The sequence below is a fragment of the Symphalangus syndactylus genome, chromosome 6, assembly GCF_028878055.3.
Source record: "Symphalangus syndactylus isolate Jambi chromosome 6, NHGRI_mSymSyn1-v2.1_pri, whole genome shotgun sequence".
NCBI lineage: Eukaryota > Metazoa > Chordata > Mammalia > Primates > Hylobatidae > Symphalangus > Symphalangus syndactylus.
In genome coordinates this window covers 71718565-71788492 of record NC_072428.2, presented here as the reverse complement: position 1 = coordinate 71788492, position 69928 = coordinate 71718565, and the positions used below count along the sequence as shown (strand labels likewise).

Here is a 69928-nt window from a genome sequence, read left to right as displayed (position 1 = left end):
TTCTATGACCACTACAGATGTTTGACTTCTCTTGGGTGCTGTAAAACTATTCTCTTCTGAGTACATTGCTGATTTCCTGATGTTTACCTTATTGCCTGTTGAGGCCTGCAGCCCAACTAATTCGTCCGTCCAGTCTCCCATTACAGACCAGTGTGGCAAACTGAAACCACAATGAGGCCCAGGGCGCAGTGGCTCACACCTGTAAAGCCAGTACACTGGGAGGCCAAGCATGGCTGATCATTTGAGGTCAGGAGTTCAAGACCCGCCTGGCCAACGTGGTGGGACCCCGTCTGTACCAGAGACACAAAGTGAGCTGGGCATGGTAATTCTGCCTCTTTATCTCAGCCGAGGGAGGAGAATCACTTGAACCCGGGAGGCAGATTCTGCCTTTCTGATCTCAGCTGAGGTAGGAGACTCACTTGAACCTGGGAGACAGGGGATCTAGCGAGCCGATATCAAGCCAATGCACCCCAACCTGGGCGACAAGAGCGAAACGCTGTCTCAAAAGAGAGCAAAACAACAACACTAAAACAGTCCTATATACCCTATAGAATACTATGAAGCCTCACAAATTAAAGAAATCGTATCATCTGCAACATGAATGAGTCTACAGGAGGTTACAGTGAGTGAAATAAAGCAAAGGCCAGGCACGGAGGCTCGTGACTGTAATCCCACCACTTTGGGAGTCCAAGGCAGGTGGAGCACTTCAGCCCAGGAGTTGCAGATCAAACTGGGCGACGTGGCGAAATCCCATCTCTACCAAAAAAAAACAAACATTAGACAGGTGTGGTGTTGGACGCCTTAGTCCTCGCTACTCAGGAGACTCAAGTGGGAAGATCTCTTGAACCCGGGAGGTGGAGGCCGTGGTGAGCCGTGTTGGTGTCACCGTACTCCAGCCTGCTTGACAGAGTGAGACCCTGTCTCCAAAAGTAAATAAATACATAATAAATTTTTAAAAAGCGAGCACAAAAATTCGAATAATGCGTGACCTGACTGATACGAGGAACGTAACATCGTTGAAATCGTAGCTGCAGAGAGCAGAAGGGTGTTTCCCCGAGGCAGGTGCCGGGGAGGGTGTGGGGAGATGTGAGTCAAATGATACCAAATTTCAGGCAGGAATATTTCTAGAGATCTACTGAGCGTCACGGCGACTACAGTGAATAACTATGTATTGCTTACTTGAAAATAGCTGTGGGAGTAGATTTTCAAAGTATTCTCATCACAATAAAATCAGGATGCGAGGAAACGAGTGTGTTAATTAGCTTGATTTGGTCATTCCACAATGTATACATATATGAAGCCTCACGTTGTACACCATAAATATATATAAATTTCACTGGTCTATTTAAAATGAAAACTTAAATACATTATAAAACTTAAATGATATAACATACAATAAAAAAGACTTGTATTTGTTAAATCTCCACAGAAGGAGTCTAAGTCATAATGGAAAATAAACTTCGAGGAGTGGTAAAATCGATCAGAAACGTCCCATTTCATTGCTTCCCGAAACGTGTCTGACCGAGTGGACATCCTGCTGTTCACTAACTCCTTGTTCTGGAACAGTTAGTGTGTGTGTATGTATGGGTGTGTGGGCTTATACACACAAAGTAAATTAATGGTAATGAAAGCATTCTGATTCTCAGTTTAATTTAGTTATGTAGACAGACACACCCACCCCGCCCCCCAGACGCACATTTATCAAATCAGGCACTCCACCAAAACTAGCTACTTAGTGTGTCATCTCTCACTGCAGATTCAAAAGAGAAACGTGAATTTAGAGAGGCGTGATGGTTCCTTCTCTCCTGGAGCCCAGTTGGAAGTTGACTGACTGATTGGGACATTGTCGTTGGTTGGTCTGGGTGGAAGAAACCACTTGGACCCTTTATTGAACACCTACTGTGTGCCATCGTTTTAAGGCTGCCCGTGTGTTGCTTCGTTCATTCCTCACCATGACCTCCTGATCACACGCTGGAGATCCAAAACCAGAAGCGCGCAGAAGCTATTTGTCCAGTGTTACAAAGCTACTAGGTGGTGGAATTTGAATGTGAACCCAGATGTGTAATTCTAGAGCCTAAGTGCTTCACCCACCTCCCTGTGGTGGCTCTACCGAAAAACAGCTAAGCGCGCATTGAGAAGCTGAGGACTTTCAGCTTTGCTTTTCAAGGATTTTTCTTTTCAATGTTGAAATTCATACCAAGATTGATTGGGCGCCTGCCAGGGGGGGTGGGGGAGAAATCGGGTGGGGGTGGGGAGGTTCAGAAAGCCCCACAGAAGGGGAAGATGCCCAGGACAGAAGACTGTCAGGAGGCTGTTGGGTCAGGGGGTTCGCCTTGTTCTCAGAAGCCGCGGAGGTTCAGGTGGGCTGGGGGAGGCGAGTGGTAGAAGGCCAGAGGTCTGGGAGGGACCGAGGGATGGGGCCAGGCGCGAGGGGCCGCGGCAGGGACTCGGGGGACTGGGAGTGGGGGCTCGGGCCTCGGGGAGCCCATTGGTGGAAGGACGGAGGTCCGGGAGGGGCAGAGGGATGGGGACAGGAGCGACGGCCCGCGGCAGGCACTCCGGGGGGCTGGGAGTCGGGGGTCGGGGTTAGTCTCGGCTTTTGGCCCTGTCCTGCCGCCGGCTGCTCCCGTTTCTTTGGCTTTGCGGCGAGGTGGACAGGGTTAGCTCTCGGGATGGAGGGCGGTTTTGGAAGCGGCCTGGGGCTAAGGACAGGCCAGGGCGGCGGGAGAGGCGGACCGCTGGCATCGCTGGATCTGGGCGCGCTGTCGGACCTTCCACATCACCAGCTGCAGGCAGGCGTTTGCGTCCTCGCTGGAGTTGTGCCCGTCCTGGCTGTCCTGGATGATGTGTCCCAGGTAGTCGGCCGCGAGATTCCTGAGGGAGCGCTTGTAGGGGAAACCCAGGTAGTGCGGGAAGAGCACGGCCGTGTCCACCACGGTGCTGTGGATGAGCTTCAGGGCCAGCAGATCGCTCTCCAGGCTGTGCCCGATGAGGATGGTTTGGGCGCTGAAAAAGCTCAGCAGGATGGCTTGGACTTTGGGCAACGTGATGCTCGTGTTGGCGACGTCGGCCTCGGTCACTCCGGAGAACCTGGTGTTGTAGTCCACGATCTCGTTGTCGGGCTTGACGAAGGTGTCGTACACCACTCGCATGTCGGCGTCCACCACGGTGACGCGGGTCAGCTCCAGGCCGTGCGTGGTGTAGCACATCTCACAGTCCAAGGCGTAGATCCCTGGATAAGCGTCTGTGGAACACTCTTTCTCCAAGGTCTTCACGAAGCCATCGAGGCTGTCCTTGCGGCCGTCCCGCACGTGCTGCTTTGCCACCTGGCAGCCCACGGAGCCAGGAGCCGCTGCACAGCAGGTGTACTGGCTAACCCGGCCTCCAGCCACTTGGCTCGAGCGGACCCGCCCCCAGTGATAATAACACAACTGGTCGCGTACACAGCGGCCCGAGGAGGACACCAGGTACTCGGTGCCACAACGGCAGCAGACCCTGCAGGAGGAGTCGCCGGGCCCCTTCCCCTGGCCAGTGAAGAGGACGGCGCCTCCGGGCTGCTCGGGGTGCGGGAAGGGGTAGCCGTTCTCCTTGAGCTGGTCCTGGGTGAGCAGGAACTCCTGGAGGCGGCTGTACAGGGCGGCCCTGCTGAGGCCGGGCATGGAGCTGGGGGTCAGGCCCTTCAGCCTCTTGAGGGTGTTCAGGACCACGTTCAGGTACACGTTCTTGTTGGGGCTGCAGTCGTAGGCCGCCTTCTCCTCGTTCAGCGCCTTCTCCTCGGCCTCCTGCTTGGAGGCGCAGAACTTGAGACACTCTTTGGTGAACAGTTGGAGATAGCCTCGGCGGATGACGGTGGGGACTTGGCACCCCGAGCTTCGGAGGATAATGGGTTCCTTCAAACGCGCTAAGGATGGACGACGGACGATCCGCTTAGAGCTGATGGTGGTGGAGGTCTTGTCTGCCATCCCCGACCTGTTGCGCGTCTTCCGTGGCTGTCTGCCGACCTTGGAGCCATTGGAGCGTTGGCTTCCGCTGGCCACCCGGGTTCTCTTGGCATCTGTGGCACCGGTGGCCAAGCAAGGGCTGTGAAAGTGGGCGATCCTCTTCCTCTCCCTGGGGGCTGAGATGCGGACTGCGGAGGGTCTCTCTGCCAGCTTTGGGGCGGCTGGCAGGCAGCAGGCCGATCCCCGCTGCGCGGGGAAGCACCAAGCCTCCGTCACCATCTCGGGCCACGCAGGGGGCACAGCCGGACCCGTATTCTCGGGCTCCGTCTGGATCCCCACAGATGCTGAGGCCCGCTTGTGCATCTGGGGCACCCGGAGCCCGAAGCTCTGGGCAGGCTGATGAGAGGGCAGTGGGAATTCTGGAGCCTCGAGGGCCGCCTCCTCGGCCGCCTTCTTCGCTTCTGGATAGCCAGGTGGGAACCAGCAGGGAGCTGTGGCTCGCAACATCTCGCTGCCTTCGGGAGCACCTGCGTGGCTCTGCTCCTCTCCCAACTGGCGGCTTCAAGGAGTGCCGCCGCGGAGGCGCACCGCCTTTATATACGCACAGGGCTCTTCTGTGAGAGAGGGTGGGACTTGTCCTTCATTACGTTGCTACTTCCATCCAATCACACTGAACCTCATCTTCCACCAGACTCCAGCTTGCGGGGGGGCTCAGGGTCTGCTAATGGAAGCAACCCGAACTCCTGGTTGCTAACCTTGGAGCTAGCTTGCTTTTCCTGAGGTGATTAAGTGTCCCTGCTCAGCAGTACCATAATGGCTAGTGGAACTGAGCCACATAGCCGCACATTGAGTTTCAGGGAGGTTGCTCAACTTGCTCGGGCCCACACAGCACCCCCACGGAGCCGGGACTGGGCCAGCCGTCTGCTGCTGCCTGCTAGTGGGCAGGATCTGTCTGGGCTTGCCTTTCCCTGCTCTGTGCACTCCTCCACCGTGGGCAGCTTGAGGACAGGAAGCGGACCGCAACCACTTCTCTCCCAGGACGTGGGCAACGTTCAACACACGGGGTCTTCAAAAACTTCATAGAAAATGTACATGCTGAAAGTCTATGCATGGATTTCAATTTGTTTGCACTAAAATTAACTTGCACTAACTTGCTAGAACCTTCCTGAACTAGATCTAGACTGAGGCACTAAGAAGGATGAGACATCGGTTGAAAAGGACTCCCATCAGAGCCACATGAATTCCGCTAAAATTGCAGCAGGAACAAACATCAAATGTATGGTGAACTCGGGCGGAATAACAAAGAAGTCACTGAGGTTTTAGGAAAAGCTTGTAAGGACACTGCCCCAAAGGAATCAGCCGTTTACCAATGTATAGCTGGTTTTCAGAGGAGATGAGAAGATACGGAAGGTGAATCCTGCAGTGGCTACGAAAAGCAAATGCTGTGGAAACCATTGGGCACAGATCAGCTGTACTCACGAGCAGAGATTCAGTGGAACTTTTAAACAGGAGGGATCCCGATCCTGTCTAAAATGCCAACGAAAAATGCGAACATCAGCCGGGCATGATGGCGGGTGCCGATAATCCCCGCAACTCGGGATGCTGAGGTAGGGGAATGGAACCCAGGAGTCAGAGGTTGCAGTGAGCCGAGATGGCGCCACTGCACTCCAGCCTGGGGGGCAGAGCGAGACTCTGGAGCAGAAGAGGCCTTCTGGTTTGGAGAGTGTTCCGCTTTTCTGCTCTGGCTCCTCCCCATCTTTGCGGTTTTCCCTACCTTTGCTCATTGATGCTGGTGACCTGCCGATGGGGTTATGGAGTGTATGTCCTTTTTGCTGATGCTGATGCTATTCCTTTCTGTTTATCGGTTTTCCTTCTAAGAGTCAGGTCCCTCAGCTGCAGATCCGTTGGAGTTTGCTGGAGGTGCATTCCAGACCCTGTTTGCCTAGGTTGGTGGGAGTGTAAACTAGTTCAAACATGGTGGAAGACAGTGTGGCCATTCCTCAAGGATCTAGAAGTAGACATACCATTTGACCCAGCGACCCCATTACCGGGTATGCACCCGAAGGTTTAGAAATCATGCTAGGGTAAAGACACATGCACACGTACGTTTATGGCAGCACTATTCAGAATGCAATGACTTGGAACCCTACCCAATTGTCCATCGACGATGATAGACTGCATTAAGGCAATGTGGCCCATAAACACCAAGGATTTCTATGCAGCCACCAAAAGGGATAGGTTCATGTCCTTTGCAGGGACATGGGCGGAGCCGGAAACCATCATTCTGAGCAAACTGTCACAAGGACAGAAAACCAAACACCCCGCGTTCTCACTCGCAGTTGAGAATTGAACAATGAGAACACTCGGTCACAGGGTGGGGAACGTTACACACTGGGGCCTGTCACGGGGTGGAGGGCGGGGTCAGGGATAGCATTGGGAGAAATACCGAACGTAAATGATGGGATGTTGGGTGCAGCAGGTCAGCATGGCACATGGATACCTATGGAAGAAGCGAGCTCTTTGGGCACACGCACCCTACAGCTTAAGATATAATAAAATATTCTAGTGGGGAAATAACCTCTTTGTGTATTTGATTCAGGTTCTTTTGGGCAGTTTACTTAGACACACTATGCAAGCTTGAGATGCCTCAATACAAGGACACGAAGGTTTCCGTGACAATTGACATATATCAATACCTATTTCAGATACGTATTTTATCAATTCAATGCTGCCTCAAAATACCACACTTTTGTCAGAATTGGGAAGAGTGTTTCTGACAAAAGTAGTGATTTAAATAGTGCCTCACTTACATTTTCATTACATTTCTATGACCACTACAGATGTTTGACTTCTCTTGGGTGCTGTAAAACTATTCTCTTCTGAGTACATTGCTGATTTCCTGATGTTTACCTTATTGCCTGTTGAGGCCTGCAGCCCAACTAATTCGTCCGTCCAGTCTCCCATTACAGACCAGTGTGGCAAACTGAAACCACAATGAGGCCCAGGGCGCAGTGGCTCACACCTGTAAAGCCAGTACACTGGGAGGCCAAGCATGGCTGATCATTTGAGGTCAGGAGTTCAAGACCCGCCTGGCCAACGTGGTGGGACCCCGTCTGTACCAGAGACACAAAGTGAGCTGGGCATGGTAATTCTGCCTCTTTATCTCAGCCGAGGGAGGAGAATCACTTGAACCCGGGAGGCAGATTCTGCCTTTCTGATCTCAGCTGAGGTAGGAGACTCACTTGAACCTGGGAGACAGGGGATCTAGCGAGCCGATATCAAGCCAATGCACCCCAACCTGGGCGACAAGAGCGAAACGCTGTCTCAAAAGAGAGCAAAACAACAACACTAAAACAGTCCTATATACCCTATAGAATACTATGAAGCCTCACAAATTAAAGAAATCGTATCATCTGCAACATGAATGAGTCTACAGGAGGTTACAGTGAGTGAAATAAAGCAAAGGCCAGGCACGGAGGCTCGTGACTGTAATCCCACCACTTTGGGAGTCCAAGGCAGGTGGAGCACTTCAGCCCAGGAGTTGGAGATCAAACTGGGCGACGTGGTGAAATCCCATCTCTACCAAAAAAAACAAACATTAGACAGGTGTGGTGTTGGACGCCTTAGTCCTCGCTACTCAGGAGACTCAAGTGGGAAGATCTCTTGAACCCGGGAGGTGGAGGCCGTGGTGAGCCGTGTTGGTGTCACCGTACTCCAGCCTGCTTGACAGAGTGAGACCCTGTCTCCAAAAGTAAATAAATACATAATAAATTTTTAAAAAGCGAGCACAAAAATTCGAATAATGCGTGACCTGACTGATACGAGGAACGTAACATCGTTGAAATCGTAGCTGCAGAGAGCAGAAGGGTGTTTCCCCGAGGCAGGTGCCGGGGAGGGTGTGGGGAGATGTGAGTCAAATGATACCAAATTTCAGGCAGGAATATTTCTAGAGATCTACTGAGCGTCACGGCGACTACAGTGAATAACTATGTATTGCTTACTTGAAAATAGCTGTGGGAGTAGATTTTCAAAGTATTCTCATCACAATAAAATCAGGATGCGAGGAAACGAGTGTGTTAATTAGCTTGATTTGGTCATTCCACAATGTATACATATATGAAGCCTCACGTTGTACACCATAAATATATATAAATTTCACTGGTCTATTTAAAATGAAAACTTAAATACATTATAAAACTTAAATGATATAACATACAATAAAAAAGACTTGTATTTGTTAAATCTCCACAGAAGGAGTCTAAGTCATAATGGAAAATAAACTTCGAGGAGTGGTAAAATCGATCAGAAACGTCCCATTTCATTGCTTCCCGAAACGTGTCTGACCGAGTGGACATCCTGCTGTTCACTAACTCCTTGTTCTGGAACAGTTAGTGTGTGTGTATGTATGGGTGTGTGGGCTTATACACACAAAGTAAATTAATGGTAATGAAAGCATTCTGATTCTCAGTTTAATTTAGTTATGTAGACAGACACACCCACCCCGCCCCCCAGACGCACATTTATCAAATCAGGCACTCCACCAAAACTAGCTACTTAGTGTGTCATCTCTCACTGCAGATTCAAAAGAGAAACGTGAATTTAGAGAGGCGTGATGGTTCCTTCTCTCCTGGAGCCCAGTTGGAAGTTGACTGACTGATTGGGACATTGTCGTTGGTTGGTCTGGGTGGAAGAAACCACTTGGACCCTTTATTGAACACCTACTGTGTGCCATCGTTTTAAGGCTGCCCGTGTGTTGCTTCGTTCATTCCTCACCATGACCTCCTGATCACACGCTGGAGATCCAAAACCAGAAGCGCGCAGAAGCTATTTGTCCAGTGTTACAAAGCTACTAGGTGGTGGAATTTGAATGTGAACCCAGATGTGTAATTCTAGAGCCTAAGTGCTTCACCCACCTCCCTGTGGTGGCTCTACCGAAAAACAGCTAAGCGCGCATTGAGAAGCTGAGGACTTTCAGCTTTGCTTTTCAAGGATTTTTCTTTTCAATGTTGAAATTCATACCAAGATTGATTGGGCGCCTGCCAGGGGGGGTGGGGGAGAAATCGGGTGGGGGTGGGGAGGTTCAGAAAGCCCCACAGAAGGGGAAGATGCCCAGGACAGAAGACTGTCAGGAGGCTGTTGGGTCAGGGGGTTCGCCTTGTTCTCAGAAGCCGCGGAGGTTCAGGTGGGCTGGGGGAGGCGAGTGGTAGAAGGCCAGAGGTCTGGGAGGGACCGAGGGATGGGGCCAGGCGCGAGGGGCCGCGGCAGGGACTCGGGGGACTGGGAGTGGGGGCTCGGGCCTCGGGGAGCCCATTGGTGGAAGGACGGAGGTCCGGGAGGGGCAGAGGGATGGGGACAGGAGCGACGGCCCGCGGCAGGCACTCCGGGGGGCTGGGAGTCGGGGGTCGGGGTTAGTCTCGGCTTTTGGCCCTGTCCTGCCGCCGGCTGCTCCCGTTTCTTTGGCTTTGCGGCGAGGTGGACAGGGTTAGCTCTCGGGATGGAGGGCGGTTTTGGAAGCGGCCTGGGGCTAAGGACAGGCCAGGGCGGCGGGAGAGGCGGACCGCTGGCATCGCTGGATCTGGGCGCGCTGTCGGACCTTCCACATCACCAGCTGCAGGCAGGCGTTTGCGTCCTCGCTGGAGTTGTGCCCGTCCTGGCTGTCCTGGATGATGTGTCCCAGGTAGTCGGCCGCGAGATTCCTGAGGGAGCGCTTGTAGGGGAAACCCAGGTAGTGCGGGAAGAGCACGGCCGTGTCCACCACGGTGCTGTGGATGAGCTTCAGGGCCAGCAGATCGCTCTCCAGGCTGTGCCCGATGAGGATGGTTTGGGCGCTGAAAAAGCTCAGCAGGATGGCTTGGACTTTGGGCAACGTGATGCTCGTGTTGGCGACGTCGGCCTCGGTCACTCCGGAGAACCTGGTGTTGTAGTCCACGATCTCGTTGTCGGGCTTGACGAAGGTGTCGTACACCACTCGCATGTCGGCGTCCACCACGGTGACGCGGGTCAGCTCCAGGCCGTGCGTGGTGTAGCACATCTCACAGTCCAAGGCGTAGATCCCTGGATAAGCGTCTGTGGAACACTCTTTCTCCAAGGTCTTCACGAAGCCATCGAGGCTGTCCTTGCGGCCGTCCCGCACGTGCTGCTTTGCCACCTGGCAGCCCACGGAGCCAGGAGCCGCTGCACAGCAGGTGTACTGGCTAACCCGGCCTCCAGCCACTTGGCTCGAGCGGACCCGCCCCCAGTGATAATAACACAACTGGTCGCGTACACAGCGGCCCGAGGAGGACACCAGGTACTCGGTGCCACAACGGCAGCAGACCCTGCAGGAGGAGTCGCCGGGCCCCTTCCCCTGGCCAGTGAAGAGGACGGCGCCTCCGGGCTGCTCGGGGTGCGGGAAGGGGTAGCCGTTCTCCTTGAGCTGGTCCTGGGTGAGCAGGAACTCCTGGAGGCGGCTGTACAGGGCGGCCCTGCTGAGGCCGGGCATGGAGCTGGGGGTCAGGCCCTTCAGCCTCTTGAGGGTGTTCAGGACCACGTTCAGGTACACGTTCTTGTTGGGGCTGCAGTCGTAGGCCGCCTTCTCCTCGTTCAGCGCCTTCTCCTCGGCCTCCTGCTTGGAGGCGCAGAACTTGAGACACTCTTTGGTGAACAGTTGGAGATAGCCTCGGCGGATGACGGTGGGGACTTGGCACCCCGAGCTTCGGAGGATAATGGGTTCCTTCAAACGCGCTAAGGATGGACGACGGACGATCCGCTTAGAGCTGATGGTGGTGGAGGTCTTGTCTGCCATCCCCGACCTGTTGCGCGTCTTCCGTGGCTGTCTGCCGACCTTGGAGCCATTGGAGCGTTGGCTTCCGCTGGCCACCCGGGTTCTCTTGGCATCTGTGGCACCGGTGGCCAAGCAAGGGCTGTGAAAGTGGGCGATCCTCTTCCTCTCCCTGGGGGCTGAGATGCGGACTGCGGAGGGTCTCTCTGCCAGCTTTGGGGCGGCTGGCAGGCAGCAGGCCGATCCCCGCTGCGCGGGGAAGCACCAAGCCTCCGTCACCATCTCGGGCCACGCAGGGGGCACAGCCGGACCCGTATTCTCGGGCTCCGTCTGGATCCCCACAGATGCTGAGGCCCGCTTGTGCATCTGGGGCACCCGGAGCCCGAAGCTCTGGGCAGGCTGATGAGAGGGCAGTGGGAATTCTGGAGCCTCGAGGGCCGCCTCCTCGGCCGCCTTCTTCGCTTCTGGATAGCCAGGTGGGAACCAGCAGGGAGCTGTGGCTCGCAACATCTCGCTGCCTTCGGGAGCACCTGCGTGGCTCTGCTCCTCTCCCAACTGGCGGCTTCAAGGAGTGCCGCCGCGGAGGCGCACCGCCTTTATATACGCACAGGGCTCTTCTGTGAGAGAGGGTGGGACTTGTCCTTCATTACGTTGCTACTTCCATCCAATCACACTGAACCTCATCTTCCACCAGACTCCAGCTTGCGGGGGGGCTCAGGGTCTGCTAATGGAAGCAACCCGAACTCCTGGTTGCTAACCTTGGAGCTAGCTTGCTTTTCCTGAGGTGATTAAGTGTCCCTGCTCAGCAGTACCATAATGGCTAGTGGAACTGAGCCACATAGCCGCACATTGAGTTTCAGGGAGGTTGCTCAACTTGCTCGGGCCCACACAGCACCCCCACGGAGCCGGGACTGGGCCAGCCGTCTGCTGCTGCCTGCTAGTGGGCAGGATCTGTCTGGGCTTGCCTTTCCCTGCTCTGTGCACTCCTCCACCGTGGGCAGCTTGAGGACAGGAAGCGGACCGCAACCACTTCTCTCCCAGGACGTGGGCAACGTTCAACACACGGGGTCTTCAAAAACTTCATAGAAAATGTACATGCTGAAAGTCTATGCATGGATTTCAATTTGTTTGCACTAAAATTAACTTGCACTAACTTGTTAGAACCTTCCTGAACTAGATCTAGACTGAGGCACTAAGAAGGATGAGACATCGGTTGAAAAGGACTCCCATCAGAGCCACATGAATTCCGCTAAAATTGCAGCAGGAACAAACATCAAATGTATGGTGAACTCGGGCGGAATAACAAAGAAGTCACTGAGGTTTTAGGAAAAGCTTGTAAGGACACTGCCCCAAAGGAATCAGCCGTTTACCAATGTATAGCTGGTTTTCAGAGGAGATGAGAAGATACGGAAGGTGAATCCTGCAGTGGCTACGAAAAGCAAATGCTGTGGAAACCATTGGGCACAGATCAGCTGTACTCACGAGCAGAGATTCAGTGGAACTTTTAAACAGGAGGGATCCCGATCCTGTCTAAAATGCCAACGAAAAATGCGAACATCAGCCGGGCATGATGGCGGGTGCCGATAATCCCCGCAACTCGGGATGCTGAGGTAGGGGAATGGAACCCAGGAGTCAGAGGTTGCAGTGAGCCGAGATGGCGCCACTGCACTCCAGCCTGGGGGGCAGAGCGAGACTCTGGAGCAGAAGAGGCCTTCTGGTTTGGAGAGTGTTCCGCTTTTCTGCTCTGGCTCCTCCCCATCTTTGCGGTTTTCCCTACCTTTGCTCATTGATGCTGGTGACCTGCCGATGGGGTTATGGAGTGTATGTCCTTTTTGCTGATGCTGATGCTATTCCTTTCTGTTTATCGGTTTTCCTTCTAAGAGTCAGGTCCCTCAGCTGCAGATCCGTTGGAGTTTGCTGGAGGTGCATTCCAGACCCTGTTTGCCTAGGTTGGTGGGAGTGTAAACTAGTTCAAACATGGTGGAAGACAGTGTGGCCATTCCTCAAGGATCTAGAAGTAGACATACCATTTGACCCAGCGACCCCATTACCGGGTATGCACCCGAAGGTTTAGAAATCATGCTAGGGTAAAGACACATGCACACGTACGTTTATGGCAGCACTATTCAGAATGCAATGACTTGGAACCCTACCCAATTGTCCATCGACGATGATAGACTGCATTAAGGCAATGTGGCCCATAAACACGAAGGATTTCTATGCAGCCACCAAAAGGGATAGGTTCATGTCCTTTGCAGGGACATGGGCGGAGCCGGAAACCATCATTCTGAGCAAACTGTCACAAGGACAGAAAACCAAACACCCCGCGTTCTCACTCGCAGTTGAGAATTGAACAATGAGAACACTCGGTCACAGGGTGGGGAACGTTACACACTGGGGCCTGTCACGGGGTGGAGGGCGGGGTCAGGGATAGCATTGGGAGAAATACCGAACGTAAATGATGGGATGTTGGGTGCAGCAGGTCAGCATGGCACATGGATACCTATGGAAGAAGCGAGCTCTTTGGGCACACGCACCCTACAGCTTAAGATATAATAAAATATTCTAGTGGGGAAATAACCTCTTTGTGTATTTGATTCAGGTTCTTTTGGGCAGTTTACTTAGACACACTATGCAAGCTTGAGATGCCTCAATACAAGGACACGAAGGTTTCCGTGACAATTGACATATATCAATACCTATTTCAGATACGTATTTTATCAATTCAATGCTGCCTCAAAATACCACACTTTTGTCAGAATTGGGAAGAGTGTTTCTGACAAAAGTAGTGATTTAAATAGTGCCTCACTTACATTTTCATTACATTTCTATGACCACTACAGATGTTTGACTTCTCTTGGGTGCTGTAAAACTATTCTCTTCTGAGTACATTGCTGATTTCCTGATGTTTACCTTATTGCCTGTTGAGGCCTGCAGCCCAACTAATTCGTCCGTCCAGTCTCCCATTACAGACCAGTGTGGCAAACTGAAACCACAATGAGGCCCAGGGCGCAGTGGCTCACACCTGTAAAGCCAGTACACTGGGAGGCCAAGCATGGCTGATCATTTGAGGTCAGGAGTTCAAGACCCGCCTGGCCAACGTGGTGGGACCCCGTCTGTACCAGAGACACAAAGTGAGCTGGGCATGGTAATTCTGCCTCTTTATCTCAGCCGAGGGAGGAGAATCACTTGAACCCGGGAGGCAGATTCTGCCTTTCTGATCTCAGCTGAGGTAGGAGACTCACTTGAACCTGGGAGACAGGGGATCTAGCGAGCCGATATCAAGCCAATGCACCCCAACCTGGGCGACAAGAGCGAAACGCTGTCTCAAAAGAGAGCAAAACAACAACACTAAAACAGTCCTATATACCCTATAGAATACTATGAAGCCTCACAAATTAAAGAAATCGTATCATCTGCAACATGAATGAGTCTACAGGAGGTTACAGTGAGTGAAATAAAGCAAAGGCCAGGCACGGAGGCTCGTGACTGTAATCCCACCACTTTGGGAGTCCAAGGCAGGTGGAGCACTTCAGCCCAGGAGTTGCAGATCAAACTGGGCGACGTGGCGAAATCCCATCTCTACCAAAAAAAAACAAACATTAGACAGGTGTGGTGTTGGACGCCTTAGTCCTCGCTACTCAGGAGACTCAAGTGGGAAGATCTCTTGAACCCGGGAGGTGGAGGCCGTGGTGAGCCGTGTTGGTGTCACCGTACTCCAGCCTGCTTGACAGAGTGAGACCCTGTCTCCAAAAGTAAATAAATACATAATAAATTTTTAAAAAGCGAGCACAAAAATTCGAATAATGCGTGACCTGACTGATACGAGGAACGTAACATCGTTGAAATCGTAGCTGCAGAGAGCAGAAGGGTGTTTCCCCGAGGCAGGTGCCGGGGAGGGTGTGGGGAGATGTGAGTCAAATGATACCAAATTTCAGGCAGGAATATTTCTAGAGATCTACTGAGCGTCACGGCGACTACAGTGAATAACTATGTATTGCTTACTTGAAAATAGCTGTGGGAGTAGATTTTCAAAGTATTCTCATCACAATAAAATCAGGATGCGAGGAAACGAGTGTGTTAATTAGCTTGATTTGGTCATTCCACAATGTATACATATATGAAGCCTCACGTTGTACACCATAAATATATATAAATTTCACTGGTCTATTTAAAATGAAAACTTAAATACATTATAAAACTTAAATGATATAACATACAATAAAAAAGACTTGTATTTGTTAAATCTCCACAGAAGGAGTCTAAGTCATAATGGAAAATAAACTTCGAGGAGTGGTAAAATCGATCAGAAACGTCCCATTTCATTGCTTCCCGAAACGTGTCTGACCGAGTGGACATCCTGCTGTTCACTAACTCCTTGTTCTGGAACAGTTAGTGTGTGTGTATGTATGGGTGTGTGGGCTTATACACACAAAGTAAATTAATGGTAATGAAAGCATTCTGATTCTCAGTTTAATTTAGTTATGTAGACAGACACACCCACCCCGCCCCCCAGACGCACATTTATCAAATCAGGCACTCCACCAAAACTAGCTACTTAGTGTGTCATCTCTCACTGCAGATTCAAAAGAGAAACGTGAATTTAGAGAGGCGTGATGGTTCCTTCTCTCCTGGAGCCCAGTTGGAAGTTGACTGACTGATTGGGACATTGTCGTTGGTTGGTCTGGGTGGAAGAAACCACTTGGACCCTTTATTGAACACCTACTGTGTGCCATCGTTTTAAGGCTGCCCGTGTGTTGCTTCGTTCATTCCTCACCATGACCTCCTGATCACACGCTGGAGATCCAAAACCAGAAGCGCGCAGAAGCTATTTGTCCAGTGTTACAAAGCTACTAGGTGGTGGAATTTGAATGTGAACCCAGATGTGTAATTCTAGAGCCTAAGTGCTTCACCCACCTCCCTGTGGTGGCTCTACCGAAAAACAGCTAAGCGCGCATTGAGAAGCTGAGGACTTTCAGCTTTGCTTTTCAAGGATTTTTCTTTTCAATGTTGAAATTCATACCAAGATTGATTGGGCGCCTGCCAGGGGGGGTGGGGGAGAAATCGGGTGGGGGTGGGGAGGTTCAGAAAGCCCCACAGAAGGGGAAGATGCCCAGGACAGAAGACTGTCAGGAGGCTGTTGGGTCAGGGGGTTCGCCTTGTTCTCAGAAGCCGCGGAGGTTCAGGTGGGCTGGGGGAGGCGAGTGGTAGAAGGCCAGAGGTCTGGGAGGGACCGAGGGATGGGGCCAGGCGCGAGGGGCCGCGGCAGGGACTCGGGGGACTGGGAGTGGGGGCTCGGGCCTCGGGGAGCCCATTGGTGGAAGGACGGAGGTCCGGGAGGGGCAGAGGGATGGGGACAGGAGCGACGGCCCGCGGCAGGCACTCCGGGGGGCTGGGAGTCGGGGGTCGGGGTTAGTCTCGGCTTTTGGCCCTGTCCTGCCGCCGGCTGCTCCCGTTTCTTTGGCTTTGCGGCGAGGTGGACAGGGTTAGCTCTCGGGATGGAGGGCGGTTTTGGAAGCGGCCTGGGGCTAAGGACAGGCCAGGGCGGCGGGAGAGGCGGACCGCTGGCATCGCTGGATCTGGGCGCGCTGTCGGACCTTCCACATCACCAGCTGCAGGCAGGCGTTTGCGTCCTCGCTGGAGTTGTGCCCGTCCTGGCTGTCCTGGATGATGTGTCCCAGGTAGTCGGCCGCGAGATTCCTGAGGGAGCGCTTGTAGGGGAAACCCAGGTAGTGCGGGAAGAGCACGGCCGTGTCCACCACGGTGCTGTGGATGAGCTTCAGGGCCAGCAGATCGCTCTCCAGGCTGTGCCCGATGAGGATGGTTTGGGCGCTGAAAAAGCTCAGCAGGATGGCTTGGACTTTGGGCAACGTGATGCTCGTGTTGGCGACGTCGGCCTCGGTCACTCCGGAGAACCTGGTGTTGTAGTCCACGATCTCGTTGTCGGGCTTGACGAAGGTGTCGTACACCACTCGCATGTCGGCGTCCACCACGGTGACGCGGGTCAGCTCCAGGCCGTGCGTGGTGTAGCACATCTCACAGTCCAAGGCGTAGATCCCTGGATAAGCGTCTGTGGAACACTCTTTCTCCAAGGTCTTCACGAAGCCATCGAGGCTGTCCTTGCGGCCGTCCCGCACGTGCTGCTTTGCCACCTGGCAGCCCACGGAGCCAGGAGCCGCTGCACAGCAGGTGTACTGGCTAACCCGGCCTCCAGCCACTTGGCTCGAGCGGACCCGCCCCCAGTGATAATAACACAACTGGTCGCGTACACAGCGGCCCGAGGAGGACACCAGGTACTCGGTGCCACAACGGCAGCAGACCCTGCAGGAGGAGTCGCCGGGCCCCTTCCCCTGGCCAGTGAAGAGGACGGCGCCTCCGGGCTGCTCGGGGTGCGGGAAGGGGTAGCCGTTCTCCTTGAGCTGGTCCTGGGTGAGCAGGAACTCCTGGAGGCGGCTGTACAGGGCGGCCCTGCTGAGGCCGGGCATGGAGCTGGGGGTCAGGCCCTTCAGCCTCTTGAGGGTGTTCAGGACCACGTTCAGGTACACGTTCTTGTTGGGGCTGCAGTCGTAGGCCGCCTTCTCCTCGTTCAGCGCCTTCTCCTCGGCCTCCTGCTTGGAGGCGCAGAACTTGAGACACTCTTTGGTGAACAGTTGGAGATAGCCTCGGCGGATGACGGTGGGGACTTGGCACCCCGAGCTTCGGAGGATAATGGGTTCCTTCAAACGCGCTAAGGATGGACGACGGACGATCCGCTTAGAGCTGATGGTGGTGGAGGTCTTGTCTGCCATCCCCGACCTGTTGCGCGTCTTCCGTGGCTGTCTGCCGACCTTGGAGCCATTGGAGCGTTGGCTTCCGCTGGCCACCCGGGTTCTCTTGGCATCTGTGGCACCGGTGGCCAAGCAAGGGCTGTGAAAGTGGGCGATCCTCTTCCTCTCCCTGGGGGCTGAGATGCGGACTGCGGAGGGTCTCTCTGCCAGCTTTGGGGCGGCTGGCAGGCAGCAGGCCGATCCCCGCTGCGCGGGGAAGCACCAAGCCTCCGTCACCATCTCGGGCCACGCAGGGGGCACAGCCGGACCCGTATTCTCGGGCTCCGTCTGGATCCCCACAGATGCTGAGGCCCGCTTGTGCATCTGGGGCACCCGGAGCCCGAAGCTCTGGGCAGGCTGATGAGAGGGCAGTGGGAATTCTGGAGCCTCGAGGGCCGCCTCCTCGGCCGCCTTCTTCGCTTCTGGATAGCCAGGTGGGAACCAGCAGGGAGCTGTGGCTCGCAACATCTCGCTGCCTTCGGGAGCACCTGCGTGGCTCTGCTCCTCTCCCAACTGGCGGCTTCAAGGAGTGCCGCCGCGGAGGCGCACCGCCTTTATATACGCACAGGGCTCTTCTGTGAGAGAGGGTGGGACTTGTCCTTCATTACGTTGCTACTTCCATCCAATCACACTGAACCTCATCTTCCACCAGACTCCAGCTTGCGGGGGGGCTCAGGGTCTGCTAATGGAAGCAACCCGAACTCCTGGTTGCTAACCTTGGAGCTAGCTTGCTTTTCCTGAGGTGATTAAGTGTCCCTGCTCAGCAGTACCATAATGGCTAGTGGAACTGAGCCACATAGCCGCACATTGAGTTTCAGGGAGGTTGCTCAACTTGCTCGGGCCCACACAGCACCCCCACGGAGCCGGGACTGGGCCAGCCGTCTGCTGCTGCCTGCTAGTGGGCAGGATCTGTCTGGGCTTGCCTTTCCCTGCTCTGTGCACTCCTCCACCGTGGGCAGCTTGAGGACAGGAAGCGGACCGCAACCACTTCTCTCCCAGGACGTGGGCAACGTTCAACACACGGGGTCTTCAAAAACTTCATAGAAAATGTACATGCTGAAAGTCTATGCATGGATTTCAATTTGTTTGCACTAAAATTAACTTGCACTAACTTGTTAGAACCTTCCTGAACTAGATCTAGACTGAGGCACTAAGAAGGATGAGACATCGGTTGAAAAGGACTCCCATCAGAGCCACATGAATTCCGCTAAAATTGCAGCAGGAACAAACATCAAATGTATGGTGAACTCGGGCGGAATAACAAAGAAGTCACTGAGGTTTTAGGAAAAGCTTGTAAGGACACTGCCCCAAAGGAATCAGCCGTTTACCAATGTATAGCTGGTTTTCAGAGGAGATGAGAAGATACGGAAGGTGAATCCTGCAGTGGCTACGAAAAGCAAATGCTGTGGAAACCATTGGGCACAGATCAGCTGTACTCACGAGCAGAGATTCAGTGGAACTTTTAAACAGGAGGGATCCCGATCCTGTCTAAAATGCCAACGAAAAATGCGAACATCAGCCGGGCATGATGGCGGGTGCCGATAATCCCCGCAACTCGGGATGCTGAGGTAGGGGAATGGAACCCAGGAGTCAGAGGTTGCAGTGAGCCGAGATGGCGCCACTGCACTCCAGCCTGGGGGGCAGAGCGAGACTCTGGAGCAGAAGAGGCCTTCTGGTTTGGAGAGTGTTCCGCTTTTCTGCTCTGGCTCCTCCCCATCTTTGCGGTTTTCCCTACCTTTGCTCATTGATGCTGGTGACCTGCCGATGGGGTTATGGAGTGTATGTCCTTTTTGCTGATGCTGATGCTATTCCTTTCTGTTTATCGGTTTTCCTTCTAAGAGTCAGGTCCCTCAGCTGCAGATCCGTTGGAGTTTGCTGGAGGTGCATTCCAGACCCTGTTTGCCTAGGTTGGTGGGAGTGTAAACTAGTTCAAACATGGTGGAAGACAGTGTGGCCATTCCTCAAGGATCTAGAAGTAGACATACCATTTGACCCAGCGACCCCATTACCGGGTATGCACCCGAAGGTTTAGAAATCATGCTAGGGTAAAGACACATGCACACGTACGTTTATGGCAGCACTATTCAGAATGCAATGACTTGGAACCCTACCCAATTGTCCATCGACGATGATAGACTGCATTAAGGCAATGTGGCCCATAAACACGAAGGATTTCTATGCAGCCACCAAAAGGGATAGGTTCATGTCCTTTGCAGGGACATGGGCGGAGCCGGAAACCATCATTCTGAGCAAACTGTCACAAGGACAGAAAACCAAACACCCCGCGTTCTCACTCGCAGTTGAGAATTGAACAATGAGAACACTCGGTCACAGGGTGGGGAACGTTACACACTGGGGCCTGTCACGGGGTGGAGGGCGGGGTCAGGGATAGCATTGGGAGAAATACCGAACGTAAATGATGGGATGTTGGGTGCAGCAGGTCAGCATGGCACATGGATACCTATGGAAGAAGCGAGCTCTTTGGGCACACGCACCCTACAGCTTAAGATATAATAAAATATTCTAGTGGGGAAATAACCTCTTTGTGTATTTGATTCAGGTTCTTTTGGGCAGTTTACTTAGACACACTATGCAAGCTTGAGATGCCTCAATACAAGGACACGAAGGTTTCCGTGACAATTGACATATATCAATACCTATTTCAGATACGTATTTTATCAATTCAATGCTGCCTCAAAATACCACACTTTTGTCAGAATTGGGAAGAGTGTTTCTGACAAAAGTAGTGATTTAAATAGTGCCTCACTTACATTTTCATTACATTTCTATGACCACTACAGATGTTTGACTTCTCTTGGGTGCTGTAAAACTATTCTCTTCTGAGTACATTGCTGATTTCCTGATGTTTACCTTATTGCCTGTTGAGGCCTGCAGCCCAACTAATTCGTCCGTCCAGTCTCCCATTACAGACCAGTGTGGCAAACTGAAACCACAATGAGGCCCAGGGCGCAGTGGCTCACACCTGTAAAGCCAGTACACTGGGAGGCCAAGCATGGCTGATCATTTGAGGTCAGGAGTTCAAGACCCGCCTGGCCAACGTGGTGGGACCCCGTCTGTACCAGAGACACAAAGTGAGCTGGGCATGGTAATTCTGCCTCTTTATCTCAGCCGAGGGAGGAGAATCACTTGAACCCGGGAGGCAGATTCTGCCTTTCTGATCTCAGCTGAGGTAGGAGACTCACTTGAACCTGGGAGACAGGGGATCTAGCGAGCCGATATCAAGCCAATGCACCCCAACCTGGGCGACAAGAGCGAAACGCTGTCTCAAAAGAGAGCAAAACAACAACACTAAAACAGTCCTATATACCCTATAGAATACTATGAAGCCTCACAAATTAAAGAAATCGTATCATCTGCAACATGAATGAGTCTACAGGAGGTTACAGTGAGTGAAATAAAGCAAAGGCCAGGCACGGAGGCTCGTGACTGTAATCCCACCACTTTGGGAGTCCAAGGCAGGTGGAGCACTTCAGCCCAGGAGTTGCAGATCAAACTGGGCGACGTGGCGAAATCCCATCTCTACCAAAAAAAAACAAACATTAGACAGGTGTGGTGTTGGACGCCTTAGTCCTCGCTACTCAGGAGACTCAAGTGGGAAGATCTCTTGAACCCGGGAGGTGGAGGCCGTGGTGAGCCGTGTTGGTGTCACCGTACTCCAGCCTGCTTGACAGAGTGAGACCCTGTCTCCAAAAGTAAATAAATACATAATAAATTTTTAAAAAGCGAGCACAAAAATTCGAATAATGCGTGACCTGACTGATACGAGGAACGTAACATCGTTGAAATCGTAGCTGCAGAGAGCAGAAGGGTGTTTCCCCGAGGCAGGTGCCGGGGAGGGTGTGGGGAGATGTGAGTCAAATGATACCAAATTTCAGGCAGGAATATTTCTAGAGATCTACTGAGCGTCACGGCGACTACAGTGAATAACTATGTATTGCTTACTTGAAAATAGCTGTGGGAGTAGATTTTCAAAGTATTCTCATCACAATAAAATCAGGATGCGAGGAAACGAGTGTGTTAATTAGCTTGATTTGGTCATTCCACAATGTATACATATATGAAGCCTCACGTTGTACACCATAAATATATATAAATTTCACTGGTCTATTTAAAATGAAAACTTAAATACATTATAAAACTTAAATGATATAACATACAATAAAAAAGACTTGTATTTGTTAAATCTCCACAGAAGGAGTCTAAGTCATAATGGAAAATAAACTTCGAGGAGTGGTAAAATCGATCAGAAACGTCCCATTTCATTGCTTCCCGAAACGTGTCTGACCGAGTGGACATCCTGCTGTTCACTAACTCCTTGTTCTGGAACAGTTAGTGTGTGTGTATGTATGGGTGTGTGGGCTTATACACACAAAGTAAATTAATGGTAATGAAAGCATTCTGATTCTCAGTTTAATTTAGTTATGTAGACAGACACACCCACCCCGCCCCCCAGACGCACATTTATCAAATCAGGCACTCCACCAAAACTAGCTACTTAGTGTGTCATCTCTCACTGCAGATTCAAAAGAGAAACGTGAATTTAGAGAGGCGTGATGGTTCCTTCTCTCCTGGAGCCCAGTTGGAAGTTGACTGACTGATTGGGACATTGTCGTTGGTTGGTCTGGGTGGAAGAAACCACTTGGACCCTTTATTGAACACCTACTGTGTGCCATCGTTTTAAGGCTGCCCGTGTGTTGCTTCGTTCATTCCTCACCATGACCTCCTGATCACACGCTGGAGATCCAAAACCAGAAGCGCGCAGAAGCTATTTGTCCAGTGTTACAAAGCTACTAGGTGGTGGAATTTGAATGTGAACCCAGATGTGTAATTCTAGAGCCTAAGTGCTTCACCCACCTCCCTGTGGTGGCTCTACCGAAAAACAGCTAAGCGCGCATTGAGAAGCTGAGGACTTTCAGCTTTGCTTTTCAAGGATTTTTCTTTTCAATGTTGAAATTCATACCAAGATTGATTGGGCGCCTGCCAGGGGGGGTGGGGGAGAAATCGGGTGGGGGTGGGGAGGTTCAGAAAGCCCCACAGAAGGGGAAGATGCCCAGGACAGAAGACTGTCAGGAGGCTGTTGGGTCAGGGGGTTCGCCTTGTTCTCAGAAGCCGCGGAGGTTCAGGTGGGCTGGGGGAGGCGAGTGGTAGAAGGCCAGAGGTCTGGGAGGGACCGAGGGATGGGGCCAGGCGCGAGGGGCCGCGGCAGGGACTCGGGGGACTGGGAGTGGGGGCTCGGGCCTCGGGGAGCCCATTGGTGGAAGGACGGAGGTCCGGGAGGGGCAGAGGGATGGGGACAGGAGCGACGGCCCGCGGCAGGCACTCCGGGGGGCTGGGAGTCGGGGGTCGGGGTTAGTCTCGGCTTTTGGCCCTGTCCTGCCGCCGGCTGCTCCCGTTTCTTTGGCTTTGCGGCGAGGTGGACAGGGTTAGCTCTCGGGATGGAGGGCGGTTTTGGAAGCGGCCTGGGGCTAAGGACAGGCCAGGGCGGCGGGAGAGGCGGACCGCTGGCATCGCTGGATCTGGGCGCGCTGTCGGACCTTCCACATCACCAGCTGCAGGCAGGCGTTTGCGTCCTCGCTGGAGTTGTGCCCGTCCTGGCTGTCCTGGATGATGTGTCCCAGGTAGTCGGCCGCGAGATTCCTGAGGGAGCGCTTGTAGGGGAAACCCAGGTAGTGCGGGAAGAGCACGGCCGTGTCCACCACGGTGCTGTGGATGAGCTTCAGGGCCAGCAGATCGCTCTCCAGGCTGTGCCCGATGAGGATGGTTTGGGCGCTGAAAAAGCTCAGCAGGATGGCTTGGACTTTGGGCAACGTGATGCTCGTGTTGGCGACGTCGGCCTCGGTCACTCCGGAGAACCTGGTGTTGTAGTCCACGATCTCGTTGTCGGGCTTGACGAAGGTGTCGTACACCACTCGCATGTCGGCGTCCACCACGGTGACGCGGGTCAGCTCCAGGCCGTGCGTGGTGTAGCACATCTCACAGTCCAAGGCGTAGATCCCTGGATAAGCGTCTGTGGAACACTCTTTCTCCAAGGTCTTCACGAAGCCATCGAGGCTGTCCTTGCGGCCGTCCCGCACGTGCTGCTTTGCCACCTGGCAGCCCACGGAGCCAGGAGCCGCTGCACAGCAGGTGTACTGGCTAACCCGGCCTCCAGCCACTTGGCTCGAGCGGACCCGCCCCCAGTGATAATAACACAACTGGTCGCGTACACAGCGGCCCGAGGAGGACACCAGGTACTCGGTGCCACAACGGCAGCAGACCCTGCAGGAGGAGTCGCCGGGCCCCTTCCCCTGGCCAGTGAAGAGGACGGCGCCTCCGGGCTGCTCGGGGTGCGGGAAGGGGTAGCCGTTCTCCTTGAGCTGGTCCTGGGTGAGCAGGAACTCCTGGAGGCGGCTGTACAGGGCGGCCCTGCTGAGGCCGGGCATGGAGCTGGGGGTCAGGCCCTTCAGCCTCTTGAGGGTGTTCAGGACCACGTTCAGGTACACGTTCTTGTTGGGGCTGCAGTCGTAGGCCGCCTTCTCCTCGTTCAGCGCCTTCTCCTCGGCCTCCTGCTTGGAGGCGCAGAACTTGAGACACTCTTTGGTGAACAGTTGGAGATAGCCTCGGCGGATGACGGTGGGGACTTGGCACCCCGAGCTTCGGAGGATAATGGGTTCCTTCAAACGCGCTAAGGATGGACGACGGACGATCCGCTTAGAGCTGATGGTGGTGGAGGTCTTGTCTGCCATCCCCGACCTGTTGCGCGTCTTCCGTGGCTGTCTGCCGACCTTGGAGCCATTGGAGCGTTGGCTTCCGCTGGCCACCCGGGTTCTCTTGGCATCTGTGGCACCGGTGGCCAAGCAAGGGCTGTGAAAGTGGGCGATCCTCTTCCTCTCCCTGGGGGCTGAGATGCGGACTGCGGAGGGTCTCTCTGCCAGCTTTGGGGCGGCTGGCAGGCAGCAGGCCGATCCCCGCTGCGCGGGGAAGCACCAAGCCTCCGTCACCATCTCGGGCCACGCAGGGGGCACAGCCGGACCCGTATTCTCGGGCTCCGTCTGGATCCCCACAGATGCTGAGGCCCGCTTGTGCATCTGGGGCACCCGGAGCCCGAAGCTCTGGGCAGGCTGATGAGAGGGCAGTGGGAATTCTGGAGCCTCGAGGGCCGCCTCCTCGGCCGCCTTCTTCGCTTCTGGATAGCCAGGTGGGAACCAGCAGGGAGCTGTGGCTCGCAACATCTCGCTGCCTTCGGGAGCACCTGCGTGGCTCTGCTCCTCTCCCAACTGGCGGCTTCAAGGAGTGCCGCCGCGGAGGCGCACCGCCTTTATATACGCACAGGGCTCTTCTGTGAGAGAGGGTGGGACTTGTCCTTCATTACGTTGCTACTTCCATCCAATCACACTGAACCTCATCTTCCACCAGACTCCAGCTTGCGGGGGGGCTCAGGGTCTGCTAATGGAAGCAACCCGAACTCCTGGTTGCTAACCTTGGAGCTAGCTTGCTTTTCCTGAGGTGATTAAGTGTCCCTGCTCAGCAGTACCATAATGGCTAGTGGAACTGAGCCACATAGCCGCACATTGAGTTTCAGGGAGGTTGCTCAACTTGCTCGGGCCCACACAGCACCCCCACGGAGCCGGGACTGGGCCAGCCGTCTGCTGCTGCCTGCTAGTGGGCAGGATCTGTCTGGGCTTGCCTTTCCCTGCTCTGTGCACTCCTCCACCGTGGGCAGCTTGAGGACAGGAAGCGGACCGCAACCACTTCTCTCCCAGGACGTGGGCAACGTTCAACACACGGGGTCTTCAAAAACTTCATAGAAAATGTACATGCTGAAAGTCTATGCATGGATTTCAATTTGTTTGCACTAAAATTAACTTGCACTAACTTGTTAGAACCTTCCTGAACTAGATCTAGACTGAGGCACTAAGAAGGATGAGACATCGGTTGAAAAGGACTCCCATCAGAGCCACATGAATTCCGCTAAAATTGCAGCAGGAACAAACATCAAATGTATGGTGAACTCGGGCGGAATAACAAAGAAGTCACTGAGGTTTTAGGAAAAGCTTGTAAGGACACTGCCCCAAAGGAATCAGCCGTTTACCAATGTATAGCTGGTTTTCAGAGGAGATGAGAAGATACGGAAGGTGAATCCTGCAGTGGCTACGAAAAGCAAATGCTGTGGAAACCATTGGGCACAGATCAGCTGTACTCACGAGCAGAGATTCAGTGGAACTTTTAAACAGGAGGGATCCCGATCCTGTCTAAAATGCCAACGAAAAATGCGAACATCAGCCGGGCATGATGGCGGGTGCCGATAATCCCCGCAACTCGGGATGCTGAGGTAGGGGAATGGAACCCAGGAGTCAGAGGTTGCAGTGAGCCGAGATGGCGCCACTGCACTCCAGCCTGGGGGGCAGAGCGAGACTCTGGAGCAGAAGAGGCCTTCTGGTTTGGAGAGTGTTCCGCTTTTCTGCTCTGGCTCCTCCCCATCTTTGCGGTTTTCCCTACCTTTGCTCATTGATGCTGGTGACCTGCCGATGGGGTTATGGAGTGTATGTCCTTTTTGCTGATGCTGATGCTATTCCTTTCTGTTTATCGGTTTTCCTTCTAAGAGTCAGGTCCCTCAGCTGCAGATCCGTTGGAGTTTGCTGGAGGTGCATTCCAGACCCTGTTTGCCTAGGTTGGTGGGAGTGTAAACTAGTTCAAACATGGTGGAAGACAGTGTGGCCATTCCTCAAGGATCTAGAAGTAGACATACCATTTGACCCAGCGACCCCATTACCGGGTATGCACCCGAAGGTTTAGAAATCATGCTAGGGTAAAGACACATGCACACGTACGTTTATGGCAGCACTATTCAGAATGCAATGACTTGGAACCCTACCCAATTGTCCATCGACGATGATAGACTGCATTAAGGCAATGTGGCCCATAAACACCAAGGATTTCTATGCAGCCACCAAAAGGGATAGGTTCATGTCCTTTGCAGGGACATGGGCGGAGCCGGAAACCATCATTCTGAGCAAACTGTCACAAGGACAGAAAACCAAACACCCCGCGTTCTCACTCGCAGTTGAGAATTGAACAATGAGAACACTCGGTCACAGGGTGGGGAACGTTACACACTGGGGCCTGTCACGGGGTGGAGGGCGGGGTCAGGGATAGCATTGGGAGAAATACCGAACGTAAATGATGGGATGTTGGGTGCAGCAGGTCAGCATGGCACATGGATACCTATGGAAGAAGCGAGCTCTTTGGGCACACGCACCCTACAGCTTAAGATATAATAAAATATTCTAGTGGGGAAATAACCTCTTTGTGTATTTGATTCAGGTTCTTTTGGGCAGTTTACTTAGACACACTATGCAAGCTTGAGATGCCTCAATACAAGGACACGAAGGTTTCCGTGACAATTGACATATATCAATACCTATTTCAGATACGTATTTTATCAATTCAATGCTGCCTCAAAATACCACACTTTTGTCAGAATTGGGAAGAGTGTTTCTGACAAAAGTAGTGATTTAAATAGTGCCTCACTTACATTTTCATTACATTTCTATGACCACTACAGATGTTTGACTTCTCTTGGGTGCTGTAAAACTATTCTCTTCTGAGTACATTGCTGATTTCCTGATGTTTACCTTATTGCCTGTTGAGGCCTGCAGCCCAACTAATTCGTCCGTCCAGTCTCCCATTACAGACCAGTGTGGCAAACTGAAACCACAATGAGGCCCAGGGCGCAGTGGCTCACACCTGTAAAGCCAGTACACTGGGAGGCCAAGCATGGCTGATCATTTGAGGTCAGGAGTTCAAGACCCGCCTGGCCAACGTGGTGGGACCCCGTCTGTACCAGAGACACAAAGTGAGCTGGGCATGGTAATTCTGCCTCTTTATCTCAGCCGAGGGAGGAGAATCACTTGAACCCGGGAGGCAGATTCTGCCTTTCTGATCTCAGCTGAGGTAGGAGACTCACTTGAACCTGGGAGACAGGGGATCTAGCGAGCCGATATCAAGCCAATGCACCCCAACCTGGGCGACAAGAGCGAAACGCTGTCTCAAAAGAGAGCAAAACAACAACACTAAAACAGTCCTATATACCCTATAGAATACTATGAAGCCTCACAAATTAAAGAAATCGTATCATCTGCAACATGAATGAGTCTACAGGAGGTTACAGTGAGTGAAATAAAGCAAAGGCCAGGCACGGAGGCTCGTGACTGTAATCCCACCACTTTGGGAGTCCAAGGCAGGTGGAGCACTTCAGCCCAGGAGTTGCAGATCAAACTGGGCGACGTGGCGAAATCCCATCTCTACCAAAAAAAAACAAACATTAGACAGGTGTGGTGTTGGACGCCTTAGTCCTCGCTACTCAGGAGACTCAAGTGGGAAGATCTCTTGAACCCGGGAGGTGGAGGCCGTGGTGAGCCGTGTTGGTGTCACCGTACTCCAGCCTGCTTGACAGAGTGAGACCCTGTCTCCAAAAGTAAATAAATACATAATAAATTTTTAAAAAGCGAGCACAAAAATTCGAATAATGCGTGACCTGACTGATACGAGGAACGTAACATCGTTGAAATCGTAGCTGCAGAGAGCAGAAGGGTGTTTCCCCGAGGCAGGTGCCGGGGAGGGTGTGGGGAGATGTGAGTCAAATGATACCAAATTTCAGGCAGGAATATTTCTAGAGATCTACTGAGCGTCACGGCGACTACAGTGAATAACTATGTATTGCTTACTTGAAAATAGCTGTGGGAGTAGATTTTCAAAGTATTCTCATCACAATAAAATCAGGATGCGAGGAAACGAGTGTGTTAATTAGCTTGATTTGGTCATTCCACAATGTATACATATATGAAGCCTCACGTTGTACACCATAAATATATATAAATTTCACTGGTCTATTTAAAATGAAAACTTAAATACATTATAAAACTTAAATGATATAACATACAATAAAAAAGACTTGTATTTGTTAAATCTCCACAGAAGGAGTCTAAGTCATAATGGAAAATAAACTTCGAGGAGTGGTAAAATCGATCAGAAACGTCCCATTTCATTGCTTCCCGAAACGTGTCTGACCGAGTGGACATCCTGCTGTTCACTAACTCCTTGTTCTGGAACAGTTAGTGTGTGTGTATGTATGGGTGTGTGGGCTTATACACACAAAGTAAATTAATGGTAATGAAAGCATTCTGATTCTCAGTTTAATTTAGTTATGTAGACAGACACACCCACCCCGCCCCCCAGACGCACATTTATCAAATCAGGCACTCCACCAAAACTAGCTACTTAGTGTGTCATCTCTCACTGCAGATTCAAAAGAGAAACGTGAATTTAGAGAGGCGTGATGGTTCCTTCTCTCCTGGAGCCCAGTTGGAAGTTGACTGACTGATTGGGACATTGTCGTTGGTTGGTCTGGGTGGAAGAAACCACTTGGACCCTTTATTGAACACCTACTGTGTGCCATCGTTTTAAGGCTGCCCGTGTGTTGCTTCGTTCATTCCTCACCATGACCTCCTGATCACACGCTGGAGATCCAAAACCAGAAGCGCGCAGAAGCTATTTGTCCAGTGTTACAAAGCTACTAGGTGGTGGAATTTGAATGTGAACCCAGATGTGTAATTCTAGAGCCTAAGTGCTTCACCCACCTCCCTGTGGTGGCTCTACCGAAAAACAGCTAAGCGCGCATTGAGAAGCTGAGGACTTTCAGCTTTGCTTTTCAAGGATTTTTCTTTTCAATGTTGAAATTCATACCAAGATTGATTGGGCGCCTGCCAGGGGGGGTGGGGGAGAAATCGGGTGGGGGTGGGGAGGTTCAGAAAGCCCCACAGAAGGGGAAGATGCCCAGGACAGAAGACTGTCAGGAGGCTGTTGGGTCAGGGGGTTCGCCTTGTTCTCAGAAGCCGCGGAGGTTCAGGTGGGCTGGGGGAGGCGAGTGGTAGAAGGCCAGAGGTCTGGGAGGGACCGAGGGATGGGGCCAGGCGCGAGGGGCCGCGGCAGGGACTCGGGGGACTGGGAGTGGGGGCTCGGGCCTCGGGGAGCCCATTGGTGGAAGGACGGAGGTCCGGGAGGGGCAGAGGGATGGGGACAGGAGCGACGGCCCGCGGCAGGCACTCCGGGGGGCTGGGAGTCGGGGGTCGGGGTTAGTCTCGGCTTTTGGCCCTGTCCTGCCGCCGGCTGCTCCCGTTTCTTTGGCTTTGCGGCGAGGTGGACAGGGTTAGCTCTCGGGATGGAGGGCGGTTTTGGAAGCGGCCTGGGGCTAAGGACAGGCCAGGGCGGCGGGAGAGGCGGACCGCTGGCATCGCTGGATCTGGGCGCGCTGTCGGACCTTCCACATCACCAGCTGCAGGCAGGCGTTTGCGTCCTCGCTGGAGTTGTGCCCGTCCTGGCTGTCCTGGATGATGTGTCCCAGGTAGTCGGCCGCGAGATTCCTGAGGGAGCGCTTGTAGGGGAAACCCAGGTAGTGCGGGAAGAGCACGGCCGTGTCCACCACGGTGCTGTGGATGAGCTTCAGGGCCAGCAGATCGCTCTCCAGGCTGTGCCCGATGAGGATGGTTTGGGCGCTGAAAAAGCTCAGCAGGATGGCTTGGACTTTGGGCAACGTGATGCTCGTGTTGGCGACGTCGGCCTCGGTCACTCCGGAGAACCTGGTGTTGTAGTCCACGATCTCGTTGTCGGGCTTGACGAAGGTGTCGTACACCACTCGCATGTCGGCGTCCACCACGGTGACGCGGGTCAGCTCCAGGCCGTGCGTGGTGTAGCACATCTCACAGTCCAAGGCGTAGATCCCTGGATAAGCGTCTGTGGAACACTCTTTCTCCAAGGTCTTCACGAAGCCATCGAGGCTGTCCTTGCGGCCGTCCCGCACGTGCTGCTTTGCCACCTGGCAGCCCACGGAGCCAGGAGCCGCTGCACAGCAGGTGTACTGGCTAACCCGGCCTCCAGCCACTTGGCTCGAGCGGACCCGCCCCCAGTGATAATAACACAACTGGTCGCGTACACAGCGGCCCGAGGAGGACACCAGGTACTCGGTGCCACAACGGCAGCAGACCCTGCAGGAGGAGTCGCCGGGCCCCTTCCCCTGGCCAGTGAAGAGGACGGCGCCTCCGGGCTGCTCGGGGTGCGGGAAGGGGTAGCCGTTCTCCTTGAGCTGGTCCTGGGTGAGCAGGAACTCCTGGAGGCGGCTGTACAGGGCGGCCCTGCTGAGGCCGGGCATGGAGCTGGGGGTCAGGCCCTTCAGCCTCTTGAGGGTGTTCAGGACCACGTTCAGGTACACGTTCTTGTTGGGGCTGCAGTCGTAGGCCGCCTTCTCCTCGTTCAGCGCCTTCTCCTCGGCCTCCTGCTTGGAGGCGCAGAACTTGAGACACTCTTTGGTGAACAGTTGGAGATAGCCTCGGCGGATGACGGTGGGGACTTGGCACCCCGAGCTTCGGAGGATAATGGGTTCCTTCAAACGCGCTAAGGATGGACGACGGACGATCCGCTTAGAGCTGATGGTGGTGGAGGTCTTGTCTGCCATCCCCGACCTGTTGCGCGTCTTCCGTGGCTGTCTGCCGACCTTGGAGCCATTGGAGCGTTGGCTTCCGCTGGCCACCCGGGTTCTCTTGGCATCTGTGGCACCGGTGGCCAAGCAAGGGCTGTGAAAGTGGGCGATCCTCTTCCTCTCCCTGGGGGCTGAGATGCGGACTGCGGAGGGTCTCTCTGCCAGCTTTGGGGCGGCTGGCAGGCAGCAGGCCGATCCCCGCTGCGCGGGGAAGCACCAAGCCTCCGTCACCATCTCGGGCCACGCAGGGGGCACAGCCGGACCCGTATTCTCGGGCTCCGTCTGGATCCCCACAGATGCTGAGGCCCGCTTGTGCATCTGGGGCACCCGGAGCCCGAAGCTCTGGGCAGGCTGATGAGAGGGCAGTGGGAATTCTGGAGCCTCGAGGGCCGCCTCCTCGGCCGCCTTCTTCGCTTCTGGATAGCCAGGTGGGAACCAGCAGGGAGCTGTGGCTCGCAACATCTCGCTGCCTTCGGGAGCACCTGCGTGGCTCTGCTCCTCTCCCAACTGGCGGCTTCAAGGAGTGCCGCCGCGGAGGCGCACCGCCTTTATATACGCACAGGGCTCTTCTGTGAGAGAGGGTGGGACTTGTCCTTCATTACGTTGCTACTTCCATCCAATCACACTGAACCTCATCTTCCACCAGACTCCAGCTTGCGGGGGGGCTCAGGGTCTGCTAATGGAAGCAACCCGAACTCCTGGTTGCTAACCTTGGAGCTAGCTTGCTTTTCCTGAGGTGATTAAGTGTCCCTGCTCAGCAGTACCATAATGGCTAGTGGAACTGAGCCACATAGCCGCACATTGAGTTTCAGGGAGGTTGCTCAACTTGCTCGGGCCCACACAGCACCCCCACGGAGCCGGGACTGGGCCAGCCGTCTGCTGCTGCCTGCTAGTGGGCAGGATCTGTCTGGGCTTGCCTTTCCCTGCTCTGTGCACTCCTCCACCGTGGGCAGCTTGAGGACAGGAAGCGGACCGCAACCACTTCTCTCCCAGGACGTGGGCAACGTTCAACACACGGGGTCTTCAAAAACTTCATAGAAAATGTACATGCTGAAAGTCTATGCATGGATTTCAATTTGTTTGCACTAAAATTAACTTGCACTAACTTGTTAGAACCTTCCTGAACTAGATCTAGACTGAGGCACTAAGAAGGATGAGACATCGGTTGAAAAGGACTCCCATCAGAGCCACATGAATTCCGCTAAAATTGCAGCAGGAACAAACATCAAATGTATGGTGAACTCGGGCGGAATAACAAAGAAGTCACTGAGGTTTTAGGAAAAGCTTGTAAGGACACTGCCCCAAAGGAATCAGCCGTTTACCAATGTATAGCTGGTTTTCAGAGGAGATGAGAAGATACGGAAGGTGAATCCTGCAGTGGCTACGAAAAGCAAATGCTGTGGAAACCATTGGGCACAGATCAGCTGTACTCACGAGCAGAGATTCAGTGGAACTTTTAAACAGGAGGGATCCCGATCCTGTCTAAAATGCCAACGAAAAATGCGAACATCAGCCGGGCATGATGGCGGGTGCCGATAATCCCCGCAACTCGGGATGCTGAGGTAGGGGAATGGAACCCAGGAGTCAGAGGTTGCAGTGAGCCGAGATGGCGCCACTGCACTCCAGCCTGGGGGGCAGAGCGAGACTCTGGAGCAGAAGAGGCCTTCTGGTTTGGAGAGTGTTCCGCTTTTCTGCTCTGGCTCCTCCCCATCTTTGCGGTTTTCCCTACCTTTGCTCATTGATGCTGGTGACCTGCCGATGGGGTTATGGAGTGTATGTCCTTTTTGCTGATGCTGATGCTATTCCTTTCTGTTTATCGGTTTTCCTTCTAAGAGTCAGGTCCCTCAGCTGCAGATCCGTTGGAGTTTGCTGGAGGTGCATTCCAGACCCTGTTTGCCTAGGTTGGTGGGAGTGTAAACTAGTTCAAACATGGTGGAAGACAGTGTGGCCATTCCTCAAGGATCTAGAAGTAGACATACCATTTGACCCAGCGACCCCATTACCGGGTATGCACCCGAAGGTTTAGAAATCATGCTAGGGTAAAGACACATGCACACGTACGTTTATGGCAGCACTATTCAGAATGCAATGACTTGGAACCCTACCCAATTGTCCATCGACGATGATAGACTGCATTAAGGCAATGTGGCCCATAAACACCAAGGATTTCTATGCAGCCACCAAAAGGGATAGGTTCATGTCCTTTGCAGGGACATGGGCGGAGCCGGAAACCATCATTCTGAGCAAACTGTCACAAGGACAGAAAACCAAACACCCCGCGTTCTCACTCGCAGTTGAGAATTGAACAATGAGAACACTCGGTCACAGGGTGGGGAACGTTACACACTGGGGCCTGTCACGGGGTGGAGGGCGGGGTCAGGGATAGCATTGGGAGAAATACCGAACGTAAATGATGGGATGTTGGGTGCAGCAGGTCAGCATGGCACATGGATACCTATGGAAGAAGCGAGCTCTTTGGGCACACGCACCCTACAGCTTAAGATATAATAAAATATTCTAGTGGGGAAATAACCTCTTTGTGTATTTGATTCAGGTTCTTTTGGGCAGTTTACTTAGACACACTATGCAAGCTTGAGATGCCTCAATACAAGGACACGAAGGTTTCCGTGACAATTGACATATATCAATACCTATTTCAGATACGTATTTTATCAATTCAATGCTGCCTCAAAATACCACACTTTTGTCAGAATTGGGAAGAGTGTTTCTGACAAAAGTAGTGATTTAAATAGTGCCTCACTTACATTTTCATTACATTTCTATGACCACTACAGATGTTTGACTTCTCTTGGGTGCTGTAAAACTATTCTCTTCTGAGTACATTGCTGATTTCCTGATGTTTACCTTATTGCCTGTTGAGGCCTGCAGCCCAACTAATTCGTCCGTCCAGTCTCCCATTACAGACCAGTGTGGCAAACTGAAACCACAATGAGGCCCAGGGCGCAGTGGCTCACACCTGTAAAGCCAGTACACTGGGAGGCCAAGCATGGCTGATCATTTGAGGTCAGGAGTTCAAGACCCGCCTGGCCAACGTGGTGGGACCCCGTCTGTACCAGAGACACAAAGTGAGCTGGGCATGGTAATTCTGCCTCTTTATCTCAGCCGAGGGAGGAGAATCACTTGAACCCGGGAGGCAGATTCTGCCTTTCTGATCTCAGCTGAGGTAGGAGACTCACTTGAACCTGGGAGACAGGGGATCTAGCGAGCCGATATCAAGCCAATGCACCCCAACCTGGGCGACAAGAGCGAAACGCTGTCTCAAAAGAGAGCAAAACAACAACACTAAAACAGTCCTATATACCCTATAGAATACTATGAAGCCTCACAAATTAAAGAAATCGTATCATCTGCAACATGAATGAGTCTACAGGAGGTTACAGTGAGTGAAATAAAGCAAAGGCCAGGCACGGAGGCTCGTGACTGTAATCCCACCACTTTGGGAGTCCAAGGCAGGTGGAGCACTTCAGCCCAGGAGTTGCAGATCAAACTGGGCGACGTGGCGAAATCCCATCTCTACCAAAAAAAAACAAACATTAGACAGGTGTGGTGTTGGACGCCTTAGTCCTCGCTACTCAGGAGACTCAAGTGGGAAGATCTCTTGAACCCGGGAGGTGGAGGCCGTGGTGAGCCGTGTTGGTGTCACCGTACTCCAGCCTGCTTGACAGAGTGAGACCCTGTCTCCAAAAGTAAATAAATACATAATAAATTTTTAAAAAGCGAGCACAAAAATTCGAATAATGCGTGACCTGACTGATACGAGGAACGTAACATCGTTGAAATCGTAGCTGCAGAGAGCAGAAGGGTGTTTCCCCGAGGCAGGTGCCGGGGAGGGTGTGGGGAGATGTGAGTCAAATGATACCAAATTTCAGGCAGGAATATTTCTAGAGATCTACTGAGCGTCACGGCGACTACAGTGAATAACTATGTATTGCTTACTTGAAAATAGCTGTGGGAGTAGATTTTCAAAGTATTCTCATCACAATAAAATCAGGATGCGAGGAAACGAGTGTGTTAATTAGCTTGATTTGGTCATTCCACAATGTATACATATATGAAGCCTCACGTTGTACACCATAAATATATATAAATTTCACTGGTCTATTTAAAATGAAAACTTAAATACATTATAAAACTTAAATGATATAACATACAATAAAAAAGACTTGTATTTGTTAAATCTCCACAGAAGGAGTCTAAGTCATAATGGAAAATAAACTTCGAGGAGTGGTAAAATCGATCAGAAACGTCCCATTTCATTGCTTCCCGAAACGTGTCTGACCGAGTGGACATCCTGCTGTTCACTAACTCCTTGTTCTGGAACAGTTAGTGTGTGTGTATGTATGGGTGTGTGGGCTTATACACACAAAGTAAATTAATGGTAATGAAAGCATTCTGATTCTCAGTTTAATTTAGTTATGTAGACAGACACACCCACCCCGCCCCCCAGACGCACATTTATCAAATCAGGCACTCCACCAAAACTAGCTACTTAGTGTGTCATCTCTCACTGCAGATTCAAAAGAGAAACGTGAATTTAGAGAGGCGTGATGGTTCCTTCTCTCCTGGAGCCCAGTTGGAAGTTGACTGACTGATTGGGACATTGTCGTTGGTTGGTCTGGGTGGAAGAAACCACTTGGACCCTTTATTGAACACCTACTGTGTGCCATCGTTTTAAGGCTGCCCGTGTGTTGCTTCGTTCATTCCTCACCATGACCTCCTGATCACACGCTGGAGATCCAAAACCAGAAGCGCGCAGAAGCTATTTGTCCAGTGTTACAAAGCTACTAGGTGGTGGAATTTGAATGTGAACCCAGATGTGTAATTCTAGAGCCTAAGTGCTTCACCCACCTCCCTGTGGTGGCTCTACCGAAAAACAGCTAAGCGCGCATTGAGAAGCTGAGGACTTTCAGCTTTGCTTTTCAAGGATTTTTCTTTTCAATGTTGAAATTCATACCAAGATTGATTGGGCGCCTGCCAGGGGGGGTGGGGGAGAAATCGGGTGGGGGTGGGGAGGTTCAGAAAGCCCCACAGAAGGGGAAGATGCCCAGGACAGAAGACTGTCAGGAGGCTGTTGGGTCAGGGGGTTCGCCTTGTTCTCAGAAGCCGCGGAGGTTCAGGTGGGCTGGGGGAGGCGAGTGGTAGAAGGCCAGAGGTCTGGGAGGGACCGAGGGATGGGGCCAGGCGCGAGGGGCCGCGGCAGGGACTCGGGGGACTGGGAGTGGGGGCTCGGGCCTCGGGGAGCCCATTGGTGGAAGGACGGAGGTCCGGGAGGGGCAGAGGGATGGGGACAGGAGCGACGGCCCGCGGCAGGCACTCCGGGGGGCTGGGAGTCGGGGGTCGGGGTTAGTCTCGGCTTTTGGCCCTGTCCTGCCGCCGGCTGCTCCCGTTTCTTTGGCTTTGCGGCGAGGTGGACAGGGTTAGCTCTCGGGATGGAGGGCGGTTTTGGAAGCGGCCTGGGGCTAAGGACAGGCCAGGGCGGCGGGAGAGGCGGACCGCTGGCATCGCTGGATCTGGGCGCGCTGTCGGACCTTCCACATCACCAGCTGCAGGCAGGCGTTTGCGTCCTCGCTGGAGTTGTGCCCGTCCTGGCTGTCCTGGATGATGTGTCCCAGGTAGTCGGCCGCGAGATTCCTGAGGGAGCGCTTGTAGGGGAAACCCAGGTAGTGCGGGAAGAGCACGGCCGTGTCCACCACGGTGCTGTGGATGAGCTTCAGGGCCAGCAGATCGCTCTCCAGGCTGTGCCCGATGAGGATGGTTTGGGCGCTGAAAAAGCTCAGCAGGATGGCTTGGACTTTGGGCAACGTGATGCTCGTGTTGGCGACGTCGGCCTCGGTCACTCCGGAGAACCTGGTGTTGTAGTCCACGATCTCGTTGTCGGGCTTGACGAAGGTGTCGTACACCACTCGCATGTCGGCGTCCACCACGGTGACGCGGGTCAGCTCCAGGCCGTGCGTGGTGTAGCACATCTCACAGTCCAAGGCGTAGATCCCTGGATAAGCGTCTGTGGAACACTCTTTCTCCAAGGTCTTCACGAAGCCATCGAGGCTGTCCTTGCGGCCGTCCCGCACGTGCTGCTTTGCCACCTGGCAGCCCACGGAGCCAGGAGCCGCTGCACAGCAGGTGTACTGGCTAACCCGGCCTCCAGCCACTTGGCTCGAGCGGACCCGCCCCCAGTGATAATAACACAACTGGTCGCGTACACAGCGGCCCGAGGAGGACACCAGGTACTCGGTGCCACAACGGCAGCAGACCCTGCAGGAGGAGTCGCCGGGCCCCTTCCCCTGGCCAGTGAAGAGGACGGCGCCTCCGGGCTGCTCGGGGTGCGGGAAGGGGTAGCCGTTCTCCTTGAGCTGGTCCTGGGTGAGCAGGAACTCCTGGAGGCGGCTGTACAGGGCGGCCCTGCTGAGGCCGGGCATGGAGCTGGGGGTCAGGCCCTTCAGCCTCTTGAGGGTGTTCAGGACCACGTTCAGGTACACGTTCTTGTTGGGGCTGCAGTCGTAGGCCGCCTTCTCCTCGTTCAGCGCCTTCTCCTCGGCCTCCTGCTTGGAGGCGCAGAACTTGAGACACTCTTTGGTGAACAGTTGGAGATAGCCTCGGCGGATGACGGTGGGGACTTGGCACCCCGAGCTTCGGAGGATAATGGGTTCCTTCAAACGCGCTAAGGATGGACGACGGACGATCCGCTTAGAGCTGATGGTGGTGGAGGTCTTGTCTGCCATCCCCGACCTGTTGCGCGTCTTCCGTGGCTGTCTGCCGACCTTGGAGCCATTGGAGCGTTGGCTTCCGCTGGCCACCCGGGTTCTCTTGGCATCTGTGGCACCGGTGGCCAAGCAAGGGCTGTGAAAGTGGGCGATCCTCTTCCTCTCCCTGGGGGCTGAGATGCGGACTGCGGAGGGTCTCTCTGCCAGCTTTGGGGCGGCTGGCAGGCAGCAGGCCGATCCCCGCTGCGCGGGGAAGCACCAAGCCTCCGTCACCATCTCGGGCCACGCAGGGGGCACAGCCGGACCCGTATTCTCGGGCTCCGTCTGGATCCCCACAGATGCTGAGGCCCGCTTGTGCATCTGGGGCACCCGGAGCCCGAAGCTCTGGGCAGGCTGATGAGAGGGCAGTGGGAATTCTGGAGCCTCGAGGGCCGCCTCCTCGGCCGCCTTCTTCGCTTCTGGATAGCCAGGTGGGAACCAGCAGGGAGCTGTGGCTCGCAACATCTCGCTGCCTTCGGGAGCACCTGCGTGGCTCTGCTCCTCTCCCAACTGGCGGCTTCAAGGAGTGCCGCCGCGGAGGCGCACCGCCTTTATATACGCACAGGGCTCTTCTGTGAGAGAGGGTGGGACTTGTCCTTCATTACGTTGCTACTTCCATCCAATCACACTGAACCTCATCTTCCACCAGACTCCAGCTTGCGGGGGGGCTCAGGGTCTGCTAATGGAAGCAACCCGAACTCCTGGTTGCTAACCTTGGAGCTAGCTTGCTTTTCCTGAGGTGATTAAGTGTCCCTGCTCAGCAGTACCATAATGGCTAGTGGAACTGAGCCACATAGCCGCACATTGAGTTTCAGGGAGGTTGCTCAACTTGCTCGGGCCCACACAGCACCCCCACGGAGCCGGGACTGGGCCAGCCGTCTGCTGCTGCCTGCTAGTGGGCAGGATCTGTCTGGGCTTGCCTTTCCCTGCTCTGTGCACTCCTCCACCGTGGGCAGCTTGAGGACAGGAAGCGGACCGCAACCACTTCTCTCCCAGGACGTGGGCAACGTTCAACACACGGGGTCTTCAAAAACTTCATAGAAAATGTACATGCTGAAAGTCTATGCATGGATTTCAATTTGTTTGCACTAAAATTAACTTGCACTAACTTGTTAGAACCTTCCTGAACTAGATCTAGACTGAGGCACTAAGAAGGATGAGACATCGGTTGAAAAGGACTCCCATCAGAGCCACATGAATTCCGCTAAAATTGCAGCAGGAACAAACATCAAATGTATGGTGAACTCGGGCGGAATAACAAAGAAGTCACTGAGGTTTTAGGAAAAGCTTGTAAGGACACTGCCCCAAAGGAATCAGCCGTTTACCAATGTATAGCTGGTTTTCAGAGGAGATGAGAAGATACGGAAGGTGAATCCTGCAGTGGCTACGAAAAGCAAATGCTGTGGAAACCATTGGGCACAGATCAGCTGTACTCACGAGCAGAGATTCAGTGGAACTTTTAAACAGGAGGGATCCCGATCCTGTCTAAAATGCCAACGAAAAATGCGAACATCAGCCGGGCATGATGGCGGGTGCCGATAATCCCCGCAACTCGGGATGCTGAGGTAGGGGAATGGAACCCAGGAGTCAGAGGTTGCAGTGAGCCGAGATGGCGCCACTGCACTCCAGCCTGGGGGGCAGAGCGAGACTCTGGAGCAGAAGAGGCCTTCTGGTTTGGAGAGTGTTCCGCTTTTCTGCTCTGGCTCCTCCCCATCTTTGCGGTTTTCCCTACCTTTGCTCATTGATGCTGGTGACCTGCCGATGGGGTTATGGAGTGTATGTCCTTTTTGCTGATGCTGATGCTATTCCTTTCTGTTTATCGGTTTTCCTTCTAAGAGTCAGGTCCCTCAGCTGCAGATCCGTTGGAGTTTGCTGGAGGTGCATTCCAGACCCTGTTTGCCTAGGTTGGTGGGAGTGTAAACTAGTTCAAACATGGTGGAAGACAGTGTGGCCATTCCTCAAGGATCTAGAAGTAGACATACCATTTGACCCAGCGACCCCATTACCGGGTATGCACCCGAAGGTTTAGAAATCATGCTAGGGTAAAGACACATGCACACGTACGTTTATGGCAGCACTATTCAGAATGCAATGACTTGGAACCCTACCCAATTGTCCATCGACGATGATAGACTGCATTAAGGCAATGTGGCCCATAAACACCAAGGATTTCTATGCAGCCACCAAAAAGGATAGGTTCATGTCCTTTGCAGGGACATGGGCGGAGCCGGAAACCATCATTCTGAGCAAACTGTCACAAGGACAGAAAACCAAACACCCCGCGTTCTCACTCGCAGTTGAGAATTGAACAATGAGAACACTCGGTCACAGGGTGGGGAACGTTACACACTGGGGCCTGTCACGGGGTGGAGGGCGGGGTCAGGGATAGCATTGGGAGAAATACCGAACGTAAATGATGGGATGTTGGGTGCAGCAGGTCAGCATGGCACATGGATACCTATGGAAGAAGCGAGCTCTTTGGGCACACGCACCCTACAGCTTAAGATATAATAAAATATTCTAGTGGGGAAATAACCTCTTTGTGTATTTGATTCAGGTTCTTTTGGGCAGTTTACTTAGACACACTATGCAAGCTTGAGATGCCTCAATACAAGGACACGAAGGTTTCCGTGACAATTGACATATATCAATACCTATTTCAGATACGTATTTTATCAATTCAATGCTGCCTCAAAATACCACACTTTTGTCAGAATTGGGAAGAGTGTTTCTGACAAAAGTAGTGATTTAAATAGTGCCTCACTTACGTTTTCATTACATTTCTATGACCACTACAGATGTTTGACTTCTCTTGGGTGCTGTAAAACTATTCTCTTCTGAGTACATTGCTGATTTCCTGATGTTTACCTTATTGCCTGTTGAGGCCTGCAGCCCAACTAATTCGTCCGTCCAGTCTCCCATTACAGACCAGTGTGGCAAACTGAAACCACAATGAGGCCCAGGGCGCAGTGGCTCACACCTGTAAAGCCAGTACACTGGGAGGCCAAGCATGGCTGATCATTTGAGGTCAGGAGTTCAAGACCCGCCTGGCCAACGTGGTGGGACCCCGTCTGTACCAGAGACACAAAGTGAGCTGGGCATGGTAATTCTGCCTCTTTATCTCAGCCGAGGGAGGAGAATCACTTGAACCCGGGAGGCAGATTCTGCCTTTCTGATCTCAGCTGAGGTAGGAGACTCACTTGAACCTGGGAGACAGGGGATCTAGCGAGCCGATATCAAGCCAATGCACCCCAACCTGGGCGACAAGAGCGAAACGCTGTCTCAAAAGAGAGCAAAACAACAACACTAAAACAGTCCTATATACCCTATAGAATACTATGAAGCCTCACAAATTAAAGAAATCGTATCATCTGCAACATGAATGAGTCTACAGGAGGTTACAGTGAGTGAAATAAAGCAAAGGCCAGGCACGGAGGCTCGTGACTGTAATCCCACCACTTTGGGAGTCCAAGGCAGGTGGAGCACTTCAGCCCAGGAGTTGCAGATCAAACTGGGCGACGTGGCGAAATCCCATCTCTACCAAAAAAAAACAAACATTAGACAGGTGTGGTGTTGGACGCCTTAGTCCTCGCTACTCAGGAGACTCAAGTGGGAAGATCTCTTGAACCCGGGAGGTGGAGGCCGTGGTGAGCCGTGTTGGTGTCACCGTACTCCAGCCTGCTTGACAGAGTGAGACCCTGTCTCCAAAAGTAAATAAATACATAATAAATTTTTAAAAAGCGAGCACAAAAATTCGAATAATGCGTGACCTGACTGATACGAGGAACGTAACATCGTTGAAATCGTAGCTGCAGAGAGCAGAAGGGTGTTTCCCCGAGGCAGGTGCCGGGGAGGGTGTGGGGAGATGTGAGTCAAATGATACCAAATTTCAGGCAGGAATATTTCTAGAGATCTACTGAGCGTCACGGCGACTACAGTGAATAACTATGTATTGCTTACTTGAAAATAGCTGTGGGAGTAGATTTTCAAAGTATTCTCATCACAATAAAATCAGGATGCGAGGAAACGAGTGTGTTAATTAGCTTGATTTGGTCATTCCACAATGTATACATATATGAAGCCTCACGTTGTACACCATAAATATATATAAATTTCACTGGTCTATTTAAAATGAAAACTTAAATACATTATAAAACTTAAATGATATAACATACAATAAAAAAGACTTGTATTTGTTAAATCTCCACAGAAGGAGTCTAAGTCATAATGGAAAATAAACTTCGAGGAGTGGTAAAATCGATCAGAAACGTCCCATTTCATTGCTTCCCGAAACGTGTCTGACCGAGTGGACATCCTGCTGTTCACTAACTCCTTGTTCTGGAACAGTTAGTGTGTGTGTATGTATGGGTGTGTGGGCTTATACACACAAAGTAAATTAATGGTAATGAAAGCATTCTGATTCTCAGTTTAATTTAGTTATGTAGACAGACACACCCACCCCGCCCCCCAGACGCACATTTATCAAATCAGGCACTCCACCAAAACTAGCTACTTAGTGTGTCATCTCTCACTGCAGATTCAAAAGAGAAACGTGAATTTAGAGAGGCGTGATGGTTCCTTCTCTCCTGGAGCCCAGTTGGAAGTTGACTGACTGATTGGGACATTGTCGTTGGTTGGTCTGGGTGGAAGAAACCACTTGGACCCTTTATTGAACACCTACTGTGTGCCATCGTTTTAAGGCTGCCCGTGTGTTGCTTCGTTCATTCCTCACCATGACCTCCTGATCACACGCTGGAGATCCAAAACCAGAAGCGCGCAGAAGCTATTTGTCCAGTGTTACAAAGCTACTAGGTGGTGGAATTTGAATGTGAACCCAGATGTGTAATTCTAGAGCCTAAGTGCTTCACCCACCTCCCTGTGGTGGCTCTACCGAAAAACAGCTAAGCGCGCATTGAGAAGCTGAGGACTTTCAGCTTTGCTTTTCAAGGATTTTTCTTTTCAATGTTGAAATTCATACCAAGATTGATTGGGCGCCTGCCAGGGGGGGTGGGGGAGAAATCGGGTGGGGGTGGGGAGGTTCAGAAAGCCCCACAGAAGGGGAAGATGCCCAGGACAGAAGACTGTCAGGAGGCTGTTGGGTCAGGGGGTTCGCCTTGTTCTCAGAAGCCGCGGAGGTTCAGGTGGGCTGGGGGAGGCGAGTGGTAGAAGGCCAGAGGTCTGGGAGGGACCGAGGGATGGGGCCAGGCGCGAGGGGCCGCGGCAGGGACTCGGGGGACTGGGAGTGGGGGCTCGGGCCTCGGGGAGCCCATTGGTGGAAGGACGGAGGTCCGGGAGGGGCAGAGGGATGGGGACAGGAGCGACGGCCCGCGGCAGGCACTCCGGGGGGCTGGGAGTCGGGGGTCGGGGTTAGTCTCGGCTTTTGGCCCTGTCCTGCCGCCGGCTGCTCCCGTTTCTTTGGCTTTGCGGCGAGGTGGACAGGGTTAGCTCTCGGGATGGAGGGCGGTTTTGGAAGCGGCCTGGGGCTAAGGACAGGCCAGGGCGGCGGGAGAGGCGGACCGCTGGCATCGCTGGATCTGGGCGCGCTGTCGGACCTTCCACATCACCAGCTGCAGGCAGGCGTTTGCGTCCTCGCTGGAGTTGTGCCCGTCCTGGCTGTCCTGGATGATGTGTCCCAGGTAGTCGGCCGCGAGATTCCTGAGGGAGCGCTTGTAGGGGAAACCCAGGTAGTGCGGGAAGAGCACGGCCGTGTCCACCACGGTGCTGTGGATGAGCTTCAGGGCCAGCAGATCGCTCTCCAGGCTGTGCCCGATGAGGATGGTTTGGGCGCTGAAAAAGCTCAGCAGGATGGCTTGGACTTTGGGCAACGTGATGCTCGTGTTGGCGACGTCGGCCTCGGTCACTCCGGAGAACCTGGTGTTGTAGTCCACGATCTCGTTGTCGGGCTTGACGAAGGTGTCGTACACCACTCGCATGTCGGCGTCCACCACGGTGACGCGGGTCAGCTCCAGGCCGTGCGTGGTGTAGCACATCTCACAGTCCAAGGCGTAGATCCCTGGATAAGCGTCTGTGGAACACTCTTTCTCCAAGGTCTTCACGAAGCCATCGAGGCTGTCCTTGCGGCCGTCCCGCACGTGCTGCTTTGCCACCTGGCAGCCCACGGAGCCAGGAGCCGCTGCACAGCAGGTGTACTGGCTAACCCGGCCTCCAGCCACTTGGCTCGAGCGGACCCGCCCCCAGTGATAATAACACAACTGGTCGCGTACACAGCGGCCCGAGGAGGACACCAGGTACTCGGTGCCACAACGGCAGCAGACCCTGCAGGAGGAGTCGCCGGGCCCCTTCCCCTGGCCAGTGAAGAGGACGGCGCCTCCGGGCTGCTCGGGGTGCGGGAAGGGGTAGCCGTTCTCCTTGAGCTGGTCCTGGGTGAGCAGGAACTCCTGGAGGCGGCTGTACAGGGCGGCCCTGCTGAGGCCGGGCATGGAGCTGGGGGTCAGGCCCTTCAGCCTCTTGAGGGTGTTCAGGACCACGTTCAGGTACACGTTCTTGTTGGGGCTGCAGTCGTAGGCCGCCTTCTCCTCGTTCAGCGCCTTCTCCTCGGCCTCCTGCTTGGAGGCGCAGAACTTGAGACACTCTTTGGTGAACAGTTGGAGATAGCCTCGGCGGATGACGGTGGGGACTTGGCACCCCGAGCTTCGGAGGATAATGGGTTCCTTCAAACGCGCTAAGGATGGACGACGGACGATCCGCTTAGAGCTGATGGTGGTGGAGGTCTTGTCTGCCATCCCCGACCTGTTGCGCGTCTTCCGTGGCTGTCTGCCGACCTTGGAGCCATTGGAGCGTTGGCTTCCGCTGGCCACCCGGGTTCTCTTGGCATCTGTGGCACCGGTGGCCAAGCAAGGGCTGTGAAAGTGGGCGATCCTCTTCCTCTCCCTGGGGGCTGAGATGCGGACTGCGGAGGGTCTCTCTGCCAGCTTTGGGGCGGCTGGCAGGCAGCAGGCCGATCCCCGCTGCGCGGGGAAGCACCAAGCCTCCGTCACCATCTCGGGCCACGCAGGGGGCACAGCCGGACCCGTATTCTCGGGCTCCGTCTGGATCCCCACAGATGCTGAGGCCCGCTTGTGCATCTGGGGCACCCGGAGCCCGAAGCTCTGGGCAGGCTGATGAGAGGGCAGTGGGAATTCTGGAGCCTCGAGGGCCGCCTCCTCGGCCGCCTTCTTCGCTTCTGGATAGCCAGGTGGGAACCAGCAGGGAGCTGTGGCTCGCAACATCTCGCTGCCTTCGGGAGCACCTGCGTGGCTCTGCTCCTCTCCCAACTGGCGGCTTCAAGGAGTGCCGCCGCGGAGGCGCACCGCCTTTATATACGCACAGGGCTCTTCTGTGAGAGAGGGTGGGACTTGTCCTTCATTACGTTGCTACTTCCATCCAATCACACTGAACCTCATCTTCCACCAGACTCCAGCTTGCGGGGGGGCTCAGGGTCTGCTAATGGAAGCAACCCGAACTCCTGGTTGCTAACCTTGGAGCTAGCTTGCTTTTCCTGAGGTGATTAAGTGTCCCTGCTCAGCAGTACCATAATGGCTAGTGGAACTGAGCCACATAGCCGCACATTGAGTTTCAGGGAGGTTGCTCAACTTGCTCGGGCCCACACAGCACCCCCACGGAGCCGGGACTGGGCCAGCCGTCTGCTGCTGCCTGCTAGTGGGCAGGATCTGTCTGGGCTTGCCTTTCCCTGCTCTGTGCACTCCTCCACCGTGGGCAGCTTGAGGACAGGAAGCGGACCGCAACCACTTCTCTCCCAGGACGTGGGCAACGTTCAACACACGGGGTCTTCAAAAACTTCATAGAAAATGTACATGCTGAAAGTCTATGCATGGATTTCAATTTGTTTGCACTAAAATTAACTTGCACTAACTTGCTAGAACCTTCCTGAACTAGATCTAGACTGAGGCACTAAGAAGGATGAGACATCGGTTGAAAAGGACTCCCATCAGAGCCACATGAATTCCGCTAAAATTGCAGCAGGAACAAACATCAAATGTATGGTGAACTCGGGCGGAATAACAAAGAAGTCACTGAGGTTTTAGGAAAAGCTTGTAAGGACACTGCCCCAAAGGAATCAGCCGTTTACCAATGTATAGCTGGTTTTCAGAGGAGATGAGAAGATACGGAAGGTGAATCCTGCAGTGGCTACGAAAAGCAAATGCTGTGGAAACCATTGGGCACAGATCAGCTGTACTCACGAGCAGAGATTCAGTGGAACTTTTAAACAGGAGGGATCCCGATCCTGTCTAAAATGCCAACGAAAAATGCGAACATCAGCCGGGCATGATGGCGGGTGCCGATAATCCCCGCAACTCGGGATGCTGAGGTAGGGGAATGGAACCCAGGAGTCAGAGGTTGCAGTGAGCCGAGATGGCGCCACTGCACTCCAGCCTGGGGGGCAGAGCGAGACTCTGGAGCAGAAGAGGCCTTCTGGTTTGGAGAGTGTTCCGCTTTTCTGCTCTGGCTCCTCCCCATCTTTGCGGTTTTCCCTACCTTTGCTCATTGATGCTGGTGACCTGCCGATGGGGTTATGGAGTGTATGTCCTTTTTGCTGATGCTGATGCTATTCCTTTCTGTTTATCGGTTTTCCTTCTAAGAGTCAGGTCCCTCAGCTGCAGATCCGTTGGAGTTTGCTGGAGGTGCATTCCAGACCCTGTTTGCCTAGGTTGGTGGGAGTGTAAACTAGTTCAAACATGGTGGAAGACAGTGTGGCCATTCCTCAAGGATCTAGAAGTAGACATACCATTTGACCCAGCGACCCCATTACCGGGTATGCACCCGAAGGTTTAGAAATCATGCTAGGGTAAAGACACATGCACACGTACGTTTATGGCAGCACTATTCAGAATGCAATGACTTGGAACCCTACCCAATTGTCCATCGACGATGATAGACTGCATTAAGGCAATGTGGCCCATAAACACCAAGGATTTCTATGCAGCCACCAAAAGGGATAGGTTCATGTCCTTTGCAGGGACATGGGCGGAGCCGGAAACCATCATTCTGAGCAAACTGTCACAAGGACAGAAAACCAAACACCCCGCGTTCTCACTCGCAGTTGAGAATTGAACAATGAGAACACTCGGTCACAGGGTGGGGAACGTTACACACTGGGGCCTGTCACGGGGTGGAGGGCGGGGTCAGGGATAGCATTGGGAGAAATACCGAACGTAAATGATGGGATGTTGGGTGCAGCAGGTCAGCATGGCACATGGATACCTATGGAAGAAGCGAGCTCTTTGGGCACACGCACCCTACAGCTTAAGATATAATAAAATATTCTAGTGGGGAAATAACCTCTTTGTGTATTTGATTCAGGTTCTTTTGGGCAGTTTACTTAGACACACTATGCAAGCTTGAGATGCCTCAATACAAGGACACGAAGGTTTCCGTGACAATTGACATATATCAATACCTATTTCAGATACGTATTTTATCAATTCAATGCTGCCTCAAAATACCACACTTTTGTCAGAATTGGGAAGAGTGTTTCTGACAAAAGTAGTGATTTAAATAGTGCCTCACTTACATTTTCATTACATTTCTATGACCACTACAGATGTTTGACTTCTCTTGGGTGCTGTAAAACTATTCTCTTCTGAGTACATTGCTGATTTCCTGATGTTTACCTTATTGCCTGTTGAGGCCTGCAGCCCAACTAATTCGTCCGTCCAGTCTCCCATTACAGACCAGTGTGGCAAACTGAAACCACAATGAGGCCCAGGGCGCAGTGGCTCACACCTGTAAAGCCAGTACACTGGGAGGCCAAGCATGGCTGATCATTTGAGGTCAGGAGTTCAAGACCCGCCTGGCCAACGTGGTGGGACCCCGTCTGTACCAGAGACACAAAGTGAGCTGGGCATGGTAATTCTGCCTCTTTATCTCAGCCGAGGGAGGAGAATCACTTGAACCCGGGAGGCAGATTCTGCCTTTCTGATCTCAGCTGAGGTAGGAGACTCACTTGAACCTGGGAGACAGGGGATCTAGCGAGCCGATATCAAGCCAATGCACCCCAACCTGGGCGACAAGAGCGAAACGCTGTCTCAAAAGAGAGCAAAACAACAACACTAAAACAGTCCTATATACCCTATAGAATACTATGAAGCCTCACAAATTAAAGAAATCGTATCATCTGCAACATGAATGAGTCTACAGGAGGTTACAGTGAGTGAAATAAAGCAAAGGCCAGGCACGGAGGCTCGTGACTGTAATCCCACCACTTTGGGAGTCCAAGGCAGGTGGAGCACTTCAGCCCAGGAGTTGCAGATCAAACTGGGCGACGTGGCGAAATCCCATCTCTACCAAAAAAAAACAAACATTAGACAGGTGTGGTGTTGGACGCCTTAGTCCTCGCTACTCAGGAGACTCAAGTGGGAAGATCTCTTGAACCCGGGAGGTGGAGGCCGTGGTGAGCCGTGTTGGTGTCACCGTACTCCAGCCTGCTTGACAGAGTGAGACCCTGTCTCCAAAAGTAAATAAATACATAATAAATTTTTAAAAAGCGAGCACAAAAATTCGAATAATGCGTGACCTGACTGATACGAGGAACGTAACATCGTTGAAATCGTAGCTGCAGAGAGCAGAAGGGTGTTTCCCCGAGGCAGGTGCCGGGGAGGGTGTGGGGAGATGTGAGTCAAATGATACCAAATTTCAGGCAGGAATATTTCTAGAGATCTACTGAGCGTCACGGCGACTACAGTGAATAACTATGTATTGCTTACTTGAAAATAGCTGTGGGAGTAGATTTTCAAAGTATTCTCATCACAATAAAATCAGGATGCGAGGAAACGAGTGTGTTAATTAGCTTGATTTGGTCATTCCACAATGTATACATATATGAAGCCTCACGTTGTACACCATAAATATATATAAATTTCACTGGTCTATTTAAAATGAAAACTTAAATACATTATAAAACTTAAATGATATAACATACAATAAAAAAGACTTGTATTTGTTAAATCTCCACAGAAGGAGTCTAAGTCATAATGGAAAATAAACTTCGAGGAGTGGTAAAATCGATCAGAAACGTCCCATTTCATTGCTTCCCGAAACGTGTCTGACCGAGTGGACATCCTGCTGTTCACTAACTCCTTGTTCTGGAACAGTTAGTGTGTGTGTATGTATGGGTGTGTGGGCTTATACACACAAAGTAAATTAATGGTAATGAAAGCATTCTGATTCTCAGTTTAATTTAGTTATGTAGACAGACACACCCACCCCGCCCCCCAGACGCACATTTATCAAATCAGGCACTCCACCAAAACTAGCTACTTAGTGTGTCATCTCTCACTGCAGATTCAAAAGAGAAACGTGAATTTAGAGAGGCGTGATGGTTCCTTCTCTCCTGGAGCCCAGTTGGAAGTTGACTGACTGATTGGGACATTGTCGTTGGTTGGTCTGGGTGGAAGAAACCACTTGGACCCTTTATTGAACACCTACTGTGTGCCATCGTTTTAAGGCTGCCCGTGTGTTGCTTCGTTCATTCCTCACCATGACCTCCTGATCACACGCTGGAGATCCAAAACCAGAAGCGCGCAGAAGCTATTTGTCCAGTGTTACAAAGCTACTAGGTGGTGGAATTTGAATGTGAACCCAGATGTGTAATTCTAGAGCCTAAGTGCTTCACCCACCTCCCTGTGGTGGCTCTACCGAAAAACAGCTAAGCGCGCATTGAGAAGCTGAGGACTTTCAGCTTTGCTTTTCAAGGATTTTTCTTTTCAATGTTGAAATTCATACCAAGATTGATTGGGCGCCTGCCAGGGGGGGTGGGGGAGAAATCGGGTGGGGGTGGGGAGGTTCAGAAAGCCCCACAGAAGGGGAAGATGCCCAGGACAGAAGACTGTCAGGAGGCTGTTGGGTCAGGGGGTTCGCCTTGTTCTCAGAAGCCGCGGAGGTTCAGGTGGGCTGGGGGAGGCGAGTGGTAGAAGGCCAGAGGTCTGGGAGGGACCGAGGGATGGGGCCAGGCGCGAGGGGCCGCGGCAGGGACTCGGGGGACTGGGAGTGGGGGCTCGGGCCTCGGGGAGCCCATTGGTGGAAGGACGGAGGTCCGGGAGGGGCAGAGGGATGGGGACAGGAGCGACGGCCCGCGGCAGGCACTCCGGGGGGCTGGGAGTCGGGGGTCGGGGTTAGTCTCGGCTTTTGGCCCTGTCCTGCCGCCGGCTGCTCCCGTTTCTTTGGCTTTGCGGCGAGGTGGACAGGGTTAGCTCTCGGGATGGAGGGCGGTTTTGGAAGCGGCCTGGGGCTAAGGACAGGCCAGGGCGGCGGGAGAGGCGGACCGCTGGCATCGCTGGATCTGGGCGCGCTGTCGGACCTTCCACATCACCAGCTGCAGGCAGGCGTTTGCGTCCTCGCTGGAGTTGTGCCCGTCCTGGCTGTCCTGGATGATGTGTCCCAGGTAGTCGGCCGCGAGATTCCTGAGGGAGCGCTTGTAGGGGAAACCCAGGTAGTGCGGGAAGAGCACGGCCGTGTCCACCACGGTGCTGTGGATGAGCTTCAGGGCCAGCAGATCGCTCTCCAGGCTGTGCCCGATGAGGATGGTTTGGGCGCTGAAAAAGCTCAGCAGGATGGCTTGGACTTTGGGCAACGTGATGCTCGTGTTGGCGACGTCGGCCTCGGTCACTCCGGAGAACCTGGTGTTGTAGTCCACGATCTCGTTGTCGGGCTTGACGAAGGTGTCGTACACCACTCGCATGTCGGCGTCCACCACGGTGACGCGGGTCAGCTCCAGGCCGTGCGTGGTGTAGCACATCTCACAGTCCAAGGCGTAGATCCCTGGATAAGCGTCTGTGGAACACTCTTTCTCCAAGGTCTTCACGAAGCCATCGAGGCTGTCCTTGCGGCCGTCCCGCACGTGCTGCTTTGCCACCTGGCAGCCCACGGAGCCAGGAGCCGCTGCACAGCAGGTGTACTGGCTAACCCGGCCTCCAGCCACTTGGCTCGAGCGGACCCGCCCCCAGTGATAATAACACAACTGGTCGCGTACACAGCGGCCCGAGGAGGACACCAGGTACTCGGTGCCACAACGGCAGCAGACCCTGCAGGAGGAGTCGCCGGGCCCCTTCCCCTGGCCAGTGAAGAGGACGGCGCCTCCGGGCTGCTCGGGGTGCGGGAAGGGGTAGCCGTTCTCCTTGAGCTGGTCCTGGGTGAGCAGGAACTCCTGGAGGCGGCTGTACAGGGCGGCCCTGCTGAGGCCGGGCATGGAGCTGGGGGTCAGGCCCTTCAGCCTCTTGAGGGTGTTCAGGACCACGTTCAGGTACACGTTCTTGTTGGGGCTGCAGTCGTAGGCCGCCTTCTCCTCGTTCAGCGCCTTCTCCTCGGCCTCCTGCTTGGAGGCGCAGAACTTGAGACACTCTTTGGTGAACAGTTGGAGATAGCCTCGGCGGATGACGGTGGGGACTTGGCACCCCGAGCTTCGGAGGATAATGGGTTCCTTCAAACGCGCTAAGGATGGACGACGGACGATCCGCTTAGAGCTGATGGTGGTGGAGGTCTTGTCTGCCATCCCCGACCTGTTGCGCGTCTTCCGTGGCTGTCTGCCGACCTTGGAGCCATTGGAGCGTTGGCTTCCGCTGGCCACCCGGGTTCTCTTGGCATCTGTGGCACCGGTGGCCAAGCAAGGGCTGTGAAAGTGGGCGATCCTCTTCCTCTCCCTGGGGGCTGAGATGCGGACTGCGGAGGGTCTCTCTGCCAGCTTTGGGGCGGCTGGCAGGCAGCAGGCCGATCCCCGCTGCGCGGGGAAGCACCAAGCCTCCGTCACCATCTCGGGCCACGCAGGGGGCACAGCCGGACCCGTATTCTCGGGCTCCGTCTGGATCCCCACAGATGCTGAGGCCCGCTTGTGCATCTGGGGCACCCGGAGCCCGAAGCTCTGGGCAGGCTGATGAGAGGGCAGTGGGAATTCTGGAGCCTCGAGGGCCGCCTCCTCGGCCGCCTTCTTCGCTTCTGGATAGCCAGGTGGGAACCAGCAGGGAGCTGTGGCTCGCAACATCTCGCTGCCTTCGGGAGCACCTGCGTGGCTCTGCTCCTCTCCCAACTGGCGGCTTCAAGGAGTGCCGCCGCGGAGGCGCACCGCCTTTATATACGCACAGGGCTCTTCTGTGAGAGAGGGTGGGACTTGTCCTTCATTACGTTGCTACTTCCATCCAATCACACTGAACCTCATCTTCCACCAGACTCCAGCTTGCGGGGGGGCTCAGGGTCTGCTAATGGAAGCAACCCGAACTCCTGGTTGCTAACCTTGGAGCTAGCTTGCTTTTCCTGAGGTGATTAAGTGTCCCTGCTCAGCAGTACCATAATGGCTAGTGGAACTGAGCCACATAGCCGCACATTGAGTTTCAGGGAGGTTGCTCAACTTGCTCGGGCCCACACAGCACCCCCACGGAGCCGGGACTGGGCCAGCCGTCTGCTGCTGCCTGCTAGTGGGCAGGATCTGTCTGGGCTTGCCTTTCCCTGCTCTGTGCACTCCTCCACCGTGGGCAGCTTGAGGACAGGAAGCGGACCGCAACCACTTCTCTCCCAGGACGTGGGCAACGTTCAACACACGGGGTCTTCAAAAACTTCATAGAAAATGTACATGCTGAAAGTCTATGCATGGATTTCAATTTGTTTGCACTAAAATTAACTTGCACTAACTTGTTAGAACCTTCCTGAACTAGATCTAGACTGAGGCACTAAGAAGGATGAGACATCGGTTGAAAAGGACTCCCATCAGAGCCACATGAATTCCGCTAAAATTGCAGCAGGAACAAACATCAAATGTATGGTGAACTCGGGCGGAATAACAAAGAAGTCACTGAGGTTTTAGGAAAAGCTTGTAAGGACACTGCCCCAAAGGAATCAGCCGTTTACCAATGTATAGCTGGTTTTCAGAGGAGATGAGAAGATACGGAAGGTGAATCCTGCAGTGGCTACGAAAAGCAAATGCTGTGGAAACCATTGGGCACAGATCAGCTGTACTCACGAGCAGAGATTCAGTGGAACTTTTAAACAGGAGGGATCCCGATCCTGTCTAAAATGCCAACGAAAAATGCGAACATCAGCCGGGCATGATGGCGGGTGCCGATAATCCCCGCAACTCGGGATGCTGAGGTAGGGGAATGGAACCCAGGAGTCAGAGGTTGCAGTGAGCCGAGATGGCGCCACTGCACTCCAGCCTGGGGGGCAGAGCGAGACTCTGGAGCAGAAGAGGCCTTCTGGTTTGGAGAGTGTTCCGCTTTTCTGCTCTGGCTCCTCCCCATCTTTGCGGTTTTCCCTACCTTTGCTCATTGATGCTGGTGACCTGCCGATGGGGTTATGGAGTGTATGTCCTTTTTGCTGATGCTGATGCTATTCCTTTCTGTTTATCGGTTTTCCTTCTAAGAGTCAGGTCCCTCAGCTGCAGATCCGTTGGAGTTTGCTGGAGGTGCATTCCAGACCCTGTTTGCCTAGGTTGGTGGGAGTGTAAACTAGTTCAAACATGGTGGAAGACAGTGTGGCCATTCCTCAAGGATCTAGAAGTAGACATACCATTTGACCCAGCGACCCCATTACCGGGTATGCACCCGAAGGTTTAGAAATCATGCTAGGGTAAAGACACATGCACACGTACGTTTATGGCAGCACTATTCAGAATGCAATGACTTGGAACCCTACCCAATTGTCCATCGACGATGATAGACTGCATTAAGGCAATGTGGCCCATAAACACCAAGGATTTCTATGCAGCCACCAAAAGGGATAGGTTCATGTCCTTTGCAGGGACATGGGCGGAGCCGGAAACCATCATTCTGAGCAAACTGTCACAAGGACAGAAAACCAAACACCCCGCGTTCTCACTCGCAGTTGAGAATTGAACAATGAGAACACTCGGTCACAGGGTGGGGAACGTTACACACTGGGGCCTGTCACGGGGTGGAGGGCGGGGTCAGGGATAGCATTGGGAGAAATACCGAACGTAAATGATGGGATGTTGGGTGCAGCAGGTCAGCATGGCACATGGATACCTATGGAAGAAGCGAGCTCTTTGGGCACACGCACCCTACAGCTTAAGATATAATAAAATATTCTAGTGGGGAAATAACCTCTTTGTGTATTTGATTCAGGTTCTTTTGGGCAGTTTACTTAGACACACTATGCAAGCTTGAGATGCCTCAATACAAGGACACGAAGGTTTCCGTGACAATTGACATATATCAATACCTATTTCAGATACGTATTTTATCAATTCAATGCTGCCTCAAAATACCACACTTTTGTCAGAATTGGGAAGAGTGTTTCTGACAAAAGTAGTGATTTAAATAGTGCCTCACTTACATTTTCATTACATTTCTATGACCACTACAGATGTTTGACTTCTCTTGGGTGCTGTAAAACTATTCTCTTCTGAGTACATTGCTGATTTCCTGATGTTTACCTTATTGCCTGTTGAGGCCTGCAGCCCAACTAATTCGTCCGTCCAGTCTCCCATTACAGACCAGTGTGGCAAACTGAAACCACAATGAGGCCCAGGGCGCAGTGGCTCACACCTGTAAAGCCAGTACACTGGGAGGCCAAGCATGGCTGATCATTTGAGGTCAGGAGTTCAAGACCCGCCTGGCCAACGTGGTGGGACCCCGTCTGTACCAGAGACACAAAGTGAGCTGGGCATGGTAATTCTGCCTCTTTATCTCAGCCGAGGGAGGAGAATCACTTGAACCCGGGAGGCAGATTCTGCCTTTCTGATCTCAGCTGAGGTAGGAGACTCACTTGAACCTGGGAGACAGGGGATCTAGCGAGCCGATATCAAGCCAATGCACCCCAACCTGGGCGACAAGAGCGAAACGCTGTCTCAAAAGAGAGCAAAACAACAACACTAAAACAGTCCTATATACCCTATAGAATACTATGAAGCCTCACAAATTAAAGAAATCGTATCATCTGCAACATGAATGAGTCTACAGGAGGTTACAGTGAGTGAAATAAAGCAAAGGCCAGGCACGGAGGCTCGTGACTGTAATCCCACCACTTTGGGAGTCCAAGGCAGGTGGAGCACTTCAGCCCAGGAGTTGCAGATCAAACTGGGCGACGTGGCGAAATCCCATCTCTACCAAAAAAAAACAAACATTAGACAGGTGTGGTGTTGGACGCCTTAGTCCTCGCTACTCAGGAGACTCAAGTGGGAAGATCTCTTGAACCCGGGAGGTGGAGGCCGTGGTGAGCCGTGTTGGTGTCACCGTACTCCAGCCTGCTTGACAGAGTGAGACCCTGTCTCCAAAAGTAAATAAATACATAATAAATTTTTAAAAAGCGAGCACAAAAATTCGAATAATGCGTGACCTGACTGATACGAGGAACGTAACATCGTTGAAATCGTAGCTGCAGAGAGCAGAAGGGTGTTTCCCCGAGGCAGGTGCCGGGGAGGGTGTGGGGAGATGTGAGTCAAATGATACCAAATTTCAGGCAGGAATATTTCTAGAGATCTACTGAGCGTCACGGCGACTACAGTGAATAACTATGTATTGCTTACTTGAAAATAGCTGTGGGAGTAGATTTTCAAAGTATTCTCATCACAATAAAATCAGGATGCGAGGAAACGAGTGTGTTAATTAGCTTGATTTGGTCATTCCACAATGTATACATATATGAAGCCTCACGTTGTACACCATAAATATATATAAATTTCACTGGTCTATTTAAAATGAAAACTTAAATACATTATAAAACTTAAATGATATAACATACAATAAAAAAGACTTGTATTTGTTAAATCTCCACAGAAGGAGTCTAAGTCATAATGGAAAATAAACTTCGAGGAGTGGTAAAATCGATCAGAAACGTCCCATTTCATTGCTTCCCGAAACGTGTCTGACCGAGTGGACATCCTGCTGTTCACTAACTCCTTGTTCTGGAACAGTTAGTGTGTGTGTATGTATGGGTGTGTGGGCTTATACACACAAAGTAAATTAATGGTAATGAAAGCATTCTGATTCTCAGTTTAATTTAGTTATGTAGACAGACACACCCACCCCGCCCCCCAGACGCACATTTATCAAATCAGGCACTCCACCAAAACTAGCTACTTAGTGTGTCATCTCTCACTGCAGATTCAAAAGAGAAACGTGAATTTAGAGAGGCGTGATGGTTCCTTCTCTCCTGGAGCCCAGTTGGAAGTTGACTGACTGATTGGGACATTGTCGTTGGTTGGTCTGGGTGGAAGAAACCACTTGGACCCTTTATTGAACACCTACTGTGTGCCATCGTTTTAAGGCTGCCCGTGTGTTGCTTCGTTCATTCCTCACCATGACCTCCTGATCACACGCTGGAGATCCAAAACCAGAAGCGCGCAGAAGCTATTTGTCCAGTGTTACAAAGCTACTAGGTGGTGGAATTTGAATGTGAACCCAGATGTGTAATTCTAGAGCCTAAGTGCTTCACCCACCTCCCTGTGGTGGCTCTACCGAAAAACAGCTAAGCGCGCATTGAGAAGCTGAGGACTTTCAGCTTTGCTTTTCAAGGATTTTTCTTTTCAATGTTGAAATTCATACCAAGATTGATTGGGCGCCTGCCAGGGGGGGTGGGGGAGAAATCGGGTGGGGGTGGGGAGGTTCAGAAAGCCCCACAGAAGGGGAAGATGCCCAGGACAGAAGACTGTCAGGAGGCTGTTGGGTCAGGGGGTTCGCCTTGTTCTCAGAAGCCGCGGAGGTTCAGGTGGGCTGGGGGAGGCGAGTGGTAGAAGGCCAGAGGTCTGGGAGGGACCGAGGGATGGGGCCAGGCGCGAGGGGCCGCGGCAGGGACTCGGGGGACTGGGAGTGGGGGCTCGGGCCTCGGGGAGCCCATTGGTGGAAGGACGGAGGTCCGGGAGGGGCAGAGGGATGGGGACAGGAGCGACGGCCCGCGGCAGGCACTCCGGGGGGCTGGGAGTCGGGGGTCGGGGTTAGTCTCGGCTTTTGGCCCTGTCCTGCCGCCGGCTGCTCCCGTTTCTTTGGCTTTGCGGCGAGGTGGACAGGGTTAGCTCTCGGGATGGAGGGCGGTTTTGGAAGCGGCCTGGGGCTAAGGACAGGCCAGGGCGGCGGGAGAGGCGGACCGCTGGCATCGCTGGATCTGGGCGCGCTGTCGGACCTTCCACATCACCAGCTGCAGGCAGGCGTTTGCGTCCTCGCTGGAGTTGTGCCCGTCCTGGCTGTCCTGGATGATGTGTCCCAGGTAGTCGGCCGCGAGATTCCTGAGGGAGCGCTTGTAGGGGAAACCCAGGTAGTGCGGGAAGAGCACGGCCGTGTCCACCACGGTGCTGTGGATGAGCTTCAGGGCCAGCAGATCGCTCTCCAGGCTGTGCCCGATGAGGATGGTTTGGGCGCTGAAAAAGCTCAGCAGGATGGCTTGGACTTTGGGCAACGTGATGCTCGTGTTGGCGACGTCGGCCTCGGTCACTCCGGAGAACCTGGTGTTGTAGTCCACGATCTCGTTGTCGGGCTTGACGAAGGTGTCGTACACCACTCGCATGTCGGCGTCCACCACGGTGACGCGGGTCAGCTCCAGGCCGTGCGTGGTGTAGCACATCTCACAGTCCAAGGCGTAGATCCCTGGATAAGCGTCTGTGGAACACTCTTTCTCCAAGGTCTTCACGAAGCCATCGAGGCTGTCCTTGCGGCCGTCCCGCACGTGCTGCTTTGCCACCTGGCAGCCCACGGAGCCAGGAGCCGCTGCACAGCAGGTGTACTGGCTAACCCGGCCTCCAGCCACTTGGCTCGAGCGGACCCGCCCCCAGTGATAATAACACAACTGGTCGCGTACACAGCGGCCCGAGGAGGACACCAGGTACTCGGTGCCACAACGGCAGCAGACCCTGCAGGAGGAGTCGCCGGGCCCCTTCCCCTGGCCAGTGAAGAGGACGGCGCCTCCGGGCTGCTCGGGGTGCGGGAAGGGGTAGCCGTTCTCCTTGAGCTGGTCCTGGGTGAGCAGGAACTCCTGGAGGCGGCTGTACAGGGCGGCCCTGCTGAGGCCGGGCATGGAGCTGGGGGTCAGGCCCTTCAGCCTCTTGAGGGTGTTCAGGACCACGTTCAGGTACACGTTCTTGTTGGGGCTGCAGTCGTAGGCCGCCTTCTCCTCGTTCAGCGCCTTCTCCTCGGCCTCCTGCTTGGAGGCGCAGAACTTGAGACACTCTTTGGTGAACAGTTGGAGATAGCCTCGGCGGATGACGGTGGGGACTTGGCACCCCGAGCTTCGGAGGATAATGGGTTCCTTCAAACGCGCTAAGGATGGACGACGGACGATCCGCTTAGAGCTGATGGTGGTGGAGGTCTTGTCTGCCATCCCCGACCTGTTGCGCGTCTTCCGTGGCTGTCTGCCGACCTTGGAGCCATTGGAGCGTTGGCTTCCGCTGGCCACCCGGGTTCTCTTGGCATCTGTGGCACCGGTGGCCAAGCAAGGGCTGTGAAAGTGGGCGATCCTCTTCCTCTCCCTGGGGGCTGAGATGCGGACTGCGGAGGGTCTCTCTGCCAGCTTTGGGGCGGCTGGCAGGCAGCAGGCCGATCCCCGCTGCGCGGGGAAGCACCAAGCCTCCGTCACCATCTCGGGCCACGCAGGGGGCACAGCCGGACCCGTATTCTCGGGCTCCGTCTGGATCCCCACAGATGCTGAGGCCCGCTTGTGCATCTGGGGCACCCGGAGCCCGAAGCTCTGGGCAGGCTGATGAGAGGGCAGTGGGAATTCTGGAGCCTCGAGGGCCGCCTCCTCGGCCGCCTTCTTCGCTTCTGGATAGCCAGGTGGGAACCAGCAGGGAGCTGTGGCTCGCAACATCTCGCTGCCTTCGGGAGCACCTGCGTGGCTCTGCTCCTCTCCCAACTGGCGGCTTCAAGGAGTGCCGCCGCGGAGGCGCACCGCCTTTATATACGCACAGGGCTCTTCTGTGAGAGAGGGTGGGACTTGTCCTTCATTACGTTGCTACTTCCATCCAATCACACTGAACCTCATCTTCCACCAGACTCCAGCTTGCGGGGGGGCTCAGGGTCTGCTAATGGAAGCAACCCGAACTCCTGGTTGCTAACCTTGGAGCTAGCTTGCTTTTCCTGAGGTGATTAAGTGTCCCTGCTCAGCAGTACCATAATGGCTAGTGGAACTGAGCCACATAGCCGCACATTGAGTTTCAGGGAGGTTGCTCAACTTGCTCGGGCCCACACAGCACCCCCACGGAGCCGGGACTGGGCCAGCCGTCTGCTGCTGCCTGCTAGTGGGCAGGATCTGTCTGGGCTTGCCTTTCCCTGCTCTGTGCACTCCTCCACCGTGGGCAGCTTGAGGACAGGAAGCGGACCGCAACCACTTCTCTCCCAGGACGTGGGCAACGTTCAACACACGGGGTCTTCAAAAACTTCATAGAAAATGTACATGCTGAAAGTCTATGCATGGATTTCAATTTGTTTGCACTAAAATTAACTTGCACTAACTTGCTAGAACCTTCCTGAACTAGATCTAGACTGAGGCACTAAGAAGGATGAGACATCGGTTGAAAAGGACTCCCATCAGAGCCACATGAATTCCGCTAAAATTGCAGCAGGAACAAACATCAAATGTATGGTGAACTCGGGCGGAATAACAAAGAAGTCACTGAGGTTTTAGGAAAAGCTTGTAAGGACACTGCCCCAAAGGAATCAGCCGTTTACCAATGTATAGCTGGTTTTCAGAGGAGATGAGAAGATACGGAAGGTGAATCCTGCAGTGGCTACGAAAAGCAAATGCTGTGGAAACCATTGGGCACAGATCAGCTGTACTCACGAGCAGAGATTCAGTGGAACTTTTAAACAGGAGGGATCCCGATCCTGTCTAAAATGCCAACGAAAAATGCGAACATCAGCCGGGCATGATGGCGGGTGCCGATAATCCCCGCAACTCGGGATGCTGAGGTAGGGGAATGGAACCCAGGAGTCAGAGGTTGCAGTGAGCCGAGATGGCGCCACTGCACTCCAGCCTGGGGGGCAGAGCGAGACTCTGGAGCAGAAGAGGCCTTCTGGTTTGGAGAGTGTTCCGCTTTTCTGCTCTGGCTCCTCCCCATCTTTGCGGTTTTCCCTACCTTTGCTCATTGATGCTGGTGACCTGCCGATGGGGTTATGGAGTGTATGTCCTTTTTGCTGATGCTGATGCTATTCCTTTCTGTTTATCGGTTTTCCTTCTAAGAGTCAGGTCCCTCAGCTGCAGATCCGTTGGAGTTTGCTGGAGGTGCATTCCAGACCCTGTTTGCCTAGGTTGGTGGGAGTGTAAACTAGTTCAAACATGGTGGAAGACAGTGTGGCCATTCCTCAAGGATCTAGAAGTAGACATACCATTTGACCCAGCGACCCCATTACCGGGTATGCACCCGAAGGTTTAGAAATCATGCTAGGGTAAAGACACATGCACACGTACGTTTATGGCAGCACTATTCAGAATGCAATGACTTGGAACCCTACCCAATTGTCCATCGACGATGATAGACTGCATTAAGGCAATGTGGCCCATAAACACCAAGGATTTCTATGCAGCCACCAAAAGGGATAGGTTCATGTCCTTTGCAGGGACATGGGCGGAGCCGGAAACCATCATTCTGAGCAAACTGTCACAAGGACAGAAAACCAAACACCCCGCGTTCTCACTCGCAGTTGAGAATTGAACAATGAGAACACTCGGTCACAGGGTGGGGAACGTTACACACTGGGGCCTGTCACGGGGTGGAGGGCGGGGTCAGGGATAGCATTGGGAGAAATACCGAACGTAAATGATGGGATGTTGGGTGCAGCAGGTCAGCATGGCACATGGATACCTATGGAAGAAGCGAGCTCTTTGGGCACACGCACCCTACAGCTTAAGATATAATAAAATATTCTAGTGGGGAAATAACCTCTTTGTGTATTTGATTCAGGTTCTTTTGGGCAGTTTACTTAGACACACTATGCAAGCTTGAGATGCCTCAATACAAGGACACGAAGGTTTCCGTGACAATTGACATATATCAATACCTATTTCAGATACGTATTTTATCAATTCAATGCTGCCTCAAAATACCACACTTTTGTCAGAATTGGGAAGAGTGTTTCTGACAAAAGTAGTGATTTAAATAGTGCCTCACTTACATTTTCATTACATTTCTATGACCACTACAGATGTTTGACTTCTCTTGGGTGCTGTAAAACTATTCTCTTCTGAGTACATTGCTGATTTCCTGATGTTTACCTTATTGCCTGTTGAGGCCTGCAGCCCAACTAATTCGTCCGTCCAGTCTCCCATTACAGACCAGTGTGGCAAACTGAAACCACAATGAGGCCCAGGGCGCAGTGGCTCACACCTGTAAAGCCAGTACACTGGGAGGCCAAGCATGGCTGATCATTTGAGGTCAGGAGTTCAAGACCCGCCTGGCCAACGTGGTGGGACCCCGTCTGTACCAGAGACACAAAGTGAGCTGGGCATGGTAATTCTGCCTCTTTATCTCAGCCGAGGGAGGAGAATCACTTGAACCCGGGAGGCAGATTCTGCCTTTCTGATCTCAGCTGAGGTAGGAGACTCACTTGAACCTGGGAGACAGGGGATCTAGCGAGCCGATATCAAGCCAATGCACCCCAACCTGGGCGACAAGAGCGAAACGCTGTCTCAAAAGAGAGCAAAACAACAACACTAAAACAGTCCTATATACCCTATAGAATACTATGAAGCCTCACAAATTAAAGAAATCGTATCATCTGCAACATGAATGAGTCTACAGGAGGTTACAGTGAGTGAAATAAAGCAAAGGCCAGGCACGGAGGCTCGTGACTGTAATCCCACCACTTTGGGAGTCCAAGGCAGGTGGAGCACTTCAGCCCAGGAGTTGCAGATCAAACTGGGCGACGTGGCGAAATCCCATCTCTACCAAAAAAAAACAAACATTAGACAGGTGTGGTGTTGGACGCCTTAGTCCTCGCTACTCAGGAGACTCAAGTGGGAAGATCTCTTGAACCCGGGAGGTGGAGGCCGTGGTGAGCCGTGTTGGTGTCACCGTACTCCAGCCTGCTTGACAGAGTGAGACCCTGTCTCCAAAAGTAAATAAATACATAATAAATTTTTAAAAAGCGAGCACAAAAATTCGAATAATGCGTGACCTGACTGATACGAGGAACGTAACATCGTTGAAATCGTAGCTGCAGAGAGCAGAAGGGTGTTTCCCCGAGGCAGGTGCCGGGGAGGGTGTGGGGAGATGTGAGTCAAATGATACCAAATTTCAGGCAGGAATATTTCTAGAGATCTACTGAGCGTCACGGCGACTACAGTGAATAACTATGTATTGCTTACTTGAAAATAGCTGTGGGAGTAGATTTTCAAAGTATTCTCATCACAATAAAATCAGGATGCGAGGAAACGAGTGTGTTAATTAGCTTGATTTGGTCATTCCACAATGTATACATATATGAAGCCTCACGTTGTACACCATAAATATATATAAATTTCACTGGTCTATTTAAAATGAAAACTTAAATACATTATAAAACTTAAATGATATAACATACAATAAAAAAGACTTGTATTTGTTAAATCTCCACAGAAGGAGTCTAAGTCATAATGGAAAATAAACTTCGAGGAGTGGTAAAATCGATCAGAAACGTCCCATTTCATTGCTTCCCGAAACGTGTCTGACCGAGTGGACATCCTGCTGTTCACTAACTCCTTGTTCTGGAACAGTTAGTGTGTGTGTATGTATGGGTGTGTGGGCTTATACACACAAAGTAAATTAATGGTAATGAAAGCATTCTGATTCTCAGTTTAATTTAGTTATGTAGACAGACACACCCACCCCGCCCCCCAGACGCACATTTATCAAATCAGGCACTCCACCAAAACTAGCTACTTAGTGTGTCATCTCTCACTGCAGATTCAAAAGAGAAACGTGAATTTAGAGAGGCGTGATGGTTCCTTCTCTCCTGGAGCCCAGTTGGAAGTTGACTGACTGATTGGGACATTGTCGTTGGTTGGTCTGGGTGGAAGAAACCACTTGGACCCTTTATTGAACACCTACTGTGTGCCATCGTTTTAAGGCTGCCCGTGTGTTGCTTCGTTCATTCCTCACCATGACCTCCTGATCACACGCTGGAGATCCAAAACCAGAAGCGCGCAGAAGCTATTTGTCCAGTGTTACAAAGCTACTAGGTGGTGGAATTTGAATGTGAACCCAGATGTGTAATTCTAGAGCCTAAGTGCTTCACCCACCTCCCTGTGGTGGCTCTACCGAAAAACAGCTAAGCGCGCATTGAGAAGCTGAGGACTTTCAGCTTTGCTTTTCAAGGATTTTTCTTTTCAATGTTGAAATTCATACCAAGATTGATTGGGCGCCTGCCAGGGGGGGTGGGGGAGAAATCGGGTGGGGGTGGGGAGGTTCAGAAAGCCCCACAGAAGGGGAAGATGCCCAGGACAGAAGACTGTCAGGAGGCTGTTGGGTCAGGGGGTTCGCCTTGTTCTCAGAAGCCGCGGAGGTTCAGGTGGGCTGGGGGAGGCGAGTGGTAGAAGGCCAGAGGTCTGGGAGGGACCGAGGGATGGGGCCAGGCGCGAGGGGCCGCGGCAGGGACTCGGGGGACTGGGAGTGGGGGCTCGGGCCTCGGGGAGCCCATTGGTGGAAGGACGGAGGTCCGGGAGGGGCAGAGGGATGGGGACAGGAGCGACGGCCCGCGGCAGGCACTCCGGGGGGCTGGGAGTCGGGGGTCGGGGTTAGTCTCGGCTTTTGGCCCTGTCCTGCCGCCGGCTGCTCCCGTTTCTTTGGCTTTGCGGCGAGGTGGACAGGGTTAGCTCTCGGGATGGAGGGCGGTTTTGGAAGCGGCCTGGGGCTAAGGACAGGCCAGGGCGGCGGGAGAGGCGGACCGCTGGCATCGCTGGATCTGGGCGCGCTGTCGGACCTTCCACATCACCAGCTGCAGGCAGGCGTTTGCGTCCTCGCTGGAGTTGTGCCCGTCCTGGCTGTCCTGGATGATGTGTCCCAGGTAGTCGGCCGCGAGATTCCTGAGGGAGCGCTTGTAGGGGAAACCCAGGTAGTGCGGGAAGAGCACGGCCGTGTCCACCACGGTGCTGTGGATGAGCTTCAGGGCCAGCAGATCGCTCTCCAGGCTGTGCCCGATGAGGATGGTTTGGGCGCTGAAAAAGCTCAGCAGGATGGCTTGGACTTTGGGCAACGTGATGCTCGTGTTGGCGACGTCGGCCTCGGTCACTCCGGAGAACCTGGTGTTGTAGTCCACGATCTCGTTGTCGGGCTTGACGAAGGTGTCGTACACCACTCGCATGTCGGCGTCCACCACGGTGACGCGGGTCAGCTCCAGGCCGTGCGTGGTGTAGCACATCTCACAGTCCAAGGCGTAGATCCCTGGATAAGCGTCTGTGGAACACTCTTTCTCCAAGGTCTTCACGAAGCCATCGAGGCTGTCCTTGCGGCCGTCCCGCACGTGCTGCTTTGCCACCTGGCAGCCCACGGAGCCAGGAGCCGCTGCACAGCAGGTGTACTGGCTAACCCGGCCTCCAGCCACTTGGCTCGAGCGGACCCGCCCCCAGTGATAATAACACAACTGGTCGCGTACACAGCGGCCCGAGGAGGACACCAGGTACTCGGTGCCACAACGGCAGCAGACCCTGCAGGAGGAGTCGCCGGGCCCCTTCCCCTGGCCAGTGAAGAGGACGGCGCCTCCGGGCTGCTCGGGGTGCGGGAAGGGGTAGCCGTTCTCCTTGAGCTGGTCCTGGGTGAGCAGGAACTCCTGGAGGCGGCTGTACAGGGCGGCCCTGCTGAGGCCGGGCATGGAGCTGGGGGTCAGGCCCTTCAGCCTCTTGAGGGTGTTCAGGACCACGTTCAGGTACACGTTCTTGTTGGGGCTGCAGTCGTAGGCCGCCTTCTCCTCGTTCAGCGCCTTCTCCTCGGCCTCCTGCTTGGAGGCGCAGAACTTGAGACACTCTTTGGTGAACAGTTGGAGATAGCCTCGGCGGATGACGGTGGGGACTTGGCACCCCGAGCTTCGGAGGATAATGGGTTCCTTCAAACGCGCTAAGGATGGACGACGGACGATCCGCTTAGAGCTGATGGTGGTGGAGGTCTTGTCTGCCATCCCCGACCTGTTGCGCGTCTTCCGTGGCTGTCTGCCGACCTTGGAGCCATTGGAGCGTTGGCTTCCGCTGGCCACCCGGGTTCTCTTGGCATCTGTGGCACCGGTGGCCAAGCAAGGGCTGTGAAAGTGGGCGATCCTCTTCCTCTCCCTGGGGGCTGAGATGCGGACTGCGGAGGGTCTCTCTGCCAGCTTTGGGGCGGCTGGCAGGCAGCAGGCCGATCCCCGCTGCGCGGGGAAGCACCAAGCCTCCGTCACCATCTCGGGCCACGCAGGGGGCACAGCCGGACCCGTATTCTCGGGCTCCGTCTGGATCCCCACAGATGCTGAGGCCCGCTTGTGCATCTGGGGCACCCGGAGCCCGAAGCTCTGGGCAGGCTGATGAGAGGGCAGTGGGAATTCTGGAGCCTCGAGGGCCGCCTCCTCGGCCGCCTTCTTCGCTTCTGGATAGCCAGGTGGGAACCAGCAGGGAGCTGTGGCTCGCAACATCTCGCTGCCTTCGGGAGCACCTGCGTGGCTCTGCTCCTCTCCCAACTGGCGGCTTCAAGGAGTGCCGCCGCGGAGGCGCACCGCCTTTATATACGCACAGGGCTCTTCTGTGAGAGAGGGTGGGACTTGTCCTTCATTACGTTGCTACTTCCATCCAATCACACTGAACCTCATCTTCCACCAGACTCCAGCTTGCGGGGGGGCTCAGGGTCTGCTAATGGAAGCAACCCGAACTCCTGGTTGCTAACCTTGGAGCTAGCTTGCTTTTCCTGAGGTGATTAAGTGTCCCTGCTCAGCAGTACCATAATGGCTAGTGGAACTGAGCCACATAGCCGCACATTGAGTTTCAGGGAGGTTGCTCAACTTGCTCGGGCCCACACAGCACCCCCACGGAGCCGGGACTGGGCCAGCCGTCTGCTGCTGCCTGCTAGTGGGCAGGATCTGTCTGGGCTTGCCTTTCCCTGCTCTGTGCACTCCTCCACCGTGGGCAGCTTGAGGACAGGAAGCGGACCGCAACCACTTCTCTCCCAGGACGTGGGCAACGTTCAACACACGGGGTCTTCAAAAACTTCATAGAAAATGTACATGCTGAAAGTCTATGCATGGATTTCAATTTGTTTGCACTAAAATTAACTTGCACTAACTTGTTAGAACCTTCCTGAACTAGATCTAGACTGAGGCACTAAGAAGGATGAGACATCGGTTGAAAAGGACTCCCATCAGAGCCACATGAATTCCGCTAAAATTGCAGCAGGAACAAACATCAAATGTATGGTGAACTCGGGCGGAATAACAAAGAAGTCACTGAGGTTTTAGGAAAAGCTTGTAAGGACACTGCCCCAAAGGAATCAGCCGTTTACCAATGTATAGCTGGTTTTCAGAGGAGATGAGAAGATACGGAAGGTGAATCCTGCAGTGGCTACGAAAAGCAAATGCTGTGGAAACCATTGGGCACAGATCAGCTGTACTCACGAGCAGAGATTCAGTGGAACTTTTAAACAGGAGGGATCCCGATCCTGTCTAAAATGCCAACGAAAAATGCGAACATCAGCCGGGCATGATGGCGGGTGCCGATAATCCCCGCAACTCGGGATGCTGAGGTAGGGGAATGGAACCCAGGAGTCAGAGGTTGCAGTGAGCCGAGATGGCGCCACTGCACTCCAGCCTGGGGGGCAGAGCGAGACTCTGGAGCAGAAGAGGCCTTCTGGTTTGGAGAGTGTTCCGCTTTTCTGCTCTGGCTCCTCCCCATCTTTGCGGTTTTCCCTACCTTTGCTCATTGATGCTGGTGACCTGCCGATGGGGTTATGGAGTGTATGTCCTTTTTGCTGATGCTGATGCTATTCCTTTCTGTTTATCGGTTTTCCTTCTAAGAGTCAGGTCCCTCAGCTGCAGATCCGTTGGAGTTTGCTGGAGGTGCATTCCAGACCCTGTTTGCCTAGGTTGGTGGGAGTGTAAACTAGTTCAAACATGGTGGAAGACAGTGTGGCCATTCCTCAAGGATCTAGAAGTAGACATACCATTTGACCCAGCGACCCCATTACCGGGTATGCACCCGAAGGTTTAGAAATCATGCTAGGGTAAAGACACATGCACACGTACGTTTATGGCAGCACTATTCAGAATGCAATGACTTGGAACCCTACCCAATTGTCCATCGACGATGATAGACTGCATTAAGGCAATGTGGCCCATAAACACCAAGGATTTCTATGCAGCCACCAAAAGGGATAGGTTCATGTCCTTTGCAGGGACATGGGCGGAGCCGGAAACCATCATTCTGAGCAAACTGTCACAAGGACAGAAAACCAAACACCCCGCGTTCTCACTCGCAGTTGAGAATTGAACAATGAGAACACTCGGTCACAGGGTGGGGAACGTTACACACTGGGGCCTGTCACGGGGTGGAGGGCGGGGTCAGGGATAGCATTGGGAGAAATACCGAACGTAAATGATGGGATGTTGGGTGCAGCAGGTCAGCATGGCACATGGATACCTATGGAAGAAGCGAGCTCTTTGGGCACACGCACCCTACAGCTTAAGATATAATAAAATATTCTAGTGGGGAAATAACCTCTTTGTGTATTTGATTCAGGTTCTTTTGGGCAGTTTACTTAGACACACTATGCAAGCTTGAGATGCCTCAATACAAGGACACGAAGGTTTCCGTGACAATTGACATATATCAATACCTATTTCAGATACGTATTTTATCAATTCAATGCTGCCTCAAAATACCACACTTTTGTCAGAATTGGGAAGAGTGTTTCTGACAAAAGTAGTGATTTAAATAGTGCCTCACTTACGTTTTCATTACATTTCTATGACCACTACAGATGTTTGACTTCTCTTGGGTGCTGTAAAACTATTCTCTTCTGAGTACATTGCTGATTTCCTGATGTTTACCTTATTGCCTGTTGAGGCCTGCAGCCCAACTAATTCGTCCGTCCAGTCTCCCATTACAGACCAGTGTGGCAAACTGAAACCACAATGAGGCCCAGGGCGCAGTGGCTCACACCTGTAAAGCCAGTACACTGGGAGGCCAAGCATGGCTGATCATTTGAGGTCAGGAGTTCAAGACCCGCCTGGCCAACGTGGTGGGACCCCGTCTGTACCAGAGACACAAAGTGAGCTGGGCATGGTAATTCTGCCTCTTTATCTCAGCCGAGGGAGGAGAATCACTTGAACCCGGGAGGCAGATTCTGCCTTTCTGATCTCAGCTGAGGTAGGAGACTCACTTGAACCTGGGAGACAGGGGATCTAGCGAGCCGATATCAAGCCAATGCACCCCAACCTGGGCGACAAGAGCGAAACGCTGTCTCAAAAGAGAGCAAAACAACAACACTAAAACAGTCCTATATACCCTATAGAATACTATGAAGCCTCACAAATTAAAGAAATCGTATCATCTGCAACATGAATGAGTCTACAGGAGGTTACAGTGAGTGAAATAAAGCAAAGGCCAGGCACGGAGGCTCGTGACTGTAATCCCACCACTTTGGGAGTCCAAGGCAGGTGGAGCACTTCAGCCCAGGAGTTGCAGATCAAACTGGGCGACGTGGCGAAATCCCATCTCTACCAAAAAAAAACAAACATTAGACAGGTGTGGTGTTGGACGCCTTAGTCCTCGCTACTCAGGAGACTCAAGTGGGAAGATCTCTTGAACCCGGGAGGTGGAGGCCGTGGTGAGCCGTGTTGGTGTCACCGTACTCCAGCCTGCTTGACAGAGTGAGACCCTGTCTCCAAAAGTAAATAAATACATAATAAATTTTTAAAAAGCGAGCACAAAAATTCGAATAATGCGTGACCTGACTGATACGAGGAACGTAACATCGTTGAAATCGTAGCTGCAGAGAGCAGAAGGGTGTTTCCCCGAGGCAGGTGCCGGGGAGGGTGTGGGGAGATGTGAGTCAAATGATACCAAATTTCAGGCAGGAATATTTCTAGAGATCTACTGAGCGTCACGGCGACTACAGTGAATAACTATGTATTGCTTACTTGAAAATAGCTGTGGGAGTAGATTTTCAAAGTATTCTCATCACAATAAAATCAGGATGCGAGGAAACGAGTGTGTTAATTAGCTTGATTTGGTCATTCCACAATGTATACATATATGAAGCCTCACGTTGTACACCATAAATATATATAAATTTCACTGGTCTATTTAAAATGAAAACTTAAATACATTATAAAACTTAAATGATATAACATACAATAAAAAAGACTTGTATTTGTTAAATCTCCACAGAAGGAGTCTAAGTCATAATGGAAAATAAACTTCGAGGAGTGGTAAAATCGATCAGAAACGTCCCATTTCATTGCTTCCCGAAACGTGTCTGACCGAGTGGACATCCTGCTGTTCACTAACTCCTTGTTCTGGAACAGTTAGTGTGTGTGTATGTATGGGTGTGTGGGCTTATACACACAAAGTAAATTAATGGTAATGAAAGCATTCTGATTCTCAGTTTAATTTAGTTATGTAGACAGACACACCCACCCCGCCCCCCAGACGCACATTTATCAAATCAGGCACTCCACCAAAACTAGCTACTTAGTGTGTCATCTCTCACTGCAGATTCAAAAGAGAAACGTGAATTTAGAGAGGCGTGATGGTTCCTTCTCTCCTGGAGCCCAGTTGGAAGTTGACTGACTGATTGGGACATTGTCGTTGGTTGGTCTGGGTGGAAGAAACCACTTGGACCCTTTATTGAACACCTACTGTGTGCCATCGTTTTAAGGCTGCCCGTGTGTTGCTTCGTTCATTCCTCACCATGACCTCCTGATCACACGCTGGAGATCCAAAACCAGAAGCGCGCAGAAGCTATTTGTCCAGTGTTACAAAGCTACTAGGTGGTGGAATTTGAATGTGAACCCAGATGTGTAATTCTAGAGCCTAAGTGCTTCACCCACCTCCCTGTGGTGGCTCTACCGAAAAACAGCTAAGCGCGCATTGAGAAGCTGAGGACTTTCAGCTTTGCTTTTCAAGGATTTTTCTTTTCAATGTTGAAATTCATACCAAGATTGATTGGGCGCCTGCCAGGGGGGGTGGGGGAGAAATCGGGTGGGGGTGGGGAGGTTCAGAAAGCCCCACAGAAGGGGAAGATGCCC

The 69928-nt window shown here is 53.0% G+C and overlaps 4 protein-coding genes and 6 pseudogenes across 4 annotated transcripts; all 10 read right to left on the bottom strand.

Moving 5' to 3' along the window:
- Positions 1 to 2648: 2648 nt before the first annotated feature.
- On the bottom strand, positions 2649 to 3659 carry LOC129485234 (exonuclease GOR). The gene has a single exon (XM_055284632.2). The coding sequence runs from the start codon at positions 3657 to 3659 to the stop codon at positions 2703 to 2705; it is 957 nt and encodes a 318-aa protein (XP_055140607.1). The 3' UTR covers positions 2649 to 2702.
- A 5752-nt stretch (positions 3660 to 9411) lies between these two features.
- On the bottom strand, positions 9412 to 10422 carry LOC129485238 (exonuclease GOR). Its single transcript, XM_055284635.2, has one exon. The coding sequence runs from the start codon at positions 10420 to 10422 to the stop codon at positions 9466 to 9468; it is 957 nt and encodes a 318-aa protein (XP_055140610.1). The 3' UTR covers positions 9412 to 9465.
- A 5753-nt stretch (positions 10423 to 16175) lies between these two features.
- LOC129485237 (exonuclease GOR) lies at positions 16176 to 17186 on the bottom strand. Its single transcript, XM_055284634.2, has one exon. It carries the CDS (start codon positions 17184 to 17186, stop codon positions 16230 to 16232), a length of 957 nt encoding a protein of 318 aa, XP_055140609.1. The 3' UTR covers positions 16176 to 16229.
- A 5489-nt stretch (positions 17187 to 22675) lies between these two features.
- Positions 22676 to 24739, bottom strand: LOC129484073 (exonuclease GOR-like; annotated as a pseudogene).
- Positions 24740 to 29439: 4700 nt separating this feature from the next.
- LOC129484072 (exonuclease GOR-like) lies at positions 29440 to 31503 on the bottom strand (annotated as a pseudogene).
- A 4700-nt stretch (positions 31504 to 36203) lies between these two features.
- On the bottom strand, positions 36204 to 38267 carry LOC129484078 (exonuclease GOR-like; annotated as a pseudogene).
- Positions 38268 to 42967: 4700 nt separating this feature from the next.
- LOC129484077 (exonuclease GOR-like) lies at positions 42968 to 45031 on the bottom strand (annotated as a pseudogene).
- Positions 45032 to 49731: 4700 nt separating this feature from the next.
- Positions 49732 to 51795, bottom strand: LOC129484074 (exonuclease GOR-like; annotated as a pseudogene).
- A 4700-nt stretch (positions 51796 to 56495) lies between these two features.
- On the bottom strand, positions 56496 to 58559 carry LOC129484075 (exonuclease GOR-like; annotated as a pseudogene).
- Positions 58560 to 63523: 4964 nt separating this feature from the next.
- LOC129483961 (exonuclease GOR-like) lies at positions 63524 to 65338 on the bottom strand. Its single transcript, XM_055281373.2, has one exon. The coding sequence runs from the start codon at positions 65321 to 65323 to the stop codon at positions 63578 to 63580; it is 1746 nt and encodes a 581-aa protein (XP_055137348.1). The 5' UTR covers positions 65324 to 65338; the 3' UTR covers positions 63524 to 63577.
- Between the last annotated feature and the right edge of the window lie 4590 nt (positions 65339 to 69928).

Bases quoted from the DNA above. Each gene is read 5' to 3' on its own strand.
- LOC129483961 (XM_055281373.2), bottom strand. From the start codon at position 65,323: ATGTTGCGAGCCACAGCTCCCTGCTGGTTCCCACCTGGCTATCCAGAA.
- LOC129485238 (XM_055284635.2), bottom strand. From the start codon at position 10,422: ATGCCCGGCCTCAGCAGGGCCGCCCTGTACAGCCGCCTCCAGGAGTTC.
- LOC129485237 (XM_055284634.2), bottom strand. From the start codon at position 17,186: ATGCCCGGCCTCAGCAGGGCCGCCCTGTACAGCCGCCTCCAGGAGTTC.
- LOC129485234 (XM_055284632.2), bottom strand. From the start codon at position 3,659: ATGCCCGGCCTCAGCAGGGCCGCCCTGTACAGCCGCCTCCAGGAGTTC.